Consider the following 72,089-nt stretch of genomic DNA (forward strand, 5'->3'; position numbering starts at 1 on the left):
CCTACATGTGGGGGCATTCATGCCAGAGCTCAAATTTAAATTCCTACGGCCCTGTATGGGCCGTCAGACCATTATTCTCTTTCCTGTATTCAGCTATCAATTCTTTCTTATTACAATAAATGTTTGGATACATTCAGCCAGAGGCTTTTTGGATGATGAGCACATTTCTACAAAGCAGGAAAAATATACATGATATGGTTGCTGCCTATTTCAAGAACCCCATATGGCTGCCTTTAGATGGGCACCATCCACCTCTGCAGGCCAGCCTACCATTTGAAAGGATATTCGGCTCACCCAGAAACCAACTTTATAAATCAATTGCAAAATTCCAATCTCATTCTGTCACTCACTTCAACTGTGTAAGAAAATAGAGAGAGAAGAATTTAATGACTCTGGAAACTTCCGTATGCATAAACGCTGAAACCAGCAAATATTCATTTTCTTTTTTGGCAAATGACTCTGGTAATTAAGGTAAATGACTAATAACCCCTTTCAGGGTGCAGGATAGATTGTTCCCAAACATATTGAGAGGAATCACATTGAGCAGCTTGAAGCTCCAGCAGATCCTTAGAAAGAACTTTGCCAAGAACAACAACAACAAAAAAAGAACAAAACAACAATAACAACAACAAAAAACTGCCCACAAAGAAAAAAATAAACCTGAAGAAGTCAAAACCCAAGTCTGTACCAAGGTTTTAATCTGCCTGATGAGTTCTATGCTGTACCCTTTTAGGATAATTTGCTTGAGTCCTGAGCAGTGTTTGGAAAACTTTTGCTATAAAGGGCCAGATAATCAATATTTTCCGATTTACCAGCCATATTGTCCCTCTGGCAACTATCAACTCTACCATTATAGCAAAAAAAGCAACCACAGACAATAATAGTAAACCCATGAAGGTGCCTGTATTCCAATAAAACTTAATTTCTAAAAATGGAGTAGTATTGGCAAATTGAATTTAAATTAAAAAAAATTTTTTAAATAGAGTGGGCCATATTTGGCCTTGGGAACTGTAGTTTCCTGATCCCTGCTCTTGAGGATAAGGTAATAAGGTATGACACAGAGCAAGCCAGCCACTTCCCCTTCCCAGGGTATAGACTTCCTTCTTCCAGACATGAGCTGTACCACCCAGGGAAGATGAGCTCAGTCTATAGGGAAAACAACCCATTTTAAAAGTCTAGACTTCCTGAGCCTTCTGACAACTATGATACATCACAGCATTCTTTAGTCTTTCGCTCATTTACAATGAGTCACTGCTTGATTTGCAAGATTCCCTACCTCAATGATAATATTGAAAACCCACTAATATTAGTCACAGCAAGAAGCTGCCCTGAAAACTGAGAGAGGAAATTACTTTACAGTTTTAATTTCAAGCTATGAACTAAAATGACTATATATCAAACAGTTTTTAATGCTGCCTTTTGTACTAACACAAACAAGAATGATCACTTTCAAGTCGGGTTGCTCTCCATAGCAGAGCATTGTTTGGAGTCTTGAATCAAAAGACCTGAACGTACATTATAGAGGAAAAGCATGGGATTTTGGACTCAGACAAACCAAAGTTCTAACCTCTGCTGTGCCATTCACTACCCATGGAACCCAGACAAGTTGTTCAACCTCTCTGAATTTGCTTTCCTATTTGCAAAATGGTGGAGCAAGCTCTGCCCTGGCTCTCCTTCTCTACGTCAAAGAGTCATTCACCAAGAAATAAGGTGTTGAGGGCTGTGAAATGAGACAATGACTAAGGAATAGCTTTGTCTGCCATACTATGTTTCTAACACCAGAAGGAGGGTGATTTTTCAATGGAACCAGATATAGACTCAAGACTCCTTCTACTCACATTGCATCAATCTGTGGCTCTAGTGCAATCCACGGAGTAGATATACTAATTGTAAATCCATGTAGTCTCATGGATCAAGTTCCCTGAAGAGCATCCTGATGGCCAGGCAGGCACTAATACTGAATTCACAGTGTAATTCAGCCCTCCTGCACCACTTCCTATCTCCTGCATTTAGGGGGGAAAAAAAATTACTGAATAAGTCAGAGATGAAAAGAAAAAAAAAAAAAACAGGCAGGCAGATGGATGGAGGCTCCATGAGGGAATCTTTTCTGTCCCCATTCTGAACTCTTCTGTCTCTCTTGTTCATTCTATTCTGGAAATCTGCAGAAAGATGGGGCCCTCCACCATCTTCCTGGTGACTGACTTATATCTAGGCCAGCCACTCTTCTTACAAAGGAGGCTTTTCAAAAAAAAAAAAAAAAAAAAAACAAAGGAGGCTTTTCTACTCAACTCAAGATGTCCCATCTTGATTTCTTTTCCATCTCTCCTGATTATTAAAAAAAGAAAACAAACCAAAGCAAAAAACAAAAAACAAAAAACAAAAAAAAAAAAGAAAACAATTTAATAATTTATTTCTTGCCATGATATTGTGCCTTTGCAATGGTCAGAGGCAACTGGTCAGTCAATCTGAGATAGGCCTTGGGGATGAAGTAACACTTATCAAAAACATCCTGTAGAAAAGAAAATGTAATTTAAATGGGGTGAGCAGTGCAGATGCCAACCCTATTCCTGGCCGATAAGACTAAATATCATCAAGGTATCTACTTCTTACCCAATTAATTTCATTTCTATGATTTCTGTAATTCGCAATCAAAACTAGGAGTGGGGGATGTTTTACACACCTTGATAACATTGTTCAAAAGTTTATGTGAAGGAATAAACCTATGAAAGCAGCTAAGGAAAGTTTTAAAATGAAGAATGATAGATTAGATACACATTGGACTTAACATTCCTAATTTTAAAACTATGATACAGACAAAATAAAAATTGAAAGCCAGAGCAATGGAAATGGTTTCACAGTTAAACAGATCCCAATGTATTTACAGTGAAGGATGAGGGGCAAATGATAAAGGTAAGAGGATAAAGATCAAGAACTACCTCCTACAGGAAGCCTTCCTTGCTTATCTCAGTTCTAGATTAAATGTCCTTTTCTGATAATCATATAGTATTGTATAAATGCTTCTTTTTACACACCTATCAAGGTATGCCATACAATTAGCACAAAGCATGAGGGTAGGTCTCAACATATTTTCACAAAGTGAACACACCTGTGTAGCCATCACCCAGGTCAAGAAATAAAACTCTATGAGAAGCTCTTTTACTCCCTTTCCGGGAGCAATCCCCACCCCTAGCACTGAGGTCTCTGATGGCCACTATGATCCTGATTTCTAACAAAGAGATTACTTTTACCTATTTTTCTAAATTTTATTTATTTAAAGTAGGCTCCACCCCCAATATGGGGCTGGAACACATGACCCCAAGATCAAGAGTCACATGCTCTACCAACTGAGCCAGCCGGGTGCCCCACTTCTATTTTGGAACCTACTATAAATGGGCTCATAGAATACACACTCTTTTGTTCCTGGCTTCTTGGTTCAATATCATTTTTACAAGATATACCCATGTTGCTGGAGTTCTTTTTTTTTTTTTCTTCTTATTCCCACATAGCATCCATTAAGTGAACATACCATGATATTTTTTTCAAATTTATCACAGACGGTATTTGTATTGCTTCCATGTGGGGGCTATATGCTGCTATGAATATTCTTCTGCAAATCTTTTGGTTAAATGCACACACACATTTCTGTTGGTTTGTGCCTAGAGATGGAGGTCCTGGGCCATAAAGTGCATGTTCTTTTATCTTTAGCAGATGATGCTAAGCAGCTTTCCAAAGTGGCTATAGCAATCTTCATATCCACCAGCACCATATGAAAGCTTCCTTTGTTCCACATCCTCACCAACACTTTACATTTTCTGTTTAATTTTAGGCCTTTCACTGCATATCTAAAATTACACTCGAAAAAAAATAAAAAATAAATAAAAGTAAAACAAAATAAAATTACACTGGCATAATTTATATGTTTACTCATCTATCTCCCTCACAAGTTTACAGGAATACATTCTACAAACTAAGAAACCACAGCCCAGAGAGGTTGTGAGATAGGCCCAAGGTCACAAATTAGAAATATTCTTTATAGCACAGATGTCCGAGTAGATAGCGTTCATAGGACCAGGGAGGACAGGCTGCCTTCTTTAAAAGAGTTGAAAAACCTGCTTCAAGGTAATCAATGCAACTTGCTTGGAGAGTTGCTCAGACACATACATGCGTATGCGCTCACACACACGCGCGCGCGCGCGCGCGCGCGCACACACACACACATTCAGCACTTTGAAATGGAAGGTTTAATTTTGAAGCACACTGCTGTTAGTTAAATGATCCTGCAACCAACAGCCACGCATCTCTCCCTTATCTCCCTTCAGTTAAATGTTTTGAAATGAGTTTCAAATGGGGTTGGCTCAAATGACAGCTCTTCATTTCACCTTGCTTCTGCAGATGCTATTTGCAGGAATGTTTTATGGCTCTGTTAATTACCCACATGGAGAGGTTATTTTATTGTTTCTAGAGAGGTAGAGTTACAAATGTAAATATTCTGAGGCGGCAAATTTCATCAGCAAACTGAAAAGAGTTCTCACACTATGTGAGGCAATGCACATATCTAAAATGTGCATTATTTCAGTGATTACTGACATCCTAAAATATTTCTCAGGTACAAGTCTATGTGTGGAAGAGCTGAGGCTGATTCTGTGCTGCAAAAGCAGACTGGAAGTACAAAAGATGTAGATTTTTCATCCCAGCTCCAGCATTAGGACAGCACTAATTCCTCTGGATTTCAGTTTCCTCTTCTCTGAAATGGGAGATTATAATACCAGCTATTTGCTCATTACGAGGTTAAATGAACTATTGCATAAAAAGACTTGATGGTAATAAATGCACAGTCATTGCCTACTGGTGACTGAGAGCTGAGGAATCCTGTCCCAGTGATGAATGGCTTAAAGAGCTTACAGCATAACGGCTGAGTTGAAGGCCTGGAGCTGTACTGCCTGGATACACATCCCGACCTTACCAGCAACTAGCTGGCTACTTTGGGTTCACGTTTAACTCCTCTGTGTTTCAGCTCTATGCATCTATAAGATGGACAGAAAGACTGCCAGCCTCATGGTGCAGTAAAGATTAAATAAAATAATCCATGAAAACTGTGCACAACAGAACCTGACCTATTGAGTGAATAATAAATGTTGGCTGCAAACAGGTGTGGGTTTGTCCCAGGGACAATTATTTACATTTACCTTTATGACCTGAGAGTGTGGAAGTAAGGCTAACTTTTTTTTTTAAAGATTTATTTCATGTATTTATTTGAGGCGGGGAGGGGCAGAGGAAAAGGATCTCAATCAGACTCGGCACTGAGCTGAACACCCAACACTCCAGTTCCTGAGATCAAGACCTCAGCCGAGATCAAGAGTCAAATGCTTCATCAACTGAGCCACCCAAACGCCTTTGTTGCATTTCACTTGTCCCACCTTGACCGCCACCCATCCAGCCTAATTTTTCTTCCACTGTGTTCCTTGAAATGGAAAATAAATGCCTTAATTTTGAATAAAAATGAAATGTCTCTTTCCTAGGTGTCATTAAAAATGTTTTTGTTTTGTTTTGTTTTTTTACTGAGGAAGAAAATACTCTTTAGCCCTCCTGGCGAATCCCAGCATCAGAGCCTTGCTGTGCTCAGCATGAGGGGCTCGGTGCTTGCTAGGAACCCAATGTGTGTGCACCTCAGCAGCGCTGAGCACAGTGAGGGACCTCAGCACCTCGGGCAGGCGGTGCTAGGAGCGGCTTGACCTTCTGCCACAGACCAGTGCCCACCACAGAGCCCTTACGGAAAGGGTGCCAGAGAGGACAGATCGCAGGCCATGCCTTCGCGTGGCAACAGGGCCCCACCGCATCACTGCTTTGCTCGGGGAGGGATGCCTCAATCCCAGCAGGAAGAAAAAGGCCTAAATTTTGAAATCAGACCCACTTGGGTTCAAATTTCAGCTCCACCATGTAATACAGCTTGCCTCAGGGCGGGTTATTTATTCTGACTTGTGTCTCATTGTTTTTACAGTGGAATTAAGAACACTTACCTCAGAGGTAATCACGAAGAATAAATGAGCTAAGGTAGGTTTGTAAAGCACTCCTGCCTGTGGCTGACATGTAGTAGCTATGATTATAATTTTCCAAACCTCAGCAGTAATCCAGCCGGACCATTCCACAGATGACCTCTCCAAGAGCAATGTAACAGGAGGTTCCTGCAGAGAGCTCAGACTGCATCTCATCTCCTACTCTTTGGAACCAGAAGCAATCAGTCTTGAAGGGCCTCACATGATCACACCCCCAGTCGATTTAGGCTGAAGGCCACAGGTGGAGACGGTAGTAACTTCCTTGGTACAGCTCAATTACCTTTCATCTTTGCACACCAACTGGCCAAATTACTTTCTTCTAGAAGTTTGCTACAAATGCGAAGCAGCAGCCAACAATGATATCGGGATTTTTCAACCATTGCCCCTAAAGGAACAGGTTCCAGAGACTCACAGTCTCTCCTCTAAGGCTGTCCCAGGCAATCATCTGCTCAATGTTTCACCACATCAAAGGAAGGGTCCCCAGTTCCCCAGCCTGCAATCTCTCCTTCCTATTGACCAACACTAGGCCCCTGACCAGGAAGCCAAGATTACATAATGGCTGGTTTTACAGCCATTCCAATTCCATATTAGAAAGGCTTCTGGTTTCAGCTACTCTGATCTATCGGAAGATGAAACAGGGGCAAGCTCTAGGGTCAGTCAGCCTAGTGGCAATGCAGGCTCCACTATTTACTGCTGTAGGATCTTAGATCTATTATTACCTAATTTCTCTCATCTGTAAAGTAGAGATGGTAATCATAGCGCCCTGCTCATGGGGTTGTTATGAGCATGAAATTAGTTGATGTATGCAAAGCACTTGGTACCAGATATGTGATAAACTCTCAATAAAGGTTAGCTCTCGTTACTATCAAACACCTAGTATGTTCTGGACATTGTACTAGTTATTGGGAGGATCCTGGATAATGGGCTATAGGCTGTTCCTGGTCTCACAGTGTTTACAGTATAGAAGTAAAATATTATACATAACATTATCCAGATAATTATTTATATTGCCAAGATTATAAATGCTCTGAAGATGTTCCAGATTGTTTACATCTTTGGTAAGCTGGGGCCTCTGAATTGAAGGCAGTTTTGCTGAGATGATCTAATGAACACAGAACCAACATTTGTAGCATTCTGCATAGAAAGTAAATCTAGAAAAAGTCAACTCTGCTCACTTATTCCACTTTATATAATGCTTTCAGTAGTTTGCCTCACATTTCACATCTGACGGAGGCAGGATGAAATCGTGATTAAGAACAGCCTTGGGCACCTGGGTGGCTCAGTGGTTGAGCGTCTGCCTTTGGCTCACATAATGATCCTGGGATCCTGGGACTGAGTCCCACATCAGGTTCCCCACAGGGAGCCTGCTTCTCCCTCTGCCTGTGTCTCTGCCTCTCTCTGTAAATGAGTAAATGAATAAAATATTTTTAAAAAGAAAGAAAAAACAGCCTCAGCAATCAGAGGGTTTAGGTTCAAACTCAAGCTCTACCACTGACCACCTTTGTGACTTTGGATGTTTCTATACCTCTCTGTGCTTCAGTTCCTCATCTGTAAAATGGACATGATAAGAGTTCCACCACGTAAGTTAGTTACAAGAGTGCTTAGCACAGAGTAAGCACTCAGTAAGTAGCTGCTCTTATCATCATATGATATGAACTTCTCAACAACCCTGCAAGTAGTTATTGCCTCCATTTTATAAATCCGAAAACTGAAACCCCAAGAAATAAGCCTCTAATTTCACAAAACTGGGATTCAAACACAGGTCTCTTGGCTCCGTGGTTATTTCCCCTCCTCCCAACAGCCTCTCATTTGGCAAAGAAAACAAACAAAATCTTGGGAAAAATCAATGTATTAAGGACATGGAAAAAAAATAAAAATTAAAATTGAAAAAAAATAAAGGGCGTGGGTTAAAGTGTTTCATGAAGAGAAAGAGTACTGCGGCATATAACTGAGTAAGGTAGCAAAAGAAAGCTGAAAGAAGCCAAAGGTTTCATTTTAAAAGACAAATAAGTAGCAAGCCAGCTGACTTAAAATGAGAGGGTTAAGAATATTTTCCTGTATAATTAAATCTCTGAAGGTTTGGTTAGAGTCCCATAGTTTATATCAGGTTAAAACAAAAGATCACATTAGCAATTGCACGAGTTTATATGCAGTACTTTATCCACAGAGCAACATTAGTAAAGTCAATTTTAAAGAGTCTGATCAAACTGTCAACTATAAGATAAAAGAAGCTGGACATTTGGGGGCAAGATTTTTAACGCAGTACATACAAAGAACCTATACTTACTCTATTATCAGCACTTACCTAGGAATTATGATTTTTTATTTGTTTGTTATTTTAACTGTGCTAAGATACGTAGAGCATCAAATTTACCATCTTAATCGTTTTAAAGGGTACAGCACTCACGGCATCGAGTATATCCACATTGCTGTGCAACCCTCACCACTGGTCACTTCCAGAAATCTTTCCATTTTGCAAAACTAAAACTTTGTGCCCATTGAAGCATCGCTTCCCATTCCTCCATGGAATTCTGATTTTTACATCAAATAAGTTTCTCAGTTAGGATCATTTAGTTTCAATCACTTAGCTTTTGTTTCCTAAAACGAAATCTACCACAACTTAGAAGATTTTCGAGAATTCAAATATGATTGACATTTACTCGAATTAGAAAGTCATCCTGAATCACTTCAAAGTATTTGGAGACCGTCCCCTATCTAACACTATTCTGCCATTTTTATGGCCCCATCCATAATTTTGATTTCAGAAAGTCAAACAGAAGACAGCTATTTGTAAATCCAGACTCGATGACAAAGACACCATAGGAGCGGCTTATCACTTGAGTCAGTCCCATTCGCATTGAGACAGGATAAAGGAAAGGAAAGTTTCCTGTGTACACAAAACCCATTGACTGTCTGGTGGGTCTGAGAGAATGTGCTGGTCACCCCAGCCCACATCCCATAATTATGCGTTCAAACATGTTTGTCACAAGAGGCAGAGTATTCTAGTTGCTATCAGAACCCTCAAAGAGACTTCATAACATCCAGTTCCACAGATAACAAGTCACAAAGAGGCACTATTCTTTGCAAATGACAATGAATTTTTCATCTCGGGCTTTTGATGTGTAAAAGGACATATATTTAGAAGGAAACGCTTTTATTATGGCTAATCAGAGAAAGGGGACTTTAAAAAAAAGAAAGAAAGAAAGAAAGAAAAATTTATCAGGAGCTTCTTCAGGACAAACGATATGACCCACGGCTTTGTTCCTGGGAATGATGTGCCTTTGAGGACAATGGAAATTGCCACCGGATTGCCTGAGTGCCCCCTCCCCATCAGCCCAAGGCAGCCCCTGACAAACGGGCTCCAGCCTGCGGACATAGTGATGAAAATAGTCTATCGCCTCACATTTATTTGGCATCGTGTGGTTCCCCTGGGTAGCATCCCTCTCTGAGCTTTGCAGACACTGCTGGTCTGCTTGCTAATGACATTAACAGGAGTGTGGAGTCTCGTCTATAAGTGGTGGCCACTTTTAGCATAAGCACATGGTCTAGAAACCTCCAAATTCACTAAATACCCACATGCAAAGGGTTCCCTTAGAACAAACGGCTACTCCTACTGGATCTGACTGCAAAAAGAACCAAAGTAGAAATACCTGTGAGTGTGCATGCACGTTCACGTGCATTGCACATGCACATAAGTGTGTGTTTGAGGGGAAAACTGGGAGAACCCACCATTATAAAAAACAGATATATTATGAAGGAGGAACAATTTAGCCATATTCTTTGCATTACAAGGTCAACTCTCTTTGTGACTGTATTACCATTTCTGTCAAGTACGGCATGTATGTATGTGTGTGTGTGTTGTCCCATGGGTCCTATTTATGGATGTCGTGTCGCGCATTTCAACTCTTTTATATTTTCTTAAGGAAATGAGGTCAGGGCTCAGGGTGGCCTGATCAGCTTACCTCTCAGGTGAAGCTGGCTTCCTCAAGCTCTGGCCACAGTAATTTTTTCCATCTGCTGTACTCAAAGATTTAGTGAAAATAAAAACATCAGAAGCATCTCAGTTCAGGCAATGCTCCTTGCAAAATGCTCACTTTAATGACACTATAATGTCATGCCCCCTTGGTGTGCCATTTTATTGTGAGACTTAATCAAAGGCAAAAAGAAATAAAGTTGTCGAGCTTGGGAGCAGGTGCTTCTTTGTCAAAGTGCCTTCCTGGGGTCAGGGGTAGGGGAGTGGGCCACAGAAGTAGGGGCTTATGCACAAAGGCTGAGTTTCCCAGGGTCTGGGCGGTTGTTTTTATACGAGTCCAGAGGTCTGCTCTGTGTCTGTGTGTGTGCTTTGTGTCATCCAATACATATGGAGCCCAGGATTAAAAGAGAAAAGAACACAATATAGACAGAAACAGAGAGAGAGACACAGAGAAAGAGGGAGAGACTATATCAGGGAGCTTTTCTATAAATCTGCATAGGCCCTGGGGTTACACGTGTATGCCAGGGTACGTGTATCTGCCCATGCATGTTTGGGATTGGGGGCGTCTATGTGAGAGGTCTGTATGTATGTGGTGCACATGTATGACCCGTGTGTGTTCATGTGCCATGTGTAAGCATGTAGGGGTGTGACGTGCATATATAATGTATGTGTTTATGCACATCGTGTGTAGTGTGTGAGGATGCATGGCATGTGTTCACGCATGTGATGTTGGGCATGTGTTCATTGCTCGTGCATGTGATGTGGGTGTATTTGCACATAGTACATGTGCATGCACGTGGTAGTGGGTATGCATGTGGTGATAGTATGAACACATGAATGTGCACTCACATGTCCACATATACATATTTTTTAGCATAGCTGACACACAATGTTACACTAGTTTCAAGCCATACACTACAGTGATTAGACAGCTTTATGCGTTCTGCTGTGCTCACCACCAAGTGGCTACATCTGTCCCCGCACAGCGTCACGACAGTATCATTAACCATACCCTCTATGCTGTGCCTTCTATTCCCATGACTTACTCCATAACTGGAAGCCTGTGTCACCCCCTCCCTTTCACCCATTTTGTCCATCCCACACCCCCTTCCTTTGGCAACTATCATTTTGTTCTCTGCATGTGCAGATCTGATTCTGCCTTTTGTTTATTCCTTTGTTTTGTTTTTTAGATCCCACCTATGAGCAAGATCATATGGTATCTGTCTTTCTGAGTCTGACTTATTTTGCTGAGCATTCTACCCTCTATATCCATGTCACAAATGGCAAGGTCTCATTCTTTTTTCCATGTTTTCATATAATCTGCAGAGTCCTTTATGGACTTGAACTGGGGTTCAAGTGTGTTCGTGGTAGAGAAGTATCTTATATTTGTGGGTACATGTGCCCATCTGGGTTGCCTATGGCCCTACACACTATGTATCAGGGCCAGCCATGGCTATTTAAAAGCATTGAACCTAAGCTCATAGTGGTCACTCGGTTTGGTAAATGTTTTTGAAGAAGAAAAGGGAGAAGAAAAAAGAAAATTCAAAAAAAAATATCAAAATTAGGATGTTTACATTGACATGGATATTGGGATCTAAGGGGTGATATTATTTAATCACATCTCTTCTGTTACGGGTCCTGAACTCATTGAGGAGTTAGACTCACATCTACCCAGCTGCAGTGATCAGCTTTATTTCCAATAACACTACCTTGGAGAACTTGTCTTGACCTGTGACCAGAAACAAATTGCTAATCAGAATGCCAGGCCTCCCTTCAAAGAACAGAGCCGTTCTACTGAGTTTACAGTATGCACAGGCAGAGCATGGAGACATGGGGAGAAGAGGCTGCTGGAAAACAGAGAACCCAGATGGGCCAGATTTTTCACATGCAATGACTTTCTTCCCAGCCAGGGAAGGGAAAAAGGAATAGAGGCTCTTTTCCCAAGTCTCCCATTTTTCCATAAGGTAGATGTTCCTATTTTATGGGTCAAAGCAAAAACAAAAACAGGAGAAAGATTTCCCTTATGACTACAAAGATTTTGCTCTCTTAACCCACCAGGCTTAGGCATCCAGGCCATGGACAACAAAGAAAATGTTCAGGGATTGTGGAGTCCTTATGGGGGGCACATCAGTGGTTAACCAGGACATATTTATGAGGCCACTTTTCCTATGCCCATTACCAGACCTTTGGTTTCTTCCTGAGATTGCTGAGATTTGCTTTCAAAATGGGTGAAGCCAGTTCATTAGTTAACTCCTGTGGGGCTGTATAGATCATAGATTTCCCTATCAATTCCGTTCTTGTCTTTGATCATATCCAGCCATGTTGGGGGAAATCCATTTCCTTCTCCTTGCATAGCTAGCCGCATGTTAGTGCACCCTTCTGACATGTCCTACCCCTTGCTCACCTCCCCTCCAAATGGAAAGTATCCATACATCTGACTGGATAGGTGGGAAGGGAAAAGTCCACATTTATTACCTGAGTGGGTTCCTTCAGGTATATGCCCTCTGTCCACACCATCAGGGGCACCACAGCAGACCAGCACAGTAACTGATCTAGACTAACCCAGCACTGGGTTGTCCCAAGATCTAGACTTGGGGGAAAAATGACAGGAAACCTACTTGGCAATGGTCCAAAGCTGTGTCCTCCACTAATACTGTTCCAAGAACACAATCTAAGGTTTTGCCTCCATGTAAGTTCTAAATTTATCTTTCATGTCTTCTGCCTATTTTATGACTGGATTGTTTGTTCCTTGGATGTTGAGTTTGATAAGATCTTTATAGATCTTGGATACTAGTCTTTTATCTGATAGGTCATTTGCAAATATCTTCTCCCATTCTGTAGGTAGTCTTTTAGTTTTGTTGACTGTTTCCTTTGCTGTGCAGAAGCTTTTAATCTTGGTGAAGTCCCAATAGTTCATTTTTGCTTTCATAGACGTGTCTTGCAAGAAGTTGCCATGGCCAAGTTCAAAAAGGGTGTTGCCTGTGTTCTCCTCTAGGATTTTGATGGATTCCTGTCACACATTTAGATCTTTCAACCATTTTCAGTTTATCTTTGTGTATGGTGTAAGAGTACATGTATCTTTCAATTGGTTTTTAGCTCAGAGATCTCCTCCAACCTCAATAAACGATGCCAGTTGCATGGAAGTTAGGGAGCCAGAGAGGCAGTCCTGGATTTATGTTGGAGTTGGTGATTATGATGTAGATTTGGTTGTTCCCAGTGCCTTTCCAGTTTACAAAGCTCTACTGATTCTGCATAACTCTTTTCAGATCTCTCTCTTATGCGGGTTCCTCTTCCTCTCCATCACCATGTCTAGACCTTCATTGCCTTTCACCAGAATTTTGCCACCACTTCCAAGTAGGCTCCAGATCACTAGTTATGGGCTCCCAACCAATCCAGCTTACACATAATCACTTGTTTAGCCTTCCAAAAACTTTTATTTTCAACTGGCAATCCCTGATCAGGCATATACAGAGATATCAAAATGTCACCCTAGAAGATTGAGCCCTTATCCTACACATTATAGTACCCCACCACCTAGTCCCTTTCCAATTTTGTCTCTATTCCCCCCCCAAATCCTTTTCTCCCAACAAACCCAGATATACCCATGTGCATTCCTTTAAGTCCACTTTTATGCTAATGTAATATCCTAAATAGATTAAATATGAGAATTCAGCCTTTATGCAATCCTCCCACACCCTAGTCATTCCTCCATTCCACTGGATGGCACATGACATGAACATAGATTGTGTCTCCTTTCCAAGTGAAGTTCCCTCTGCTACCTACTGTCCCTCCTCCTCAAACTGAACATCAGCACCTCAAACTAGCTCACAATATGTGACACATTTTTCATGTCAGCTTATCTATGCACATCAGAAGTGTAGATGTGATCATTCCTCTGTGCCTGAGCTCACTCAGGCTTCTCCTCAGCAGACAGAACTTTCAGATGTCAAGGAGGTGGCCACAGCCACAGAGGCCACAGACCACCTCTTTGTCCTCCACCAATCCCCAATGCCTCATATTCCCAATAGTACAGACATCATGGCTCACCCATTTGACTCTAACAATTCAAGCACTGCTGTTTTTGTTCAACACTATCTCAAAGGCAAGCCATCTAGAGAAATCCGAGGTCTGAAAGAGGCTCTATAGTCCAAAGAAGCAGCAATCTGTGCTAAGTCTGCAGGGAAAAGTGATTATACTGAGCTTGAATATAGAAGATGCATGCACCCCCACAGAATCAATACAAGAGCCTATTCGTTGTTGCCTATTTAAGGAACCTTAAAGAGTAAAATCTGACTTTCCATGAATTTATGTTTATATGCAACTCTTTTGAATGCAACCTTAGATTGCATTAGATATAACACGGCAGTACATACTCCAAGTGTCCAAACTGCTCCCTCCTTCCTTTTGATGCAATCCCATCTACTCCTGCCTCAAACCACTGGGCCCTCAGTGATGTCTCCCTCCTCTGTACTCAACTGGATACCCCTATCATTTTTCTGGCATGTTATGCAACCTTGTATCATTACCTATCTGGTTATGGATGGCACATGTGAATGCAGCCATCTCTGTGATGAGATTATAAACCCCTGAAGGACAGGGACCTTATCTCTTAATCTTTGCATTTCTAGAAGCCAGCCAGAATAAATTCTGGATAAACATGTGTACTGTCAATGAAGGAATAAAAATATGGTTCTTTGGAAAGACCCCAAAGTAAAGGTGCCAAGAAAAATGTTTGCATAGTCTATCCACCTAGAAAATGCCTACTCAGCCTTAATGGTCCAGATCAAATTCTGGCTCCTCTTTGGTATAGTTGAAACAAATACAGGCTTTAGGGTCAGCCAGACAGGAATTCAAATCTTTTCTGTACCACAATTGGGTGAGTGACTTTGAATGGCAAGTTGCAGTCAAGCCTTGGTTTCTACCTCTATCAAATAGAAATAATGAGATACACCTTAGAAAGCCAGAACAAAATAACACATAGACAGTGTCTAGATAGAAGATAGGCATGGAATAAATAATAAGTATCAATGTTTTCTTCAGTGCCCCTTCCTCTGTGCTCCCACCACACTTGGTACATGTTGCTGCCATCTTCCTTATACACGCACTATGAATATTTATCTCCCTGTCTGTCTTTTCCACTAGGCTAGATGCTTCTTGATGGCAGGGATTATCCAACATTTTGAGCATTTATTTCAGGCCAGACTCTATGCTAAGCCCTATCTCATTTAATCTTCACAACAAAAACAGTTATGTCCATTTTAATTTAATCCCAACAACATTTAATCCCCAGAACCACCTTTGTCATCTTCATTTTATATATGAGAAAAATGGCCTCGGAGGGCTCAAGAAATTTAACACAATGGAGACTGAAGGGTACCAAGAGACACAAAGAAGTAAAGAAGTCCAGAATGATAAAATAGGGTCATCTTCAAATGAGATGATGGCCGAGGAGCCAGAAGTTGTCCTAATATCGGTTCCCCAGGTCTGGGCGCCACCAGAGTGCCTCGATGCAGACTCTGTTGAAGACCTGGAGACCATGCCACGAAGGAATCCTCCCAACACGGCAGTCTCTAGGCAGAGGTTCCAGAGATTCCACTATGAGGATGCAGCTCGGCCCAGGGATGTCCTCAGACATCTCCAAGAGCTTGCCTGACAATGGCTGAGACCCGATATTCACACAAAGGAGCAGATTGTGGAGATGCTGGTACAGGAGCAGTTCCAGGCCATCCTGCCTGAGGAGCTCAGAGCTCGGGCCCAGAGATGTCAGCCTGGGGTCAGAATCACTGGCTAAGTCCCGCCACTGGGTTCTTGCTCAGCCTACGTGTGAGAGGTAACCAAATGTTCTCTTTGTTGCAAGGATAGTCATGGGGGAAGTGTGAACCTCGGTTTTTTTGAGCTTGCCTTTGACTAGTTGTAATAAGAATCCATCAAAACCCATGTCTGGACCTCTCTCTGGCTGAGGCAGTTCTAATCCCTGGGACTGAGCTCTAGAAAGAGCTTCTGTTAGGACAATCAGCCTGTTGCTTTTTTTTTTGCTCTGCTGAATGCCTCTTTTTTTGCACTTTCTGATATGCTTTAATATATTGTTATGTATCCAAAGCAGTAATTGCTTCAACTTTCAGAATTCTTGACTCTTGCTATGGTGGCATGAATGGAAGCTTCTGTAACCCCACCAGTAACTCACTTGAGATGTCCTTGAAATATTAAAGTTTGGTCCTCAAAAAAAAAAAAAAAAAAAAAAAAAAAAAACAAGTACAAGTAATAGAAGTGGCCCTGGAACCATATCACCCCAAATCCACATCCAGATCCTTAATCTCTTCACTATGTTGGGACCAAGGGTACCTTAGCCATCCTGTGCCACCCCTCTAATACTTACTAGCACATGAATGGCACGAATAAACATTTACAAATTGATTATTTATTTAGTAAATCAAAGGATTCTGATGTCCTGTAACTGAATATCTGTATTCCACCTTGTGACGACCCTATGTCTAGAACAGTGCCTGAGATATGACTGCAATGGCATAAGCAATTTTTTCAGAAAGGGGCTCTAAATTTACCATCTTCCTGTTTCATAGGAGGCACACATTTTCTATATAAAGAAAAATCATAGTTTATATCCCAAAGAGAGTCTCCCACAAGTCCTGAGGGAGGATGTTCATTGCAGCATTATTTGTGGAGACAGAATATTGGAGTGTCAGCACTGGATGAATAGAGAGGCAAAATGTGATAGATGTTCACCCTGGAGTACAGCCATCAGAAGAATGGATCGCAAGTGAGCAAAACAACATGCGCACTTCTTAAAGGCAAAGTGTGAGAAACTAATGAGATTTATAACAGTGCCATTTACACAACACCATTTACATAAGTTTAAAACGCAGACACACAAAGCACAGTGCATGTTTTGGTGGTGTGGTTGGTGATTAAGGACATGGGTTCAAGAGCTCAAATGCTTGGGTTTAAATACCAACCTCATTGCTTAGTAGTTGTGTGACCTTAGGCGAGTTGCTTAACCTTTCTGTGCCTCAGTTCTTTCTTCTATTAAATGGAGATGATAATGGTACTTCACTCATAAATTTGTTATGGCAATTAAATAAGTGATTTATGATTATACATATAGGACTTAGAACACAGCCTAGAGCATAGTAAGTTCTATACAAGTGTTGTTTATTATTTCATTTTAAAAAAATACACACAGAGGAAAGATGCATATAAAACATATTCTATCTACTGGGAACAGAATGGGGAGGGGATAAAAAGTAACAAATACAGACAAATAAGAACTTTGCATGAAACAGTGATGTTAATTTTCTACTTACTTAGAAATATGATTAATTCAGTCCTCTTCAGCTTATATTAAAAAAAAAAAAACTCGAATTTACTGGTTGAGCTGTTACCCACCATTTGCCTTACTGAGTTGGTTAAGTGATAACTTGTAGGTTGTATTTGTGGTATTTGTGTATTTGTAGGTTGTTCAAAATTCAAAAAAACTCACCCTAAAATTAGGATCAATTTTTTCATCAGACAGGACTACGGCAAAGCCCAGCCTGCCCCAACTCCCATTCTGAGCCTCCACAGCCATTGGGTGACAAATGCACAAGCATTCAAGTACCTATTTGGTGCAAGACACCAAATTGGCTACAATGAAGCGAAAGAAAATCATTAATGTAAACTTTTAAAATACAAAATACTAAATTTAAGGACAAGTTGAAGGTACCAACTACAGCTGTTGGAAGCCATTCAAAACTACTTGCAATGAAATCACCAGGGAAACCTTCACGGAAGTGGGAAGCAGCACTAACCCCATCAGCTACTTGAATAACTTCTAATGGTTCTCCTTATTATGTAAGACACTTACACCACAAATCAGCCAAGATCTACACATAAAGGGAAGATGTACGTAACAAAATAATTCTGCGTGGCCTTAGCCTCCAGGAAAAGAAACACCTCCTAATATCTGGCACTATAATTAAGGCAGGCTCAGTCTTCTAGTAGGTGAACCAGCAGCTGTACTGTGGATAGCAGTTAAACATGAGGGAAGTTACTATTCCAGAGATTGAAGAGGGGCCAGGGGATCTATACCAATTTCTCTTGAAACCTATCCAAAACATTAATAATTACTAAACTATCAGCAATAAGACGCAAATGCAGTGACGTGATTATGCCATAGGTGGGGTCCTAATCTTTAAAATGTATGCTTTGGTACAAGTATCAAATGCACATTTTTTGGTTTTTTGCACTACCATAAGCCATCCCAAAATCCAGTCTAAAAGGAGAAGACCTATCACAATAGTACTATTTTTTAAGATTCTTAGCAATTCTAGACTGCCATGGTCCAAAATGATGCACAAGTTTAGAATACAGTAACCTGTCCATGCTGACACTACCTATGTCTTTTTAATTAATGAACAACATGAGATCAAAGCTTGCCTTGGCTAGCCTTATTACTGGAAACCAATAAACCTGGTTGTTTTCCTTCCTCATTTTGATGGAATGGCATTTTAAAATAGGTTCTTGTGAGGAACTCACGTTCTTTGGGGGTCTTGACTTTGTCTCCTAAAATGGTCAGGTCCCCCACTTTCTCACACCATACACAAAAATAAACTTAAAATGGATGTAAGACTTCAATGTGAGACAGGAATCCATCAAAATCCTAGAGGAGAACACAGGCAGCAACCTCTTTGACCTCAGCCACAACAACTTCTTGCTAGGTGTCACCAAAATCAAGGGAAACATAAGCAAAAATGAACTACTGGGACTTGATCAAGATAAAAAGCTTTTGCACAGCAAAGGAGACAGTCAACAAAACTGAAACACAACCTTCAGGATGGGAGAAAATATTTGCAAACGTCTTATCAGATAAAGAACTAGTATCCAACATCTATAAAGAACTTATCAAACTCAACACCCAAAAATCAAAAAATCCAGTCAAGAAACAGCCAGAAGACGTGAACAGATACTTCTCCAAAGAAGACATGGAAATAGCCAAAGACACATGAAAAAATGCTCAACATCATTTGGTATCAGGAAAATACAAATCAAAACCAGGATGAGATACCATCTCACACCTTTCAGAATGGCTAAAATTAACAAATCAGGAAACAACAGATATTGGTGAGGATGTAGAGAAAGGGGAACCCTCTTACTCTGTTGGTAGGAATTCAAACTGCATTCCCCTTTCCACAGCCATTGTGGAAGACAATATGGAGATTCTTCAAAAAATTAAAAACAGAGCTAGCCTACAACCCAGCAATTGCACTACTAGATATTTATCCAAAGGATACAAACATAGTGGTTTGAAGAGGCACCTGTATCCCAGTGTTTATAGCAGCAATGTCCACAATAGCCAAAATATGGAAAGAACCCAGATATCTATCAACAGGTAAATAGATAAAGATGTGGTAAATGTGCGTATGTGTATATACAGAGAGAGAAAGAGAGAGAGACAGAGAGATTGGAATATTACTCAGCCATCAAAAAGAATGAAATCTTGCCATTTGCAACAACGTGGATAGAACTGGAGGGTATTAAGCTAAGGGAAATAAGTCATAGAAATAAGCTAAGGGAAATTTGTCATAGAAAGACAAATACCATATGATCTCACCCATATGTGGAATTTAAGAAACAAAACAGATGAACATAGGGGAAGGGAAGGAAAAGTAAAATAAGATGAAAACAGAGAGGGAGGCAAACTGTAACAGATGCTGGGCTCTAGGAAACAAATGGAGGGTCGCAGGAGGGGAGGTGGGTGGAGGGATGGGGTAACTGGGTGATGGACATTAAGGAGAGCACTTGAAGTAATGAGCACTGGGTTCTGTATGCAACTAGATGAATCACTAAATTCTACTTCTGAAACTAATAATACACTACATGTTAAACTGAATTTAAATTTTAAAAAATTAAATTTAAAATGTTCAAGTCCCTTTAAAGCCATGTCTTTCAATGACTGTATATAGTTATTAGAACTGGATTTTGCTTTAAGTGAACCAAAGCCCAAACAACAGTGGCTTTAAAAAGATAGAAGTGGGGACACCTGCGTGGCTCATTGGTTGAGCATCTGCCTTCAGCTCAGGCTGTGATCCCAGGGTACTGGGATTGAGTCCCACATTGGGCAACCCGTGGAGAGCCTGCTTCTCCCCTGCCTGTGTCTCTGCCTCTCACTCTGTATCTCTCATGAATAAATAAATAAAATCTCTTTTGAAAAAAGATCTGATAAACTTCACAGTCTGACTCCCCTGACAGCCACCACCCATGGCCACGCCTACTTTAAACGAGGCTGGAAAATGCAGTGGTTATTCCAAGTTGCCATGGGCCCATCTAAGAATGAAGGATTCTATTACAGTAGGAGAAAAGGAAAATGGATTTTGGAGGATAATCAGCAAACTCAACCACACTGTTGTTCATGTATTTATATATACCCTCATTTCCCATCTTAGGATAACTATTCCAGTATTCTGTACATTTTCTAAGTGTTACTTCTTCTGTCACTAAAAGAATGCAAAAGGAAAATAATATTAAAATATTTCCAATATTCAGGAAACACTGAGCATCACATTGCAGCTTTCACAGTTGTTACCACATTCAGTCCTCCTAAGGTAGCACTCTCATTTGGGGAAAGAAGATTCGCAGCACTGACATGTGAAATGGGAACATTTAAGCTTAGAGCCCTCCTAGTTTTCTCCCCTGTGAAATGTATTTCACTAAATTCTTCTCCACCTGAGACTCAATCAACAACCCCTATTCAACTCTCCCCGTAATCAAGGCCCTTTTGCTGAAGCACTAGTAAATAAATCAGGACTCCGCCGTGCATCTGCGGAAGGGTGATTGCCAACATTTGAGATGTGGAGCAGAAATTCCCGAATGTTTCAACTTGTGTTCCTCATGCCTTCATCATTAACTGGATGTTTTATTATTTTACTGCATGCCTTTCAGAAATGCTACACAATGCTTTCACTTTGCTCTGGTGCCCACATACTATTGGAATGGTCTTGCTTGGCTTCCACCCCAGAAAAACACCCAACCTTCAGGACAGGCTCCAGGAATCCCTCCTTCCTTTTCACTGGAGTATGTATCATCTGTACCACTGGAATCTCCGGGCAATTTAATTTGCAGTTGTAGCAGAAGATATTTATTGAGTGTTTAATATGTGCCAATGATGTGGAAATGACTTACAGAGTACAGTGAATTGCTGTAATTATGATTATCCCCATTTTACGGATGAAAACACAAGGCCAATCAACAGGAAGCCGATCAAAAACCCCCTGAAACAACTGGATCCAAATGGCCAAGACATGATTAATAGCTGACAGCCTTCCTAATTTTCAATCCCACTTGCAACCAGAGAGAGCCAAATATACACCCATAACCAACAACATAGAATGCCCCACTTCCAGTTAAGCTGCTTACCACCTCCTCATGGAAACAGCCTCCAATCAGGGCATCCCAGGAGTCTTCTTGTATCCACTATAAAGCTTTCCCATTCTTCTGCCTGCCTTTGGGTCTGCCAAATACAAATGATAATGGCTTTCTTGCTATATCAAGCTCTGAATACATAGCCTTTGCTTGTTCTCATTTGATTGGTCTTCATTTATTTCCACACCGGTCACCATGTATTTTCTCTGGGCTGTGCTAATTCTCTTTCATGTCCCACACCAATCTGTTTTCCATGTTCATTTACATGCGTTCATCTTTAACTGGTCTTCTTTTTTTTAATTTTGTATTTGAATTGACATTCAACTGCAGAGAATTCTCAATCTCTCCAAAAGTTCTCACTGTACAGACATAAGGCACCATGACTTCATCAACTGATCAATTGCCTTTCTATAGCTCTTGCTATTTCTGTTCCAATCTGCTGCTGCAATGACCTTTCCTCTACTTCTTTCAAATGTCCACTTGGTTGCATAACATCTTTGCTGCTGAAGAGACAACAAAAGAATACGAGATAATAAGAATCTCATGACAACTTCTGAGATAGGCACTATCATTATGTCCATATTGCAGACAAGAAGACTGAGACTGAGAGTGGGTAGTAACACAGTGATCATAGTCAGGATCCAAGGAGAAAGCTTAGTGACTAAGTAGACATTTGCAGTAAAAAGATCTGTGTGGTTCTACTACAGACAGAGATAGATGCTTAGGTACAAATGAACCAACATGGTGAGACAAAAAAGTTTACAACCAAGTTGTCTTTTCAAAATTTCCCTATTTACAAAATTTGATGTCTTCCATTTCAGCACTTAGGGAACCACTGAATATAGTTATACTTGCTTCCCACATTGTGTAGTTTCTCTAAAGTGTTATTCACTTTCCTATGGGAAAAGATGCCGAAAGAGGCAAATTTTTTTTTTTCAACAGGACTTAACCTCCCTATCTTTCCTAAAGCCTTGGCCCACAAGGTCCCTGGAACCTCAGCCAACACCAGGGCACGCTTTGGTTCAAAGAGCCTGAGTTCGCATTGTAAGAAAAGAAGAGGTACAGCCACTAAAAATGTTTGGTTGATTTAACGAGGCAATTTGTACCTTCTGGAATGTACAAGTTGTTAATAAATTGCATTTTTTCCCTTTTTATAGAGTACATTCCTAGTGTGGTGTTTTGGTTTGTTTTATGATAGGTGCTATAGTTTGAGCATTTGAATATGGGTTTCATTAATCCTTAATTTGTGCCTCTACCAAAAGGAACTGAGTATTCTAGACTTTGTGCACAGTGCCCTCTCCTGGTTGAAGCGACAGCTCCTTTCCTGGTTGCAAAACTTAGAAGGAAATTGATGCTGAAAGACAAAGGAAGGCCCCAGGGACCCCTCCTGGTGGAAACTGCTGGTCTCCCCTGGGGACACAAAGAGATGTCACCGTGACCAAGGAGGTCAGCACGACCCAGGCCCAATCCTGTCCCAGTGAAAGGTGAGAGAGCCTCAGACTTCTATGGCTATAGAGGGGGAAAAAAAGCCAAGGAAAAAATGTGGTCACTCTGGATTCCAGAAATCTAAATACTAGAAAATGAGCTGGATGGATAAACTTAATCTCACTTCAGATTGGTATAGGGACTCAGAGCTTTGGTGGCCTTAAAGGAAAAAAAAAAGTCACATATTTAATGCTGAGAACAATGAAGGAAAATTCGATCCTGTTCATCTCCTAAATTTGTTTAGCTCCCATCAAAGCAACTGAATTATAACACATAGAGATTGCATTTAAAGGTTACCTTTTGGAAAAGTGCAAGTCTAGAAGTTCAGGAAATACTGGCTTCTCTAAAAAGAATAGAGGAGAAGGGTATGACCGTTGGTGCCGTTCACTGTTAGTTGCAGTTCTCCTTCTGGGCAAAAATGAAGACTGCGCACTTTATGTACTGTGAAGTTAGGCATGGCCATGTGACTTACTGAGGCCAAGGAAATATGAATGGAAGTTAAACCTTAAACAACTGAAAAAAGATGTGCCAACTTCCTTTCCTCTCCCAACCACCAGGGGAGCAAACTACAGCCCATAGACCAAATTCCAGCCCTCTGCCAGTTTTTATAAATAAAGTTTTGTTGAAACACAGCAATACCCATTCCTTTACACATTGTCCATGGCTGTCTGTGCACTACAATGGCAAAGCTGAGTAGCTGCAACAGAGACCATGGGATCTCTAAAAGTCTAAAATATTAAAAAAAAAAAAAAAAGTCTAAAATATTCACTGTCTGGCCCTTTACCAAAAAAAATTGCCAACCCTTGCTATGGATGGTGAGGTCCTTGACAGAAAACATCATGGAGCACAGCCTATGACAGACATGTGGCTTAAATATGAAATAAATCTCCACTGTTTTAAGCCACTGAGATTTTGAAGTGGTTTTGCTGCCCCAGCATGACCAAGCCCATCCTGATTGACACACAGGGTAAAGAAGGATCTCTAACAAAAATAGAAAAAGTATACCCAGAATCTAAAATATGTTAAAAGAAGCTCTTGAAACATTAATAATGGAAAATATGCATATTCAGTGTCACTGATGTTGCTCTTTTAACCAGGTGGGAAATAAGCAGGATCCCCACATGCCAATGAGACTATTTCTCAGGTAAGCTGGACAAAGGCGTGATATTTTTCCCCCTAAAATCAAAATAAATTAGTATCTGTATCTAAGGAAGGCCAGCCAGCTTTTCATCAGATGCTGGTTTGTTTTATGAGAGGAGTGAAGAGGCTCATTACAGCAAATCCCAGGCACACGCTGATAAATTCCCAAACTTAGACTCTCATAAAACTCAGGAACACACTTCCCATTGCTTTCCACACTTCTGAATCACTGAGCCACAGGCAAGCTGCCTGATTTGTGACCTTCAGCTGTCCGCCATCCCTCGTAGATCATTTCCACCTAATAGAGCCTTAAAATTGTCATCATTTTCTTTACTTCAACATTTGAAAGAACGTTAAAGATTGATCCACCACTGGGTTGGCTATTTTGCAACTTCCCCCAGCTGGTTAAGAAGGAAGTCGTTGTAAATAAATGCAGCTTTCCTGACATTTTAAATGGTAGCAATCACAGCAATTTCAGCAACATGGAGAAGGGGAGAGAGGAGGTGAAGAGAGGACTAGATAAAACAGACTATGAGCAACACATATCACCCCTGTGGAACCAAGGTAAAGCTCTTCCCATTTCCCTTGGATTGAAAGTTGTAGCCACCTACAGCCTGGAGCTTGGAGAAAAAGGAACACTCCCTTCCCATGTTTTCCATCAGCCTTGATCTCACATCTGTGTCCCAAGGCAGAGCGCTGAGGACTGAAGAGGCATGGCTCCATGTTGACCCACCAGTAGTCTTTGGGTGGATCCATTGGATCCTGGCCAAAAGAGACACAAAGTATCCACAGAAGATCACTGCAGATGAATAGGGGGCTTCAGTCAAAAAGGCATCTGTGGACCTAGGAATCAATTCATCCGAAAGTAGAAGTGGGACAAAGTGGATGGCAGCGGTGATGTGCTCAGTCCCAAGCATCAGCCTCCAGGCATTCTGTAAAGCAGCTTGATCCCCCTGATGCTATGTATTTGTGCTGCTCAGGATGGTTTCATCCCAATTCAGCTCAGAATGGCAATGCTACTAACTAATATAGACCTCCACACTCCCTCAGTCTTTGACAAGTGTTCTCTTCAGGCCCAAAAGCTAAAGAGAAAGAAAGGAAGGGTGTTTTTCTTTTGCCATTAGTGTCAACCTTCTCTGTGAGCCTGTCTGAGCCCTTACCAATCCATTCCAGGACAGTAAGTAGGCATGAACTTCCCAATTCCAGGTAAGAGTCATAAGAATGGAAACAGAGCTTGGGGCCTTTGTTGAGGTCATTGAATGGGTCCAGCATTTTGGTTTTGTCAATCACCTGGGGCTGCTTGTTAAGTTCATACACAATTTGAAAGTAGGGCAGCAGCTGAACACACTGGGAAAACAAAAGCTCAAAATGGCCTCACTAAATTAAAAGTGAGATACAAAGCCACCAGCAATGGATGGTCAAGAGAGAGTCGCTACCACACCTTAGAAGAAGGGAGTAACAATTAAACTGCTCAAGTACAAACAGCCTGTGAAAGTGCTGACCATGGGTGTATAGGGCAGAGGAAAATCTAAGATCGTAGTGGACAAGCTCACTGAGCCAGCGATATAATAGAAGTGTCAAGCAAGAATATGAAAGAAAGACAGATACTATGAAATAATCTTCATAAATTCATGCATTCTTTCTCAACAAAATGTGTTGACTGCCTACTATGTATCATGCATCTAAGCAGGAGTCAACAAACTAGCAGCTACAGGCCAAATCTGGCCTACCACCTATTTTTGTACGGCCCTTCATCTAGGAATGATTTTCACATTTCCATAATGTAAAACATAAGAAAGGACTATTGGCCTTTCAGAGAGAACAGCTATTCAGAAAGTAGAGGACATTGCCTCTTGGCCTACAAAGTGTAAAATACTTAACAACTGGGTGACAGGCACTTAAAGAGGGCACTTGATAGGATGAACACTGGGTGTTATACTGTATGTTGACAAATTGAATTTTAATAAAAAAAATTTTTTAAGTTTGCTGACCCCTTGTAATCTAGGGGTACAAAGTTGAAGAAGAAATGGCCCCTTCCCTCAAGGAGCACACAGTTTGGCATAAATTCGATAATCAGTATCACAGTACTTTGTCCTTTCCTGGCTTTGCAATCTAGAAGCAAGACAGAAAATTTGAAGAAAGCTCATGGAAACTTAGAAAGATTAATAAAAGAATGGAAAGAAGAATTTATGAGAAAAGTTCAAAGGAATTTGGATTATTTATTCTTGAGAAGAGAGACTATGGGGAGACATAAGAATAGTCTTCAAATATTTGAGAGGATATTATTAAGCAAAAGGCTTTTCCACTGTGGACATAAAGATTAATAGAATGTAGGCTAAAATTTTTTATCATAGAGATGGAAGTATTTCCTGGAAGGCTTTTAAACTTCTACAGTGAATTGAGAAATCCATTTTCTTTAATCCTCTAAAACTAGTGTATTTTCTCATCTGTCTGGAATTGTCAAGAATTGTTTGAGTGTTGTCTGAGTTAAAGGTGGAGGTAGACTAGATGCACTGTGCTATCTAGCTCTCTGATTCTTCCACTCAGTTGGGGTTTTTGAGGAGAAAGTCTTTTTTCCCCTCTGGGCCTCAGTTTATTTTCTTGCAAAATGAGAACCTGATTAAAAAAAAAAAAAATGAGAACCTGATATGCTCTGAATCTGTGATTTCTTGGGCCAAAACTTTGAAATGGTTCAGCTGCCAAGGAAAGCAAAGGAGCTTCAATGATCTCATCTCACAACAAAGGAGGTGATAGGAATGCTTTTTTAATCTTGATGTGAATAGAAAAATTTAGACTCAACATTTTTCATTTAAAGGTAGCTACTAGTTGGAAAAAAAACAAAAAAATACAATGTGTTCACTGGAAGACAAAGACCGGAGAAAACTTGAATAAATGACTAAAGGTCATAGAAGAATAAAAAGGAAAATGTCAAGAAGGCATACACAAATAAAGATATAGAATAGGAAGCCAGAAGTGAGAACTGGCATTTCATAATCACAATCAATGCGATGGGGTTATAAGCTCCTCTCTAAAAGATGTATGCACTTAGAGTAGATCCAAATCCAAAAATCAACCACGTGCTGTTTAAGAGAGCCACTGAAAACCAGATGACCCACGTATGGGAAAACTCAAGGGTTTAATATGGAACTTGGTTAATGATATGCATGCTGAGGCCTTTAGCGGGTGAAGGGTAGTGATGGCTGCAACTTACCCTGGGATGCATCAAAAACATAAAATTGGACTGATGGATAGAGGGATGAAAAGAAATAGAGGGAAATATCAACTGCAGAAACTAGGAGGTAGACATATGTATGTTTACTGAACAATTCTGTATGTTTGAAATTTTATGTATAAAAACTTAGGGAAAAATATTAAGGGTTGGCCCATACACTTGACGGGATGAGCACTGGGTGTTATTCTGTATGTTGGCAAATTGAACACCAATAATAAATAAATTTATTATTAAAAAAAAGGGTTGGCCCATGGAGTATGATTTCATTTTTTATTAACTCTATGAATAAATAAAGAAAAAGCAAGCTTTAGAAAGAAGTGATGTTTGAAGTAGGCAGAATCTGAGTTACTTGGGCTTCTTTGCTCTGCTTTTTTCATAACTTTGATAATAATTCTAAGGGCCAAGCCAGGAGGTCAATTTATTTTAATGTGCTCCGTCTCTATCCAAATGTAACTGGCTGTCCCTTGCTTTTTAGGGAAGATCATTTAAGAAGCACAGTTTGAAGACAGTTTTTAGAAACTGATGCTATCAAAAATTTCTTTCTTATGTTTCCTCCATCAGTAGAAGGACATTAGTGTTAGAATCAGATAGAATCAACACATTATAGCCATAGGTGTGTGAATTAAACACTGGCCTTTGATCAAAGAGAAATATAATGTTGGATATGTTATATGCTTCATGCTAAGACATAACTCTATGCCTCCAGTCTGATGTACAGTAAACACCTTACATTTATCATGTTCAAACCACAACTCCTGATTTTTCACCTCAAATCTACTTCTCCAAAGCTTCCCCATCAGAAATGAGGACATTTCTGAGGCAAAAGTTCTGAAAGCCATCTCTTTTCCTCCCTTTCTCTCATACCCCACATACGATACAAATCCTGCTGGCTCAACCTTCAAAAGTTACCAAGAATCAGATTGATTTCACCACCCCATCACTGTTACATCTCTGCTGCCAACCATTGTTGCTCCTTTTCTGGATTATGGGAACAGCCTTGGAACTGGTCTCCTGGCTTTAGCCCCTCTAGTTCAGTCTCAACACAACAGCCAAACTGATCTTTTAAAATCATGTCTGATCATGTCACTCCTCTCTTCAAAACTCTTCAGTGGCTCCCCACCTCAGTCAGAGGAGAATCCAAAGTCCTTTAGTAGTTTACCGGGTCCCCTGGCTGCTACCTCGGGGACTCCATCTCCCCTAGCTCCCCCCTTCATTCACTCAGTTTCAGCCACACTGGCCTCCTTGCTGTTCCTTGAACTTGTTAAGCCCATACCAATCCTGGAGCAATCGCTGTTCTCTCTGCCTGAAACTCTCCCGTTCTTGATATCCACATGATTCACTCTCTTCCATCCTTCATGGATCTGTAAAAATACCACCTTAACCTTTTCAGACCTTCCCTGCCCGCCCATGTGAAATGGCAACAACCATACCCCCACACTCACCATTATGTTTTCTCTGCTTTATTATTTTCTACAGCGCTTATCTTTCTCTTGCCATATTACATGCTTGTTTCCTTACTGCCCATGTCACTTGTCCCTCATACCCAAGTTCCAGGAGGCCAAGAGTCTTGTTTCAGCCACTACCATATGCTCAGAACTACTTAGCTTATTTTCTCCTCCATAAATATGTGTTGAAGGAATATGAAAGCGCTCAGAAGTTATAAAGCCCTAAATATGTGGGGTAAGGCATTATTAGTATTGATGTGGGTAGACCAAAGAAGAGCCTTTTTTTTTAAAAAGTCCGTAGTTCATTTTTCCCCTGAATATATCCTCTTTGTTCTGTGATAAGGCCATTCTTCTTCCACCACCTAGATCAGATACTGACAAATGTGGTCATGTGACACCCTGAGGCGCTACTCAGGAGCTGTTAACAGCTTGGTCCTCAGGAACCCAAGGAAATAGATACAATGGCCAATCAAAATAACAGCTGAAACTAGCATGTACCAGAGTAACATCAGCTTGGAGAAACCTAAGATCAATGGTAGTTCTATTACACTGTTATCTTTAAAACCTTAGTAGAGAAATAAGCATTAAATTAAGAATCAAATTCATTGCCACTCCCCTCAACTCAGGGTTTCTCCAATTGAGCACTAATGACATTTTGTGGCACATAATTGGTTGATATAGAGAGCTATCCTGTGCATTCTAGGTTATTTAGCAGCATCCCTGGCCTCTACCTACTAGGTTCTAGTAGGGTTTCCGCCTAGTTGCAACAAAAATGTCTCCAAACATTGCTAAGTATCTCCTGGGGGATGAGAACTACCACTCCAACTCCCAGCTATGAAAATTGAGATAAATTAGTAAACCTTCATGGGGGTCAATTTCCTTGTTTCTAAAAGAGGACAGGTAATACCTATCACACAGGACAGCTTTGAGGACTAATAAAGAAATAACGTAAATAACAAGTACTTGGCAAATGTTACTATATTACTTTTGTGCCCATTCCTTTTTACTCTTGGCAAATAATGAGCTATTTATCTTGCTCTCATAAATGACTTGGCTGATGTAGGCTTTACTGATTATGGGCATCCTGTATTTCAAGTCATAAAGTTGAGCTTTTTCGTGCCTTATCAGGTCACACCTGCAAGACACAAATTATCTCCAAATCCATTCCCTGGTTGGTTTCTCTCCTTAAAGAGCATGCCCTTTAAAGAGTGCATTTAGAGGCAGGCTGCTCACCCATGGTTAATTTTTATGGGCTGTTTATCTACAGTAGGATTTACTTGAGTCTATCTTGGTAAATGTAATGAAGCCTGGGTGTGCTTTCATAAGGATGTGAGGTGAGGCTAAGGAGAGCAGAGAAAAGTCTTAGGCTAGTTTTGGAAATGTCATTTCAGAATCACTTAAATTGGAAAAGTTCTAGACAGTTCTAAAAGAAGAGCTCAATAAACAAACCCATCACAACAAATAAGACAGAAAACCCATGTCTGCACTTCGGAAGCAGAGAATAGTGCAGCGTTTGGTACAGATTCTACTTGGAAACTATTAATAACCTGCTCTGCCAATTTTTCAATCCCCTCGAGGACTAGACAAGTACACTGTTCAGTAGACCATATCCATTGTGATATTAATGTATTTCTTTCTCTGGTGAAAATATTCAAGTGAATGGTAGGAATCTAGAAGAGGTAGATAGAATTACCCTCATTTTACAAATGGAAGGCACTCTAAGGTTTAGTAGCCTCTACAAGGTGACACAGAGGATAATGGATGGACCCCAAGACTCACTAAAGTCAGCTACCTTTAGAGACCAGCTCTTTTCATTACAGTGCCCTGAAATACCTCAACATTCTTAGAGTTCATGACTTGCCCTCCATTATCTCACCAGCTACCCCCATAGAAAGCAATGTCAGGAAATATACTTGGGTTTTAATGGGATTAACATATTTACAAAGGACAAAATCCAAAAAGCTGAGAAAAGAAGTTGGGTTAATGACAGGAAAGACTCATGGGCCCCTCCCTGGAAAAACTATTGATGAAAGAACACCAGGAACAGCTTATGCATCTGAACTGTCACACTGACTCATATATTCTCTAATCAAACATTGTTGAGCCCTAGCCCACCAGTTGGGACAGATGCCATGAAAACTGCTTCCACCCAAGGATGATATATGTATACCTAATACAGCAAAGGGACCACCCAATGAGGACAGACACAGCCCCAGGGACTTCCCACTGTACTAACCCTTTCTTAGTTGGTTGGTCACGGGCAGTCTGGTAGGGGGCTGTCCTCAGCATACAGACACTCAGAGAAGCTTGCAGTAACTACTTACCTAGTATAAGAAGAAATTTTCAGTGTTTTAATGATTTGCCAGCTGTTCTGGTACATCCAGACCCGCCCCATGCTTCCTAGATATGTGATCTTACACAAATTACTAAATCCTTTTAAGCCTCCATTTATTTGTAAAGTGAAGGTGATGATTACAGTGCTTAGCACCCAGAACTATTGTGAGGATTAAATGATGTAAGTAAAGTGCTATGTATTGCTCCTGAAACATATTAGATGTTCATTAACTATTAGCATTCATTATTATTAAAGGAAAAAGTTGAAATATGCAACATATCAATTAATTCTAGCAAAAATGAACCTGGGGCATATGGGTGGCTCAGTTGGTTAAGCATCTGGTTCAGCTCAGGTCATGATCCCAAGGTCCTGGGATCGAGCCCCATGTTGGGTTCCCTGATCTCCCTCTGCCTCTCCCCAACCTGTGTGTGTGTGTCTCAAATAAATAAGTAAAATCTTTTCAAAAAATGAACCTGAGTCTCCTGTATTAGATGTGACTATTTCGTGAAGCCAGACAAACATGGGATAGTCTGTCTCTCACTGAATCATACCTTCCAACCCTGGTAACTGAATCAATCTGATTCCCTCTTGATACTATTCCAGGCACTGTTACTAATTTTGTCCCAAATAATCCAAATAGCATGGCCTCTCTGTCAACAAGGTACCTTATGGAGTCAGTCATGATTCATTATGTTTCTATCAGTGACTGAGCTCTCCCTCTTGCATCTCGAATTTCCAGCCATGAAGTCCAAACCTTCCCAATAGCTGAATACAGAGTCCTATGTGCCAGCCTTAATGGCCATGTTTCCTGTCCCTCGGTGCCAGTCATCAGTTCCCTGACCACTGAACCCTGGTCCTCCCAATGCTCATTGCCAGCTCAATCAGAACTCAGCATCTTCAGAGCTGTGTGAGTACAAAGCCAAAACATCTTCCAGATCTTGGGTCCTCAGTCATCACTGGATTAAAAGGTCCAGGAATCCTCCATGTTCTTCCCTTGGATGTGGCTTCTCATGGTGGATCTTCTAAACCTCTTTACGTGCCAACTTTCAATGTCCTCCAGTGTTTGGGCCCTGTCTTTGGCTTACGTAGACACCAGACAGCATAGTGGTTATGAAGACAGTGCTGGAGTTTCATAAAGGAGAGTTCGAATCACCCCAGGTCCTCCACTTACCAGCTATATACCATCTTGAGCGATTATTCATACTTCCTGAGCCAAATGTAAAGTGGGAAGAAAAATGCATACCTCGCAGACCTGTTATAAGCATTGAAAGAAATAAATTAGGCTTAGTTCTGTAGTTGGCATATAGAAGCATTCACTAAGTCAGTCTTTTTTTTTTTTTAAGATTTTAGTTATTTATTTGACAGAGAGAGAGAAAGAGAGCACCAGCAAGCAGAGCAGCAGGAAGAGGCAGAGGGAGAAGCAGTCTCCCCGCTGAGGATGAGTGCAGGATGATGATGATGATGACAACGATGATGTGAGCCAAAGGCAATCACTTAACCCCTTCACTGACTGAGCCACCTAAGCACCCCTGAGTCAATCTTATTTTTGATGGAAAGTAGCACTCGCCCCTTTCCACCTCAACTTGATGTCTGGCCATGCTCTGCCTATTTAACCCAGCTCTTTAACAAAACTACTTAGACATTATTCAAAAGCCTAGGAAGCTGTTCACACCAAGAGTTTCAGTCCCCCCTTCAAAATGATCAAAAATCAAATGGGGAAAAAAAAATCAAATGGGGACATATGTGGTTAATTGCTATGTGTTTACAACCTCATTCTTTCAACAAGTACACAATGAACATCCACCGTGTGCCAAGTACTGAGCCGACAAGACTGACCTGACGCATTACCCTCCAGGAGGTTACAGGCAACCAGAATTAAGGGACCTTCTTTTATGAAGAACTCACTGATCCTTGTCTAGTACAGCGCTGGCTTGTGAAATAATTATTTTGCTAGTGCTCTTCTACATTTTCCAACATCTTAAATGGGAGCCTACTGTTCTTAAATTTTTTTTAATTCATTAAAATTGAAAATCTTTGCTCTCTGAGATGTGCATGAAAGCAATTCACCAGACCACCTTATGAAGTAGGGACATCCTGACCAGCTCCTTGCAGCGGTCTTGTGTTTCTCCCAGGTAAACTCTTGAGCTAACAAGCCACTGCTGTCTCTTCATCTGTCTTCTTTCCTGTGGGCATTTCGCCGTTGTTCTAGGACTGAACCTCTCAAATAAGTGTGTTCAAAATCTAACTGATTTCCTCTGGAAATTTAGAACAGACACCAGTTACTTCATCTGAATTCTTTAAACAAGAAAAGACTCCAGTCGCTACAGTCAGTCTTTCAGAAAAGCCAAGAAACTTCTCTCTTTGGGAGTTGCTACATATGATGTCACTCCATTTTAAATGGTCTTAGATAGTCTTCAATTTTGTGAAGTTTAGAGATTAATAATACCTTAGGGGGGGAAATGCTGAAAGGTAGGCAAGTCTTGTCACAGTAAGAGAAAAGACTCTCTCCTGCTTTGCTGTGATTAGCTACATAAATTGTAGTGCGAGTTCCAGAGCTAAATGAATTAGTATGCATCCCACTCAGAGTTCTTTATTTGTTGAAGTAAAATGCTTATAATCTTTGCTTGGGGGAGAGAAAGAGGGTATGTCATTGAGTGGATATGAATTAATCAGTACTTTATGGACAGAACCCATAATTTTAAGGCAGTGAAAAAAGGCGAGGCATTTATCAGGGTTCCACTCAGCAATCTCCCTCTGTCATTGCTAATAAATCTTTTATGAAATGGAGTTTTGCAATCTTTGCGGGAACCTTCCCCCCCTCCACCTTTCCTTGGAAGAAAAAAAAGTTGGCATTCATCTTTAATATTTTTGCCTCCCTTCCCTATTTGAATCTCCTGTACTCAGAAAATCGCAGAAGCTCTTTAGTTTTAAAGCTTTCCTTCCAAATGTATAAATTCAAGACTTCTTTTATCAGAAGAAATAATTCAGATAGACCTTCCTCCCAAGAGATTGGAGGAAAAAAGCTTAGCTTTACATGAGGAGCACAATATTTCAGTAAGCCCAATACCCTGGGCCTACTAAACAATTGATATTTATAGATGGAGTGATAGACTCCACGACAAACTAAAGGAGTTTGGAGATAGACAAGAGGATAATTATACAGCATTCCAGTTCTAATGCTTTATAATTTTCCTATAACTACTCATAGAAGCAAGAGTCTGCCAAATTATAAACAGCCTGCCAATAACCTCACGATGCCCTGATTTAATTAGGATTTTATGCTCCTACTTGAAGGTTAGGTTCATTAGCTGTGAAATACGCCACTGGATGTCTGGATTAAGATTTAAAGGAAAACCTAAATATGGAGTGGCATGTAGCCAGTTTCTAGCCATTTAAACCAGGCACACGACATGTGATCATTCTCCCCGAGGTGGGTAACTTTATATTTTTAGCCACAAATCCACAGGCCATCTCTCCTGGTTAGGGATGGTGCCTGATGGCCAGTCGGAAGCTTAAAAAGGTACATGACTGAGAAACAAGTGGTTACGAGGCCGTAATGAACGGTTGGCAGGAGGGGGGTAGGATGCCCGTAATGATTTTGCCATTAAGCCTGAGTTCCATTTTACAGCTTGGATTTATTTATAACAACAGGTGGTGGTATTTGTGGGGAATTGCTTGTTTTTTCATTTGAGAAGGGCAGCTCCATACATCTGCTGGAAGGCGAAACAAAACCTTTTCCAAACACCGTTTCCTAGCTTTCCGCATTACCATTAGGAAGGAAGAATTTGTAGCAAAAGGCCACCCTGCCATTATTTCTTCCTGATGACACTCATTTAGCAGCCATTAAAATGCAAATAGAACTATGATTTTTAGATCACAAAATTAACATTAACGGTTGGATGATTGATTAAAGGTCATAGCGACGGTATAACTTAATTTCTTAGATAATTGTGTTCGGTTTTCTGCAGACTGTTTGGGTTTCTGAATTAATTTTATCTGTTGTTGAACACTGACAGGTGCAGTAATTGGCAGTCTCCTTTGGGCTCATTTCTTCCTGTGAACCGCACCCCCTTCGCTTCCTTGAAGGCACCACCTAAAACACAGAGGAGAAGGCCATCTGAGCGAGGTCACTGGAGGGGTTACCACAGAACTGCAAAGCCCCAAATAAAATCCCATTCCCTGGCTAACGAGTTTTCCCCTAAGAACTTCCTGCATCAGACTCACAGTGGTAAAAAATGACCCCTGGCTGTCCCCTGGGACTAAGGCTAGCCTGCTCGGATGGATTCCTGGCTGAAGGATCCCATCTCAGACCTGATTGTATTTAATGGAGGGATTAAGCCATGGATAGAGGTAATAATACCACCACCACCGTTTTGTGTCACCTCTGGATGTGAGAGTTCAGGCAGTGACCCGGTAAACTGAGAGGGGAAGTGGCCAGAGATTGGGTCCGTCTGCCCTGCTTCTCAAATGTCAGAAATATAAAATATATATATGGTGCTTACCTGACAAACTAAATACCTTCTTTAATCCCAATAAATACGGAACTCTGTATTGGAAAGCCAGGAACTCACAGGAAAAGCACCGTAGCACTGAAAGAATTAAGTTAAACTTCTGCATTATTGTTGTTGTTGTTGTTGCTATTACTATTGCTATGTTGCCTCTCAATTTCTCCTGGAAGTTTCAAAGGACTTTGTTTCATCATGAAGGATTGACTCCAGTTTGTAAACTTCTGTGCATGAGCTTCTGGATTCTGGTTCAAATCATCTCCTTTCATTCTTGTAAATTCTTACACTAAGTCTGCACAGACAGTTCCTAACCAACCAGTCCCACCCTCTGAGAGCTAATAGTCTGGCAGAAAGACCTCTGAACAGGAAGCAATTAAAGAATAATGCAAAGTACACTGTAGAACAGTTACCAGACATAAGGTCACCAACATGTCTCATCGGGCTTTAATTCAATACAAGTATTCATTCAACAGGGGTGCCTGGATGGCTCAGTTGGCTGAGCATCCAGGTCATGATCCCAGGGTCCTGAGATTGAGCCCCGCATCAGGCTCCTTGCTCAGCAGGAAGCTGGCTTCTCTTCTCCTGCTCCCCTTACTTGTGCTCTCTTTCTTTCTGGCAAATAAATAAATAAAATCTTTAAAAAAAAAAAAAAGTATTCATTCAACAAACACATCCTACTATATGCCAGGTTCTGTACCAGGGTCTAGGGATACTGTAATAAAGAGGACAGACAATCCCTTCAGAAGGTAACGGCTAGCTCTGACGAAGTAGAGGAAAGGGAGAAGGAGCAAGGAACGGTAATTAAAAGTGGGCCAAGGGCCACAAAGGGGAAAGGAAAGAGTAAAGGAGCACTATGAGAGCTTGTGGTAGGCTTCGTTTTCCCAGCACCTCTCACGGGGCATACCAGGTCCTAAATCCATGCTTATTGAAACCATCAGTCTCTTTATTAATGAGTCACTAAGAAGATATTAGGATATAATTCCAAGGAGTCATAGAAATGGGCCCATGAAAGAAACAGGTCCATGGACGAAAAGGGCTTTGCAGGCTATCAGGCCGGCTATTGTCAATACCCCAAACACAACATACTTCCCCTACCCCTGGGCCTTCACACATGCCACTTCCACTTCTCATGCCTAGTTAATGTCCACTTGTACTTCAGACCTTAGCCCAAAGGCCAGGACCACAGGGCAGTCATCCCTGACATCTCCTGCCCTTCCCCAACCCCAGATCAGGCTCACAGCCTGGGAATAGAGGCCCAGTCAGATGTCCAAGTACAGGTCCCCACAGTCCCTAGCACTCCAACCCCCTGCATGGCCCATGTCACACAATTTCCACTGATTTAAATGATTATGTGACAGATGTCTGAACTATAGGCTCTGGGAGGGCTACACAGCATCTGTCTTACACCATTGTGTCCATTGCAGGCCCTCAATAAATAGTTATTAAATGCATAGACGAAGTTTGCTATGCGTTGGGTCTTGGAAAAGTGGTGAGTATCCAAACAGGCAAAGAAGAGGAAGAGCAGCATGGAAGGTGGAAAGAGTGCACAGTGGGCCCCATAGGTCTATACAGGGTACATGCAAAATATTTCACCAGCTGTCCAGACTGGGCTCAGACCCTGCATATGGTGCTGAGGCTGGTGCTCTCCCTGTGATGCCAGGTGTTAACCTGTTAGCTCATGGGATGTGGAAGTATAGGTGGGTCCCAGGCAAAAGTGCACCTGGGATTGGAGGGTAGGAGTGCTCCTCAGGGCAGCAGCCATCTACCAATAATTTAACAAGCTAAGGATCCTATCAGAGAGTATCAGCTGACCAAAAGCCCTCTCAGAGGAGAAAGGTGGCCCCTGCAGGGGGAGGGGGCAGTGAATCCTATTTGGTTGGAAAGGAAGATAAGCTAAAATATGAGAAACCTTCAAATTCAGGTGTAGGATTTTGATCCGATTTCAGTGGGCTACATAAGAAATCACTGCAGATCACTAAGAAAGGGAGGAATGGTGAAAGGCATATTTTTAGGAGGACTGTTTCAAAGTTCAAGGCCAGCTGCTGTGCTAGGGTGCCATTTAACTAAAAGGTAACACATGGACATTGGGCTTAACCAAAAGTAAGTTTCCCATTTCATAATGCTCAGGGCTGATTCTGAATTTCTCAAAGGGTTAGTCTCCATGTTCAACTGCAATAAGGCTGGCTTTAGTGGTTTCCTCTTCCAGTCTCCCAGCTCCCAAAAGACAACTCCTCACATCCTTGGTGATGAGGATGGTGTCTAGCCCTTGCTCAGTGGATAAATGAATGAATGGCTTTACTCAAAATACAAACCCAAAAAAAAACCAGTAGCCCCCCAAGACTACACTGTGATGCAAATCCTCTCTCACCCCTCCACCTCTTCCTTAAATAGGTTTCCCCAACTGAAGCTCACCTTTCACCGGCTTTGCCAAAACCAAAGACAGCCTAACTGCTCCCCTTCCTTGCCTGAAGTCTAACAGAGCCCCATCTTTGGGTGCAATTGCCTGCACTTCTCGGAGTCCAATCCTGTCCCCTTCTTGGCAAGCACTAACTTGGTAAGCTGTATTTCATGAAGTTAACCAGGCTCATTACAGAGAACATATTTCCAGGAGGAGGGATGTTAATTTCTTCCTCATACAAAGACCAAAAATCAATATCGTAAATCCAGGAAATCTCCCCTAAATGTCTCCCCCGCCATCATTCTCTGCTTTGCTCTGTGTAAATACCATCATGACAGCTTAGCTATATTTTCTACTCAGGCAACATGATCTTGAGGTGGCAGCAAGACTAGTCATGCAGCTGAAGGAAGGAATATTGGCTGGGAAGTTATTCCTCGGGGTATTTTGTGACATTGGAATTCCATCAAATGGAGTTGATCGTCCTTTATCTTTCAAACAAGCCCCAGGTCCAGTCCTCAGCCTGCCTAGCACGCACTGCATTCGCATGGTGACCCATAGATTTTCCACATGCGTGGAAGGTGAATGGAAAGGAAGTGGTGTCCTACAGGCGTGTGTGTGCATCTCAACAGCTTCCTTTACTCAAATGTGTAGTAAACACCAACTGCACACATTGTGTGAGTGAGACATAAAGAAATCAGGATGCCAGGCACCGATTTTGCAGGAATTGATAGTCTAAATAAGCAAATAGTTTAAACTAAGACTTACTTTTAATTTAATACACACACATGTCAGACCCTAGCAAATCCCCATGCAGAAATGTGAAATCTCCAAGTAATGTTTTTTCTACCACCTTTTGGGAGTCCCTTAACCTTATGGTACCCCAGGGGGAGGGACACAGCTTCATCTTAGGAGTAAACAAGAATCTAATTTTAGAAATCCTCCAAGATGTTGACCTTTGTGTAGGGATCTGTCAACCTAAGACCCAGGGTCTTAGATGGGTTATTATAAATTAAAATCTAATACTCCTTCCTTCTCCCTGGATCTATAATACCCCATTCAATCAGCAACGTCCAGCTTACGTGTGCAATTCAGCTCCAAGAGGTAGACAGCAAAACCTAGTGACTTCAACATCCCAAGGGCATAGGCAAAATTAATTAAGGCATTGCCGCTGAATATTAGCCCTTCTTAGTCCTCCCTCCCAGGTTTATTTCTAATTATCTCCCATTGAGTCATGTCCCCAATGAGTCAAAATTTTTATTAGATTTTTAGGAGCCGATCTCCTGACAGCTTCAAAGGATTTTTATATTTTAGCATAGCTGATTCCCTCTAATATGCTTCTATCTCTTAACTAATCTCTGTCCTGAATCATATTATAAAACCATAGAGTGGAAAGAGTCCTTTGAGGTCACCTAGCCCAATTCCATCTGATTATAGACAAGGAAACTGAGGCCTAAGGAAGTTTAATATCTTGAGTAATATGAATAAGTTAGCATTGCAAAAACCTGATGCCACAGAGACCTACTGTGAGGTCCTACCAAGACCAAATTGAAATGGCTTTAGAATAAAGGCTTGCATATTTTGACTTTGAGACTATCCCATCCTATGCTCCAAATTTCTACATAAAGTTCCCTCATCAACAAGCCCAGGCCATGCATTCTCAGCTTCTAACCAACATTTCAGTGTCAGCCTCTTCGATGTGGGCAGACAAGGAGCCATCATACACAGGAATAAGGATTCCACCATGAGAGACACTCAAGCAAATGAAAAACAAACAGAAGAAAAGGAAACTACAGAAAACAGACAATCTGGGAAACAGAAGAACATCCCAAAAAAATATATCCTCAGAGCGATATTTTATACATAAGATAGGATGCTATGAAAGGGAATTTATTAAAGAATAAGGAGTTCTTAGATATTAAAAGTATGAAAGCAAATAAACTCAATAATCAAGCCAAAAGACTCACAGAAATAAAATCAAAAGATAAAAAGAGAAAAAGTGGGCCAAGAAAAATGATAAGAATGCTATGGAGATTAATCCAGAAAGTCCACTGTGCAACCAACAGGAGTCCCAGGAGTCCAGCATAGAGAAAACTAAGGGAAATTAAGGGAAGGAAACTATCAGAGGCATAAAACAAGACTATTTCCCACAACTGCAAGATAGAAGCCTGCCTCCACGAAACAGACTGTTAACTGGAGAACAAACTGCTGGATATGGCTGGGGAGGAACAGGTGATGGGGATTAGGACTACACCTGCTGTGATGAGCATGTGCAAGTGTTGAATCACTATTTTGTACACCCGAAACTAATATTACACTCCATGTTAACTAACTGGGATTTAAATTAAAATAAAAAAAAAAATCCACACTGGGGGCAGCCCAGGTGGCTCAGTGGTTTAGCACCACCTTCAGCCCAGGGCCTGATCCTGGAGACCCAGGATCGAGTCCCACGTCGGGCTCCCTGCATGGAGCCTGCTTCTCCCTCTGCCTGTGTCTCTGCCTCTCTCTCTCCCTGTGTCTCCCATGAATAAATAAATAAAATCTTTAAAAATAAAAAAATAAAATAAATAAAAATAAAAATCCACACTGTAGGGGAAAAAAAAGATAGAAGTCTGCCTGTGAGAGCTTCCTGAGTGTCCGACTTCAGTACAGCTATATGGAATTTCAGAAGGTCAGGGATAAAGAGGACATCTGGAGAACTTTTAAAAAGAGGAGAGTTGTCATCAAAGGATCAGGAATCAGGATAGCTTTGGACTACCAGACACTGGAAATAAAAGAATAATGGAGCAATGCCTCCAAATCTCTGAGCCAAGACTATTATTTGAAGCCAAACATTCTATACAACCAAGTGGTGAATCAAATGTAAGGATGGAATATGGACGATTGTGCACAAGCATAATTCAGAGCATGCATCTCCAATGTGCTATTTCTTAGGAAATTACTGAAGGATTGGGCTTCTGCAAAAGGAGAGAGAAGAAATGAGAAAGAGGAAAACATGGCTTTCAGGAAAGGCCCCAACAGATGACAGCAGTAAAGAGGAAGCTGTGAGCAGGCCATGGCAGGAACCATTGGACAAGAAATGAAGAAGGGAGCTCTCCGGGAGGAAAAAATAGGAACAGATAGACCACTTGTTGATTTGAGAAAGAAGAGGTATTTTGGCTGTTTTTCTCTTTCTCCATACTACTAGATTTTGTTTGGGCTACAATCTGTCTGGCTTCCAGGAAGCATCGGGACTGGCCTAGGTCAATCAGGGAGTCCTATACCCAAATATCAATGATTCGTCTAACATTGATATGTGACCAGTTCTGGCCTATGATATAGCAAGCGCCAGGCCTCAGGGGAATTCTAAGAATTTGTGCACTGGCAAAAGAGAGCAAAGGGCAAAGGCCCAGTTTGAGCTCCTGACATCTTCCTTTCTGTTCTGGCCTGTGTGTGTGGTTTTTTTTTTAATATTTTATTTATTTTGGCCTGTGTGATATTAAGATATGCTCTTTGGAGCTGCAGCAGTAGTCTTAGGACCACCCAAGAGACAGTCACCTTGCTGAGGATGGCAGAAGAGAAAGACAAGAAGAGCCAGATTCAAATCTGCCTCTCAACCTAACCTGCAAGCCCCTACTGCCAGGATTCTTGTTATGTGAGATAATTACATGTCTTTGTTATGTAAACTACTGTTTGTTGGTGCTCTGTTACTTGAAGCTGGAGGCTGGACAGTCTTTGGCAGATGTCAGAACATCTGTTTGTAAAAATTAATAATAGGTACGTTGAAATTTGAGCAAATAAAAAATGAGACAAACCTGTGCAAGGAATAGCCAATAAATTTATGAAAAAATGCTCAGCCTCACAAGTGAAAGGGAAATACAAATTGAAATCACATTTAGATACCATTTTATGCCCAGGATGTTAGAAAAAAATAAAAGTCTCGCCATTCCAAAAAAAAACTCTCATACAGTGCTGATGTGCATTTCATTATTTCAGCCATTTTGAAAAACAATTTGACAATACCTAGGAAAACTGCCCGTGCTTGTTATTTACTAAAATTCAGCATATTTAGAAAACTCTTCCACATATGCCTGAGCAGACAACTATGAGAATGTTCACTGCAGCATTGTTTATAATAACCCAAAAAATGGATAAAAATATAATTTTGTTTATTAGTAGAAAAACAGATTTATATATTGTGTGGTTTACTTATGCAATGAAATACCACACATTAGTTTTAAAAGCCAGAGTTACATGTATTATCTACTTGGATAAACCTCAAAGTGAAAATAGAGGTTGGGGGCGGGGGGAGTAGGTACAAAAGGTTAATCAAAGTATTATGCCATTCATCTCAAATTTTAAAACACAGGGATCCCTGGGTGGCGCAGTGGTTTAGCGCCTGCCTTTGGCCCAGGGCGCGATCCTGGAGACCCGGAATCGAATCCCACGTTGGGCTCCCGGTGCATGGAGCCTGCTTCTCCCTCTGCCTGTGTCTCTGCCTCTCTCTCTCTCTCTCTGTGTGACTATCATAAATAAATAAAAATTTAAAAAAAATTTTTTAAACACAGAAATACTATATATCATTTAGGAGTGCATACATATGTAACATAAGTAAAAAAATAATTCATGGAATGACAAACATCATTTTCAGGATGGTAGTTGTTTCAAAGTAGTAAGGAGAGAAGAGAAAGAATGAGATGAGAAAGATAAACCCAAAGGGTTTCAACTGCCCCTATAATGCTTTGTTTTAAGCCTGAAACAAATGTGGCAAAATGTTAGGTTACGACTGAGATAATAAGTACCTGGGTGTTCATGATGTGAGCTATTTCCATTTGCTTCAAATTTTTATAATGTGGTCATAGTACTCTAATTGGCTCAGCAATCTCTCCATGGTCAAAGAAATGTCAAAACTGATTATTGAGTGACCTAAATCTGTCATATGAAAATAGAAGAAAAAAATAAAAAGTCTGAGAATCCTAACAGAAAATAAGTAGAAAATGTTCATAATTTAAAATGAGGGGAAAATATTAAGCTTATTACTTAGAAATAAAAAGTTAATACCAAAAGCTTTCAAAGTTTCAGTGACTGGCTCTGGAGACTACATAGGGAGAGTTTGGGGGAGGGAAAGTTCTTGTATGGCCAGATGACCAACAAGTATACATTATTCTAGGTCTCCAAAAGGAGACAGATTCAGTGATTTTAATGTCATTTGCAGTTAAAATTATCTGATATGGTCAAAAGGGAAAGGCTGTATTATGGGAACTTGGAGAAGGAGGTAGTGATAATCAGGCCCTCTGAAGTGTTTTCCTAAGATACACTAAGTTTGTTTTTCTAAGATACTTAGTCTGTTTTGCCAACAGAAACAGACACTGGTGGCGCTGGATTCTGGGGGTCATTTGGGCCAGTCCAGGAAGAGAATAGCAGTTGTCATTAAACATCTGAATGGCAGCAGTCAGAAGTGAATGGGCTGGGAAGTAGATACAGAGTGTGAGGAAGCAGGGGGAAGGGGAGTGTGTGTGGCCAGTACAAACAGTCCATGAATAAGGGACACAGAGAGAATCCTGAAGGGGAGATAAGTGTGAAAGAAGAGAAGGTCTCATCAAGAAGGCAACTTAGAAACAAACATCCCTGAGAGAGTAGACTCAATAAATTGTTGCTGGTATTCAACTGGGCAGGACAAGAATCAGTAGCAAGGGTGCATAGCAAGAACAGTGTTTCCAGAAGTGGTGCTGAGCCCCACATCAGGGCCAGAGAATGCCAAGATTTCTCAAGATAACAGACCTTGGGGACCCAAAAAATCTTCCAAATGGCTTCTTCTTCCAGTATGGTTTTCACTGGGCTATTCACATATGCAATATGCTTCTTCCCCCCAACCCCACAGGATCTCAAAGGTACTGCTTGGCCCATGCTTCTACGGCAACAGTCCTACACAGACAACGTATTGCTTCCATTACGGAGAACAGCTACACTACACAATTTGGCTACTTCCACTTACTAGCTCAGTGACCTTGGGCAAGTATTTATCCCCTCTGTGCCTCAGGCTCCTCAACTTTAAGATGAGTCTAATATGAGTACCTACCTCATAAGCTAATATGCTTTTCAAAGGGCTTGGTACATAGTAATCATTCTATAAATCTCCACCGTTATTATTAGATTTGGATTATGGACCTTTAAAAAGGCATGTCACCATGTAAACACTCAGAGGATAGCAAGCAATTTGGTAAAGAAAAGTAAAATGAACTCAAGTGAGAAACACTGGAAGGAAATGAAGATGCAATTGTGGCTTGCCTTAGTTAAATGCTTGGTGCCAAGGAAGGAAACAGTCTTGGAAAGTGAAGAGAAGTTCTAACACGTGCATAGTTTGAACAGCTCCTCTCTGCCAGGTGCGATGGGAAACATTCTGTGGCAAATTCTATTAGTTTCTATTCCAGTTACCATTACTAAGTAAAAAAAAAAAAAAAAAATTGCTCCCCAAATTTAGCAGTTTGAAAGAATAACCATTATGTTTATAGATTCTGTGGGTCAGGCATTCAGACGGCATGACAAGGTCGGCTTGCCTCTACTGCACAATTCCAGAGCCTCAGCTAGGAAGACCCAATGGTGGGGGTCTGGAATCATCTAAAGGCTCATTCACTCACGAGTCGCAACCTGGGCTAGGATCATTGGAAGACTAGGACCGCTGACTGAAGCACCTACATGTGGCCTCCTTGTGTGACTTGCAGCCTCAGGGGAGTCTATCTCCTTACAAAGCATCTCAGGGCTCTAGGTGAAGGGGTTCCAGGAAATAGTACAAGATGCGTGGCCTTTTATGACTCAGCCTCACATGTCATACAGCTTCATTTCTAACATACTCCATTGGTTACAAATGAAGTTTGAGGGGAAGAAAAAATATCCAACTTTTTTTTTTTTAAGATTTTATTTATTTATTCATGAGACACAGAGAGAGAGGCAGAGACCCAGGCAGAGGGAGAAGCAGGCTCCCTGCAGGGAGCCTGACATGGGACTTGATTCCGGGTCTCCAGAATCAGGCCCTGGGCTGAAGGCAGCGCTAAACAGCTGAGCCACCCAGGCAGCCCACGATCCTACTTCTTAAAGGGAGGCATGTCAATTAATTTATGGACATGATTTAAAAAACACAGTTTCCTATCTAATGTGAGACCCCTATTTTGACCTTGCCACAACCGACTATTCCCCCAAAATTCATGTTGAAATCCTAGTCCCCAGGATGGTGGTATTAGGAGGCAGGGCCTTTGGGTCCTGGGGTCTGGCTCTCATGGATAGGAGTAGTGCTCCTATAAAAGGGACCCCAGAGGGCTCTCTTGCCCTCTTTCTGACATGTAAAGAAAAGCAAGAACACAGCCATCTATGAACCAGGAAGCAGGCCTCATCAAATGCTGGATCTACTGGTACCCCCATCTTGGACTTCTGAGCCTCCAGAACTGAGAAATAAATATTTGTTGTTTAAAATACCCAGTCTTGGGCAGCCCCGGTGGCCCAGCGGTTTAGCACTGCCTTGAGCCTGGGGTGTGATCCTGGAGACCCGGGATCGAGTTCGTCAGGCTCCCTACATGGAGCCTTGCTTCTCCCTCTGTCTGTGTCTCTGCCTCTCTCTCTCTCTCTGTGTCTGTCATGAATAAATAAATAAAATTTAAAAAATAAGAATAAAAATAAAATAAAATACCCAGTCTACACTACTTTGTTAAAAAGCAGCCCATGCTTGGCTAAAACACCTACTAAAACAGAACTACAATTTTGGGGACACCTGGGTGCCTCAGCAGTTGAACGTCCTTCTTCCGCTGAGGATCCCAGTGTCCTGGGACTGAGTCCTGCATCAGGGTCCCTGCAGGGAACCTGCTTCTCCCTCTGCCTGTTTCTGCCTCTCTCTCTCTCTCTCTGTCTCACATGAATAAATAAATAAAATCTTAAAAAAAAAAAAAAAAAAACCTGCAATTTTGTTGAGTAGCCATGCCCCTAGCCCAAGGTAATGAACCATAACGATCCTATTCCGTTTGACAGTGATTGCTTATGCCAGGGTCCTTAAAACTTAGAGTGGTCATAGGACCCAGCTCTGGCCAATAAGACTATGGAAAACTCTCGGGGCGGGGCGGGGGGGGGGGGGGGGGCTTTCAGGAAATGTTTTGCTTTCCTAATAAAAGAGTCAGACTTGACCATTACTGGCATTTCCACTTTTACTGTTTCTTTAAATGCACATAGAATGTTTGGAGCTATGGCAACCATGTTATGATCACGTGGCAAGAAGCATGAGAATTAAAGTCGATGGGCTAAGAATAGCAGGGGGAAGATATAAAGAACTTGGATCCTTAATTGCATCAATGAGCAGCTGAACAAATGCCAGCCGCTACTTCTTGTTATGCAAAAAACATAAACTTCAATAGTTTAAGCCCATTTTAGTCAGGTTTCTTTTACTTATAACTGACAGCATTCCCAGCTAATACAAACTCATAATTTCATGGAACTCTCATAATAAATTAATTAGGCATTATTTATTTGAGCGTTATAATCCCCATTTTACCGGTTGGAACCTGAGTAACTTCCAAGGCCACAGAGCTAGCAAGCAATGCCAGACTTGGAATCCAAAGATAATTGCAAAGCCCTAGGTTTTTCCTCTGCTCCCCTGCTGCTCACAGTGCGGTCCTTGAACCAGGAGGAGAGCATCACTGAATGCTTGTTAGAGATGCAGAGTCTTGGGCAGCCCGGGTGGCTCAGCAGTTTAGCACCGCCTTCAGCCCAGGACGGGATTCTGGAGACCCAGGATCGAGTCCTGCCTTGGGCTTCCTGCCCAAGCCTGTGTCTCTGCCTCTCTGTGTCCCTTATGAATAAAATCTTAAAAAAATAAATAAATAAAAATCTTAAAAAAAAAAAAAAAAGAGAGAGATGCTGAGTCTCTGGCCGAACCAAGATATGCAATTAAACTATGTCTACAAGGTCTTACTTCCATGGCCCAGGGAAAAGAATGAGGACCACTAGTTGAAATTTCTAAGAGGTCAGATTTCAGCTCAAAGAAAATGTGAAATGCTTAAGTAATTAAAACTACCAACAAGGGAAGTATCTACAGGAAGCAGTGAGATTCCCTCCACCACCACTAGAACTATTCAGGACCATTGGAGGGATACCAACTCGCCACAGGTGCCAGGGAGATCACCCTGACTGAGGCCTTTCCATTCAGGTGATGGTTCCCACTGGCCTTTCCAAGGCCTGAAAGTGCACCATTAGAGCCATCCCTGAACACCCCGGACGATAAAGCCCTGCCTAATAAATGCCGCTCTGAAGTCACTGGTATCCCACACAGTGGGAGCAGCCTGTGGCGCCCCGTGGTAGGTAAGTCAGTGACACTGGGGAAAAGGACGTCTGGGGCAGGACCCTGGCCCCATGGAAGGCCAGCTCTCATGAGGCAACCCAGCCAGAAGCAGAGGAAGCGAGGGCCCAGAGGCTGGGCATTGGACCTAGGACAGCAGGCTCTCAGGGAAGGGGCCTCAGGGCCACGACTCTTAGTGGTCCAGGAAGCCAAATTTGCACAGGACTCTTTTGCTCAAGTGGATGCCACCTGCCCTTGGATCTGAAGCCCGGATCAGCAGCGCCCCCAGCCCCACCACCCGGCTCCCACAGGTTCTAAACCCCTTACTGAGCCCCTAGCAAAAGCCACAAACTCAAGGCGGCTTTGGAATCGCACACATGTAACCACATTCTCACCCTTCTGAATTTAATTCCACAGTATAATTAAACACATATACTGCACATGCACGGCTAAGATGCAAGCTGTCGGTTCAATTTGGAAGTGTGCATTAAACAAATGCCTGCGAGGAGCAGTCCTCCCTGAGCCCCAGGCCTGGGGGAGGAGCCAGCCCCCAAAATGAACATTCTGTGGGACATACTGCCATCCAGCGGCCAGAGGGTAAATTGCCAAGACCAGGAAGCACACGGATCCCCAGCACCTGGCAAGGGCGCCCAAAGGTTTTGAGCTAAATTGTATTGAATTAAATCAAGTTGGGTAGGAGTAAAGTGAAATTGGGTGAACATAAAATGGATTAAGGGTCATATTGGGGACTATGGCCAGGGTTGCATAACCTACTCCTGACCCAAGGAGAGCACCGTGCATTTTAGACCAGAGGGGAATCTCCTGCAACCGCATCAAAGAGGAGGTGAGTTTTGCCAGAAGAGATCTTGAAAAGGTAGTCCTCAGTCCAAACCATAATCAGAAGTGGTCTACCAGGACCACGGTGTAAATCCTGCTTCTGACACTTAACAAATAAATAGTCGGGTCATAATTAAAGAAACAAATATTCATATGCAAACGAAATGCAAACCTTGGTAAGCAGGTCAGAATGAAAGTAAGGGTTCCTGACTGCCACCACCCATCTCAGGAGCCACTTCCTTGATGCTTAACTGCACGTGGCACCCTCCTCCCGTTGTAGCTACATTCGGTGGTGAGAGTGGGATTAAAGGGCCTCTGTCCCATGGGCTGTGAATTTTCAGAGGAGGATTTTGATCCTACTCGCCTAGACAGTGCCCATAACTCAACAGATAAGGAAGGAGGTGGGAGGGAAGGCATCATTACCGCAAATGTGGGCAGAAAACTTTCTTTTGTCTGTTTGCTGCAAGCCTCTTGAACAAAGCTGCTACTGTTTTCCTGAGGCTTTGGGGCCCTCAGGGTTAATGAGTGACAAGCCTCCAAGTCCTGATGCTCTGGACTGAATATTTGTGTATTCCCAAAATGTGTATGTTGAAATGCTGTTTCCCAATGTGATGAGGTTCGGAGATGGAGCCTTTGAGAGGCAGTTAGGTCATGAGGGTGGAGCCTGCATGAATGGGATTAGTGGCCCTACAAGAAGAGAAATGAGCTCCATATCTCCTTCACCATGTGAAGACACAGCAAGAAGGTGGCCATCTGCAAACTGAGGAGAAGGTCTTCCTCAGGAACTGAATCATCTGGCACCTTGATCTCGGACTTCCAACCTCCAGAGAACTGTGAGAAACAAATTTCTGTTGTTTAAGCCCCCTACCCTATGGCATTTTTTGTTATAGCAGCTTCAAAAAGATCCCTCACTTTTTGCTTTTCTCTATTTTTGTTTAAGTTGGTCTATTTTCTGTTTTTAGGTAGCTTCAAAAGATGCACTATGACGTGGACTAATAATGCCTGGAGTGCTTTACAGTCTGCAAATGTGGGTTCCTAAGGGCGCCATTTTACACATGTGGAAGTTGAGGCTCCACGTTAGATCATATCACCTTCATACCTTGAAAAGCTCCCACAGACGGGGTACTTGGGGCCCCCTCACAAATCTCACTCATGGATCCAGGGTTTCAACGGTCATGTTGTTCTAGGCTCTAATTTGGGACTTATTCTGAGGTGTTTCATCATTGCCTTTTGACAGTCTGCCCACAGAACCAAGCATTTACGTTGGAGGCTAGGAGCAGCCACTCCCGGGAGCTCCAGTGGGAAAGGCATCTCCTGCCCAGCCTAGGCCTCTCCGCGTCTCACAGATCCGTTTGGCCTCTGCAGACTCGTTGCTTTCTAATCCGCTTCTCCCTGTGGCACCCAGAGTGTGAAGATGGCACGAAGACTCCTTCAAAAGCCATTTGAAGCTTTTTAAAACTTCCCAACATGACCATCTAGAAAAGTATTTACCAGTGACAAATTCCCAAAAAGAAATTTGTTCAAGCAGGTACGAATCACAAGTGAGGGTGATTTTTAAGCAGCAGGAAGGCATTCTAGGGAGGAGCAGGGGAGTCTTTGCAGGGAAGAGTATATAAATTAAGATTTTCATTCACAGCACCAGTGAGTCCAAAACTGAGGCCGTTGCCACCATGAGAGCAAGCTCTGTGTATTAATATTTTTACTTTCATCTACTTTTCTTAAGATTCATGACATGCACATATACACACGCCTCTGTCTAGCAGGAAAATTCTACTCTTACCTCGAGAGAGTTCAGGGCTAACCCCCTCTTTGAAGCCTTTCCAGCTGGTCCCTTAGATAAACCAAAGGACCCCCTCCTTCCTGTGATGTTTGTGTCACCCCAAGTTCATGTACTGACACTGATCCCTGTGTGATGGTATTTGGAGGTGGAGCCTTTGTGAAGTGACTGGGTTGAGGATAGAGCACTGGGACTGATGTCCTGAGAGACCAGACTGCCAACTAGGGCACAGCAAGCTGTGAGGACACAACAAAGACAGCTACCTGTACACCCGGAAAAAGACTCACTGGAAGCCGATTGTGCTGGTACCCCAATCTGGGCTTCCGGCCTCCAGAACTGTGAGAAGTACATTGTTATTTAAGCCCCCTGGTCTGTGGTAATTTCTACAGTAGCCCAAACTACACAGGACACTCCCTCAGCCCCTGTAAAGGGGTTGAGGCCTAATCACTGACCGTCTGCATTCTGATTGTCTCACTAGCCTGTGATCTTCCTGAAGTCAGGAGGAGTGTGAAAACATAACTCATCCCCCTTTGGAATTCAGAGAACAATCATGGTGATTCTAGAGAACTACGAAGCCAGACATAGGGGCCCATAGCTCTACCCAAATACTGCACGGGACCTGATTTCTTAAGCTGAAAACCAAGTCTCTTATAAATACATCTCAGTGACATGCTTGTGGTTGTGGTCTAGGGAAGGAAAAAGACCTGTCTGTGTGGTGCACTGGAAGGATATCACAAAGAGCCTTCTTATACCAATGAGAGGAGTTCATCTGTCACCAGCTAACTATTTCATTTTTAGCCCTTACTAAAGTCTTATCCCAGTGTACCTTGTGGTGCCAGTTTTCAGGCTGTGAATTCACAAGCTCCTCGAGGGCAGGGAAAGATCCTGCTACTAAAAGTTACCAGTGATGCTTAACTTTTGAGATGGGTTTTGTTTTTAAAGATTTTATTTATTTATTCATGAGAGACACAGAGAGGCAGAGACACAGGCAGAGGGAGAAGCAGGCTCCCTGCAGGAACCTGATGTGGGACTCGATCCCAGGACTCCAGGATCATGCCCTGAGCCAAAGGCAGGCGCTCAACCGCTGAGCCACCCAGGCGTTCCAAGATGGGGGTTTTAGAGAACCCAGTAGGTAACGCCCTGACTTCCCCTTCCAAATTCCTAATCAGTGACAATAAGGTACAGGAGTCATGGAGATTAAAATATAAAAGCACGGGCAGCCCGGGTGGCTCAGTGGTTTGGCGCCTGCCTTTGGCCCAGGGTGTGATCCTGGAAGCCCAGGATCAAGTCCCACATCAGGCTCCCTGCGTGGAGCCTGCTTCTCTCTCTGCCAGTGTCTGTGCCTCTCTCTGTGTGTGTGTCTCTCTCATGAATAAATAAAGAAAATCTTTAAAATAATAATAATAATAATTTAAATATATATATATATATATAAGCACGTATTAACACTTACTGCGTTCTAGGAATCATAAGCACTTAGATATGTTAGGTCATGTGACAATATTATAAGATAGGAAATGGAAGGGCCTGAGGTTGAATCATTTGCCCCTGGTCATGTCACTTGTAAGTGGCAGAACCAGACTTTATACCGAGCAGTGGTCCCATACTGGTAACACTGCCTCTCTAACACCAGAACATGCCAGTGAAGCTAGTTGGAGAGTAAGCCTTTTTCTGTGGCCAGATGGGCTTCCTAAAACATCCCCCCCCCTAAACTGAAATTTACCCTCCAAAACTATGGGCAAGGACAAAACCTTCCCTTCAATGGACAGCAGATGATAATATGCCTCCTATCCAAGACCAGCTACATAATTTTCAAAGGCCAGTACAAAATGAAAATGCAGGGCCCCTTATTATATATATATATATATATGCTATATATATGTGTATATATATATATATATATATATGCGCAACTGCGTGGATTGCACACCCATGAAGCTGGCCCTTCCTCTGTGGCAGCTAGATTCCACTGAGAGAGGTCCAGGAGGCTCCTAGAGGAGAACCCTCAGACTCCCCATCCAGAGAGGTCTCTCCAGGGGAGGAGTGAGCCAGGTTGCTGAGAGAGTGGAAACAGGAATGGTCTTCCCATCCATCCCTGCTGATGGGGGAGGGGGATGGAATGAACATCCCTTTCTTCTCCTCAACAGAAAATGAAGATCGGGAAGAAATAATCTACCTGTCAGGGACTTTTTTGAGGAAGTTAGACACATGCACACATTCATGGGCTTTCCAAAACCCCTTGAGTATCACCTTAGCTCAGGCTGCTATAGCAAAATACCACAGACTGGGTCTTTAAACAATGGACATTTCTTTCCCATAAGATCAGGGTGCCCTCTGCTTCGGGGTCTGGTAAGAGCCTGCTTCCTGGTTTGCAGACAGCTATCTTCTTGCTGTCTCCTCAAATGGCAGAGAGAGAGAGTGAGTGAGCTCTGGTGTCTTCCTCTTCTTATAAGGATACTAATCCTATCCTGAGGACTCCACCCTCATGACTTTATCTAAATCTTATTATCTCCCAAAGGTCCCATCTCCAAACACCATCATATTAAGGTTTAGGGATTCAACATATGAATTCCAGTGAGGGGAACACAAACATTCAATCTATAGCAGGCATATCCCTGCAAACCCACTGCTTTAATCTGTGGGGGATAAGGACACACACATACCTATGTACACATATAAATACACATAAGTGCATATATGTGTACACACACACACACACACACACACACACACACACACACAAATATATAGAAGAGACCCCCTCAAGGTACCTTCCAGCTCTCAAATTGATCTTCCTGAAGCTTTAATCCGAGTAGAGTTCCATCTGGCTCAGGATGAGTCAGCTCATTTCCTTCCCAGGTAAAGGTCAAACCACCTTCATTGTTTGTGCACAAGAATCTTCAGTCTCTGTCACCTATGGCTGTCAATCCAAAGAGCCAGATTTACGCTCAGTGTGCTCTGGTTTCTCATTAACCTTGAATTGTCTCCCCCGACAGAGAGCCATGACATTTAAAATCCTATCAAAGTAGCCTAAAACAACCATCAGACTGAACCTTTGGGGAATAAAATAAATGACCCACAAGCCTAGGATGAGAAAGAAATAAAAATGGGTCTTAAAGGAGTCAGGTCTCTATCGAACACATCACTCATAACACATCACATCACTCTGTGTTGATTTGTTTGTGGGATATCTGAAGTTGAATGATATTCATCAAATTTAGCCCTTCAAATGTAATTATAATTCTGAATGCCACCTTGAAATACTGACCAATCAAAATCTCCAAGAAAGTCTACTGTCATTTCTAATGGGTTTCAATAAATGTTACATAAATTTCAAAGACAGGGGTCTTATTAAAAAAATAATAATAATGATTTATGTGAACCACTGTAAAATAGATTGCTTCTCCAATATTTCTGTTTTGTTTCATCTTTTGTTTTCGTTTTTTAATTGAAATACAGTTGACATACAATATTATATTAGTTTCAGGTGTAAAACATAGTGATTTGACAATAATACATTATGAAATGTTCACCACAATGTGTGGTTACCATATGTCACCATACAAAGTGATTACAATATTATTGACTACATTCCCTATACTGTACTTCTCATCCCGTGACTTATTTATTCCATAACTGAAATTTGTACCTCTTTATCCCCTTTGCCTATTTCACGCATGACCCCACTTCACTCCCCACTGTCAATCACCAGTTTGCTCTGTTATTTGTGAGTGTATTTCTGGGGGGTTTTGTTTGTTTTTTAGATTCCACATATAAGTGAAACCAATTCTCTGTTATTTTTATCAAATATGTCTCTTTCCCCACCAGGCTGATGAACAATGTACATCATTTATACTCATTCATTGGTTGAAATTTTACTGAGAATCTACTGTATTTGATGATGTAATAGCAACTAGGAGTACAGAGACAAAAACTAGCTTCTGTCTTAAAGGGTTTGTTTCAGTGCAGGGAGGAGACAATCATATGGAGGTAAATGCTGTGACAGTGACATGTTCACAGCACATGCTCTAGAGGACCAAAAAGGAACTGACAGAATTTGGATGGAAGGACATTCCCGGGAGAGGAAAGGAGATGAGCAGAAATGGAGTGGAGCAAATGGGAAGGCACCTGGGAGCCCTACACGCAGTCCACTGTTGTGTTGGAAAGATGAGTTTCAATCTGCCATTTGCTAACCTCACGACCTTAAGGCGATTGCCTGACTTTTCTGAACCTCAGATTCCTTATCTCCCAAGTTGGGATGATTACCCCTATTCACAGAATTGCTATGAGGCCCTAATGAAAATTTATACAAAAGTGACTTGCAAATTTGGCAAACTGCACAAATGTCAATTATGCCTATCTTCTGTTGTCAAGCCTACAATTTCTCGTTCCTCTTAATCATGAAAGTGTATACTCTGAAAAGGAATGTCATGGCCCAGCCTGTTGGAGCCACATAAATAACAAGTGCATCCCAGAGAGATGGTCGCCGGCCTCACCAGTATCAACAGGAAAAGCTTCGGTGGAAGCATAACGATCGTCATAGCTGCCATCTTTGAATCCTTACCACACAGTGGGCTCTGGGCCAAGGATTTTATATCTCAGCTCATCTACATACAACAACCCCATGACATCAGTGAGATAATCATCTCCCTTTGATGGAGCTTAGAGAAGTTGAATTGCTTGTGCAGCAACTCCAAGTTAGTAATGGCAACGTCAGAATTGGGTCCCAGGTATGGCCATGTGACCCTGGTCCTTCACATCATGCTACGGTGCCTCTTCTCTTCCTTTTACCCATTTGTTCTATTTCTCTGTTCCTTCCTTCCATCCTTGACATTTAAGTAGGCCACTCCTAAGTATCCATTGTTTTCAAGGAGAAACTTTTCTGGGACGAAATGAAAGGAGGGAAACTGGTAGACTGGCCCCCAGCTGACAGCGTCTGAGCCCTGAGTGTCTGTTGCCAGGCGTTCACTGCGGGACCCAACAGGAGTTTCTCCCAGAATTAGAGCTGGCGCTGAAAGCAGAAGCCATGCGGTGAGAATTCTGAGCAACCAGCAGGTGAAGCTGCCTGTGCAGAACCTTCCAGACCCATTAACCTTAACATATGTGTCTCATCCACAGGGAGGAGGCAGGCAGTAGGAGGGGCTCAGCAGTGGCAGGGAGGTTGGAGGGAGATGCTGCTATTTTTAACCTACTCAGCCAGTCCTCCCTTCCAACAGCCTCTCTTCCTGTTCATAGGTTATTTGCTGCCTCCTAACGAACTTTTTTTTGTTTTTCCTACCACTTTTATACTTTTGGAGTGGAATTATTTCCTTTCTTTCTTATTACAACACGACGGACATTTCTTGGAGTTTGGGGAAAATATTTAAATTCCTTTGTTTCCACTGTTGACCTGCTGCCCTTAGAAGGCAAGGGACATATGACTATCCCTTTGTTGAAAGTCTTGTATTTCTGGAACCAAGCTCAGGCATGGTTGCATGATTCAGTGAGCGTGGGCCCACTGAAACAAAAACCAAAGGCCAACATAAAATGTACAATCTAAAAGAAATTGAGGGGGATCCCTGGGTGGCTCAGCGGTTTAGTGCCTGCCTTCGGTCCAGGGCATGATCCTGAAGACCCGGGATCAAATCCCATGTCGGGCTCCCTGCATGGAGCCTGCTTCTCCCTCTGCCTGTGTCTCTGCCTCTCTCTCTCTGTGTCTCTCATGAATAAATAAATAAATAATTCTTTTGAATGAATGAATGAATGAATGAATGAATGAATGAAAGAAATTGAGCCATCACTGGTTCGGACCCCAGTGTCCCAAAAGACAAGCCACACCCTGCCAGGAAGCAGGGTACCTGGTCTGCTGGAGAAGATGGGGACTCAGCCTTGCCTCTGTAGTAGATATGCTTCACATTCTCTTCTTCAAAACCATTCCAAGTTTAGGCAACTCAACTCTAAGTCTCATGAGAGTAGTGTTGATCAGAGAGACCTAGAGCCTGGTACTAAATAGCTCCCAACAGATATTCATGGAATGAATGAATGAAGACATTGAAAGTCCTGGTAAAAATAGAAGTATGTCATGTAAGTGGTACATGAAGGGTAGTCATGAGGCCACACTCCCCACCAAGAATTAGGAATTCCCCTCAGAGATGAAAGAAAACCTAGGTCTGCAAATCATAGTAAGAGAGAACGGACTCCAACCAGACTTGACCCAAGGACAGAAATCATTGACATCCTACATGTTAATTTCAGTCAATTGACTATGGTCCCCTGGAAGGCTGTGCAGAGGAGGATTTTTGAAGTTTTGTCTGAGTTTAGGGGGAAAGTCATGACCAATTAGTAACGTCTGTATGTATGGTATGCAGGAAAGGAGATAATAGCAGAATAGCATATATTTGCCATCCCTTTGTTGACTTAACTTAACCAGAAATGGGATTGATCAACCACAGAAGTATGGAAAAGGGGAGCCACTAAGGTGGATGTGGGCACTACCCAAGCAAGCCTAAAGCAAGTATTTCTCTCATGTGGATGGGCACAAAGTAGATTTCAAGCCATTAAGTGTCACCACCCTGGTACTGATTCTAGGTTTCCCAAGCAAACTCTTCTTTGCCTTCCCATGTAGCACGCTTCAGGGAAAGAATGTTCTGGGTCAGGACACACCTAGAATCAAGTAGCCAGTTCCCTGGACATTTATAGTGCTTATCAGTGATTATAAGGATGTCTTTCTGATGTCATTGATTAATTTCTGCAGATGTGGTTCATGGGTGCCCATCACAGGAAGATGAATTTACACTCAGGGTGCTCTAGGCTAGTCAGGAGTCTACAGAAATGAGGATTAGAGTGCCAGACTTTGGTTAATTCACCAAAGGATACCCTGCCAGGCCTCTTCCTGGGCCTGCAGTAGCATGCCCTTCCATATGCCATGTTCATTTGACAACTACCACATGTTCAGGGGTCTGTGGAGCACAATTAAGTCACCAGCATGTTCTCAGGAACCTGGTTAACAGATCAGCTGAGTTCTAAAGACGGGAGACCATTGGAGTTTTCACTTTTTTAAAAGATTTTATGTATTTATTTGAGAAACAGTGAGATCCAGAGAGATCACAGAGGGAGAGGAAGAGGAAGAAGGGAGTCTGACATGGGGCTCCATCCCAGGACCCCGAGATCACGACCTGAGTGGCAGGTAGATGCTTAACCGACTGAGCCACCCAGGCACACCCTGGATTATTTATTTTAATGAAGACAGAAAAATAAAGTTTCTGATGCCTGGAGACTGGCAGGTGCAGAGCCTATACGCACTTCAAAGGAGAAACCATGTTTTACTTATGTACCTATCTATCTTCAGTGCCTGTCACCACTCTGACTCATGGTAGTTACCCAGCAAACAGCTAGTGACTGATGAAGTTGATCAAATGGGCAGAAGAGGTTTGCAGACTTGCTGAGGAAAAAAAGTGGTAGGAACAAAAGAGCCAATCAGAGATGCTATCAGCAAACCACCTGCTTCACAAAGTCACCTTGAGCCTTTACAGACAGTGTAGGCAGTTTCCACCCTCAACCCAGCATTATCCCCGTTGGTATTAGAGCCTTGAGCTTTTGCATATGCTGTTCCCTCTGCCTAGAATGCTCTTGCTGCCACCACCACCCCACTCTACCCCCACCATCCCACTCATACACACTTCACATGACTGTTTCCTTAATTGTCACCTATTCAAAGTAAAGTCTTTTCCAGCTGCTCTAAAGTCTCCATCTCTCAACCCCTCAATTAACTTCTATCTCAACCCCCACCCTCCATTGATTTGCTTCACATCTGTAATTATCCTAAGGTTTTCTTACTTTTTTTTTTTTGCCTCCTCTTCTAGATTATGAACTCCATGATTATAAGACCATATTGTCTTATCTTCCCTATATCCCTAGTGCCAAGCTTAGTGTCTGGTTATAGCAGATGCTCAGTAAGTATTTACTGGAATGGATGGATGGATAGATAGATAGATAGATAGATAGATAGATAGACAGATAGATAGATAGATGAAAAGTACTGCTTCAGGGGTGCCTGGGTGGCTCAGTTGGTTAAGCGTCTGCCTTTGGCTCAGGTTATGATGCTGGGATCCTGGGATCAAGCCCCACATTGGGCTCCCTGTTCATTGAGAAGCCCGCTTGTCCTTCTCCCTCTCCCCTATGCTCTCCCTCTGCCACTCGCCCTGTGTGTGTGCATGCTTTCTCTCTCTCTCTCTCTCTGCCAAACAAATAAATAAATAATCAGAAAGAAAGAAAGAAAGAAAGAAAGAAAGAAAGAAAGAAAGAAAGAAAGAAAGAAAGAAAGAAAGAAAGAAAGAAAGTAGTACAGGCTACTTCATTCATTGTTTTATTGGTTAACCTTCACGAGAAGAAAAACACAAGCCACCACTCTAGTTATTTTAGTCAGAAGGGGATTTAATGAGGAACTTTGACTTTCACGAAACTGTTGGAAGGGCTGGAGGTGTGAGCTCTAGACTGGGACTCTAAGAATGACCACCAAAGCAACACTGCTTTGCTGACCCCCGCTTTGCCACAGTCATGATAATGGGAGTCAGAAGGCCACCCCTTAAACAGCTGAATTCAAAGATTCATTACTGAGGCTACAATACCAGGATAGGTAGGTCGCTGCTGCTGCAACCGCCTTTCAGCAGCCTGAAAATGAGATAGTAGGCCCTGGAACATTGCTACAGGGCGGAAAAACTGTTTTTGTAATTGGGCTTACCAGCAAACAGTCAAAGCAGCAGGCAGATGGCTTCTACCTAACTGCCATCTCCCAAATTATGTACCGTTGGATCTAGTGGAGAAACCTAAGTTGCCTAGGTAGCCTCAACTGTAACGGAGTCTGGGAAACAGTTTTACTTTCCAGCTTTTCTAGTTCAGAAGAGTACCATAAGGAGATTAGAAAGGGTGGCAATGAGTTTCAATTCACCAAAACCCCACAAGCCTCTGAGGTAAGCAGGGAAATTCACATCATTTTTTTTTTAGGATTTTATTTATTTATTCGTGAGAGAGACAGAGAGAGAGGCAGAGGGAGAAGCAGACTCCCTGCAGGGAGCCTGATGTAGGACTCAATTCCATGACCCCAGGATCACAACCTGAGCCAAAGGCAGCCGCTCAACCACTGAGCCACCCAAGCACCCCTCATCTCCACTTTTTAAAGATGAAAAACCTGAGTCTCAGAGAAGTTAAGTGATAGTACCTGCTGACTGGTTCTTAAAATTATTTGTGAAATGAGTGAGGATAGTTTTCCTAGAGTCAAAAAGCACATTTCTATTGTCCTTTAAGACCCAAGTGAAGGAGACTTCTCTATGACACTTGACCTTACTCCCCAAGACAGGGTTAATGCTACTGCTTATGTACAAACACACACACACAACCTTGCTATTTCCATCATGCTGCCTACTACAATATATTTTAAGGACCAGTTTACCTGTTTCCCTGGTTTACATGTCTGTTTCCCTAAGTAGAATGAAATTCTCAAGGTCAAAGACGGTGTCTTACTATTCTTACCACTGTGTTTATATTCATTGTGCTTAGCTCATATGAGGTAAAATCAATAATTGTTCATTGACTAGATAAGTGTAAAGCTGTGGGCTTTTGACTCCAGTCCAGTGCTCTTTCCACCACACCACTCTACTTCTAGCCAACTTTGCCTGAAACTCATTGGCTTTGTTATTAATTTGCTCGGTTGTCAAGAATATGTATAAGGAACTGCAATGCATCTGTGTTTGGCACAGGAGATATAATAGAAGCAAAAAGAGACTCGGTTTCAGCTCTAGTGGAGATTATAGTCTAGTGGAGAAGACTGATATTAATGAACTGGTCACACAAGTAAATGTGAAAATACAGTAATGGTGATGGTACCGCAAAAGCAGTTTAAAAGTAAACAACTTTTTTCTCTGTTTACAATACCTCTGACCCTAAATGTATGGGTTTTTCCACACCAAGCAACTCTCCAATTCTCGGCTGGCACCAACTGGGTGTCTTACATTTTAACTCAATTCTTACACTAACAGCCCCAAATTAGGACAGATTCCACAGGTCAGAGGCTCAGTTCCACAAGACGGCTCCCACTTCAGATGCCAATCAGAAGTCCTAGGTCGTGATCTATGCTTCTGACCAACTGGCTATAAATCGAGGATTCCTACCAGGTTCCTGCCTCAGGTTCAATTATTTGTTAGAGTGGCTCAAGGGACCCGGGAAACGATGTACATACTACTGCCAGTTCATTATAAGAGATACAATTCAGGAACAGTCAAATGGAAGAGATCCATAGAGCAAAGTTTGTGAGAAGAGTGCCCATGTCTTCCCTAGGTGCACCACCCTCCCAGCACCTGCATTCACCACCCCAGAAGCTCTCTAGACCCCATTCTTCAGGGGCTTATAGAGGTTCCATTGTTTAATCAGCATGACTAATTAAATCATGCCATTGGTGATTGAACTCAACCTGTAGCCTCTCTTGAGGAACAGGGTTGGTGAGGGTGGGAGGGAAGAATTCAAACCCTCTATAATCACATGATTGGTTCCTCTAGCAAAGGTTCCCATCCTCCAAAAGTCACCTCATTAGCATAAACTCAAGGATAGTCGAAAGAGGCTTATAATAAATAACAACAAAATATCCTCCAACTCTATCACTCAGAAATTCCAGGGGTTGGGCAGCCCAGGTGGCTCAGTGGTTTAGCACCGCCTTCAGCCCAGGGTGTGATCCTGGAGATCCAGGATCAAGTCCCATGTCGGGCTCCCTGCATGGAGCCTGCTTCTCCCTCTGCCTATGTCTCTGCATCTCTTTCTCTCTCTCTCTCTCTGTCTCTCATGAATAAACAAAATTTTTTAAAAAATTCCAAGGGTTTTAGGAGTCCTGTCCCAGGAACCCGGGACAGAGACCAAATATATATTTCTTGTTATATTATAATATCAGAAGAGCAGAGTGATGTGGGAACATATAATAGAAGGCTTGGACCACACAAGAACATCAAGGAAAATTTGCCTAAAGCAGGGATGGTAGCTGAGACCTGAACCATGGTAGGAGTTACATGTTGCAAAGAGGGTGGGGCAGTAGACTTCATGAGAATGAGAATAGTCATACAAAGGCCTTGTGGCGGGAGAAGCTGAAGGAACCCAAGAACAAGGAGGGTACCAGGTAGGGCTGGAAAGGGACAAAGGAGTTAGACCCCACAGTACTTATAGGACAAATGAAGGATGCCTTTCTTTCTTTACTTAGTGGAAAGGGAGCGATCGACATGCTTACACATGTGCTACAGAAAGGCTCAGTGTGACAAATAAATTATCACATACGTTCATGCATTCGACATCCCATGGTACCCTGCCCCAGGCAGGCAAGGGAAGGTGAGAGAGCTGCCTTCAACAGTAGCCCCATATTCCTAGATTGAATCATATTTTAAACACCATACAAATATATGCTGTGCGCGCACACACACACACACACACACACACACACAAATGCCTTTCCATAGAGTATTTTGGAGAGAAACAATTTGGTTATATCACTCACATACAGAGGCACAGAGAGATTTATATTGGCTTTTTGCATTTAATTTATTTTGCAGAAAGAAATTTAAAAGTCCTTGGGATTGGAGGTTTCCTTTGAACTAACATCAAACCACCAGACCTGCTAAGGAAGGTTCAGCCAAGCTTTGATATGCCTCAGCACACACATAGCATTGCTTCTGCTTTGGACATGCAAAGGGAAGAAACACATAGCACTGTGCATAGCAAATCACTCTTTATTAAAAATAATTAGTGGAGATAGTGCCTAAGTCACTTTTAAAGCCCGTTTTCACTAATTATCCTCTTAAATACATTCCAAGACCAAATCACCAAACACTGCTTTGGATATTTTAGAAAATATCTTTCACTTTATCCAATAAGAGCTTAAAGCAAGAGACTGTACTCAGGCCAAACAAAACAATATTTACACTGTTTTCCTTGTTTTTTAAATCTCACTCCCTTTCACTCTTAAATTTTGTCATGTTTTAGCTGGTAACTAAATGGATTGCTTCCCTCCAAATCATGATTTCATTAGAGGGCATGGATTAGGCCCACAACCACCTTTAAATTCTTATGGGATCTTTTTAAATGTTTCTGGGGATTAAGTAGAAATTTTATACAAAACAGGAGAATGTACTTTGTGGGATAGATTTTTTCTTTAATTATCTTAATCCTGACTTTGCATAAACTCAAAATCAACAACAATAAAATCCATATTATGTTCACGATCATTCTAACCTGGCTCTGCTCCTTCCCAACCAGATGACCTTGACAAATCACTTAGACCATTTGAGGTTTAGTTTGCTTACCTTTCAAATAGGATAATAATCAAGCTAAGGCTTAAAGACAGTTTCAAAACAAAAAAGTGAGGCTACCAGACCTCTGTTTCTGAGGAATGCTGAAAATGCTCTTTTTCCAGAACCTTCCAGAGAGTAGCCACACTCTCTAGCGCACTTGATTCCCACTGCACCAGAAAATGAGCCATGCTTTTCATTGCTTTGGTGCTTCTGCACATGCTTATACCCCTTTGCCTGAAATTCCCCAGCTTCCATATCTCCAGTTGATCTCTCCCTACCCTGTGTTTTCATGATCTTCCCACGCTTATCTCACTACATTATAATTATTTATTTATGTCACTGGCTCTCTCAACTAGGCAGTTGGCTCCTTAGGGCAACAAGAATGTCTTATTCATCTCTATATCCTTAGCCGCCATCAGATTTCCTGGCATAAAATATTCATTCACCGAATAAATGAATGCACAATTATATGCAATAAGTCTAGTTGAAACATGTAAGTTACAGGGAGACTAAGAATTATAATATTATTTTTCAGGTTTACTAACTACTGGTTTATCTCCATTCAAACATTGTGAGCCACTCTAATTAATGGTAGAAACGACAAGGGTGAGATCTCCCTTTAACCAAATGTACTCTGTCCAAAGAAAGAGAGAAAGATTTGCCTCGTATGCTTTCTTGCCCTTTATTTCCATCCCAAGAACAATCACAGTTTATACTAACCTCCTCTTGATTTTGCTGGTCTTTCCCCACTGGAAGTTCTCAAGGGCAGGGTTTTGTCTGTCTTGCTCATTGTCAAAAGCACAGCTCGCAATGCATAGTAGGTACTCAGAAAAATGTTTGTTCAGGATATGAGTGAAACTGACAAGGGTAGAACAAATTATTTTATAGAATCTCTGCATTTCATTGGTGACTCATATTACATTTTCAACACAATGAAGGCAAGTCATCATGCCAGCTTTGTTGGAACCTCAAAGGGGCCCAATAAATAGCACAATTTTCCCATTCCTGAACAAGTCAAGAATTGAAACAAAAAAGTTGGTAGAGAATCAAAATTTTCCTTTTATTAACAAGCTAAAATCAAAGAACTTGGCAAGTGAGTCCATGGTACTAAACCTTAGAATCCTATAGAGTCAACCCTTAATCTCTGGACAGTCTCTGCTTAGGGGTGGAATAGCTTCTCTTAAAAAAAAAAAAAATATATATGATGCATGCTATAACCTGAATGAACCCTGAGTGTATTATGCTAAGGAAACCAGCTAGTTACAGAAAGACAAACACCATATAATTCTACTTATATTAGGTACCTAAAATTGTCAAAAACATAGAGACAGAAAGTAAAGGTAAGGTTGCTAAGGGCTGGGGAGAAGAGTGAATGGGGAGTTATTATTAAAAGGGATGGAGGGGATCCCTGGGTGGCACAGCGGTTTGGCGCCTGCCTTTGGCCCAGGGCACGATCCTGGAGACACGGGATCGAATCCCATGTCGGGCTCCCGGTGCATGGAGCCTGCTTCTCCCTCTGCCTATGTCTCTGCCTCTCTCTCTTTCTCTGTGTGTGACTATCATAAATAAATAAAATTTTAAAAAATAGTAATAATAGATTTAAAAAAAATAAAAGGGATGGAGTTTCAGTTTTTCAAGGTGAAAAGAGCTCTGGAAATAGATGGTGATGATGGCTGTACAACATCATAGATGTATTTAATATCACTGAACTGCTCTCCTAAAAATGACTGAGATGGTAAATCTTATGTTGTATGTATTTTACCACAATTTTTTTAAATGGGGGGGAAGAGACAAAGACGATTATAGCAGAGAAGAGCACAAGAGAACACAGTTTCTCAATGAGCAACTAATCCCCCAAGAGCAAGTGTGGAAGAATCTGGGTCCCCAATGGCAGCTTCTTTGTCCACACTCGCTGATAAGAGACATCACTCCACGTCCCTCAGGCAGAAGGAAGGAGGAAACAGTGAGGTCAGTAAACTAATGTGGCTCCCAAGTCAAAAGGAAATCATTCTTTTCCTGGATGGTCAGGGGGCCTAAAGCATTCTCTGGAAGCAGGGATCTCTGGTTGGCAAAGCCAGATAGTGTAAGGCAGGTGAAGAGCAAAGAAAAGACCCTTAACTTCATCAAAAGCACTCCTTCAGGGGTGCCAAAAAGGAGAAACTCTGAACAGCATTTTTCCCAGGCCTCTCAGGCCACCGGGAGCAGAACTGTGGAGGGGTTAAGGAGAATTTATCATTTGGCCAAAAGAGAGAGGAAAAACCCAACTATAAATGTTTGAAGATTTGGTCTTTTCAGGTGCCCGCCTTTTGAGCTCAAAGAGGAGAAAGTTAAGGGTTAGAGCAGGGAGGCCCTTAAAACTACTAAGTAATTTCTTTTTTCTGCTTTGCTTTTCCCTTGTGTACAGCAAACTCTTATGTTACATCCTGGCCTGGAATAAATCTTCTGGGCTGAATGATAAATCAGGGATTGTAATGGAAATCACTATTGACCTTTAAAAGGGCACTGTCTTTATATTTTCACACTGTGCTGTTTGAAATGTCGACTCAGAATCGGGAAAATAATATGCCATCGATTTCTCTCCTTACCTCTTACAACAGAGCTTGATATTGACCAGGAAAGCATAGGTATGGGTTTTCTCATTATGGTCTCAACATCATCGGAAATGGTGATTAATGATTCAGTCCTGGGAACAGCATTGTTAGACCTTGTAATTACTTTGTGAAATCGTGTCCAAACAGCCACTAGCTGACCCTGCTCATACCACCCCTAAGAAGTGGGTGTGTTTTAACCCTCTTGCAGTAAAACTCTATGGTTCTTGTTTATAAACCTATACAAGATGGGGATAGGGTTTCCTTGTATTATTGTTTATCTTGCTTACTATCTCCCCCTCATCTGATTATTCCTTTTTTAAAAAAAAATTTCTCCTCCCATTTTCTAAAGTACCAGGCCTCTCTGGCAACTGGTTGGTTCTAATTTTTCATTCTTTCTATTTCTCATTTCTCTCTTAATTTTTCCTCTGATTTCATAATCTAATTCACTGGTCTTTTTCATTGCTCCTGTGTCATCTTTCCCTGATTTATTCATTTCATCTCTCATTTACTCTGGAAGGACCTTTTAAACCCATCTAGATTCTCTGACCCTTGGCCAGTTTTGACAGAAAGTATGGGGATGTCTTCCCTCACCCACCTTAATCTTCATATGTCCTGGCCTGTGCACGATGGCTGCCCTACACGCAGCCACCCCTTGCAACCAGCTCTCCCAGCAAACCACCATGAAAAGATGTCTATAGACTTTCACTTAAGCATGGAAGCTGAGGGCATGACCTCTCTTCATTTTAAAGGGAACTAAATAGAAATGATTAACACTTTTCTGTTTAAAATATTTTAAATAGCTTTTAGTGAATGCGGCTCAACTGAGGGATCTGTTGTAGCCACCCTGCAGAAGCAGGAGGAACCCCCACTCAAAATTTGGTTTGGATGTCCAGACTGAAGATGCCATACATACCAAAAGACTGTGGAAAGGTTTATTCTTTCCACAATTGAGGAAAGTTTTATTATTTACATAATTGAGGCTTTTCTGGGGAGAACAGGACAGGATTCCCAACCAGGTCCAAAACAGCTTGAGAACACAAGGAAGGGAGCTCGCTGGGTCACACGTCATGTGGGAGTTCCCACTCACTGCCAAGGGCTGGCATGCTTTGAATCTCCCGCCAGTGCCAAGGGAAAGAGCACCCCGGCTCTCTGGTCAACTTGCCCAGATGCAGGGCAGAGAAGGGGAAAATGAAGCTGTCAACACCTGAGCATCAGCAAATGGAGTCAGGCCTCTCCCCCCTATGGCTCCGGGGAACAAGGGTACAGACAGAGGAGGGTGAAGGGGGGCCAGAGGAGACATCTTCTCACCCCGCCACGCCAGGGTCCTGGCCCCCCGGAAGAGGGTAGTGGCACGAGGCCTCCCTTATCTCTATGCCTCCATGGACTTTTCATAAGCTCTCTGCCCAAGACAACTAAAAGCAAGATAGCAGAGCCAGACTGAACCACAACTGGAGAAACCTAGGGAAAGAGAGAAAGAAAGAGAGAGAGAGAGAGAGTTCTACAGAGAATGTCTGGGGCTTGGGAAAGAGATGTCCCACCCATACACAGTGAGCTCATTCACACAATCTCCTTGGGCAAAGGACACAGGGAGTTAAGAAGCAGAGAAGAAAATCTCACCCTATTGCGATGAAGTCCTTGGCCACACACAAGATGTGACTTGACCTTCACAAAAGGTCCCAAAACATCTCTGTCTCCTGGAGACCCCAGAGTCAGACATACTCAGTCAGCCCTCCTTTAAGTTCAGGGGCTCTAAGATTCCTGGAACATTGAGGATAGCCCTGAAAAAAGAGCCTATTTTGTGGACCTGGATTCAAGGCTCCCCCTTTTGCCACTTTTGTGACCTTGAGAAATATGCTCATTCCTGAGCCCCAGATTCTGCTTCTGTGCAATGGGGATAAATAATATCTACTCGATTTCATCAATTCCAAAATGGAATTTTCCCTTGCATTTTAACATCTCTGAAAACTGGATACAGTTAGGGGCTCTTACAAATTTTAACTGGCAGCTTCCTTTCTCAGTGGTCCATGAAATAATGGTGGTCTTATAGCCGAGAGTATCTTTTTTTTTAAAAGTTGGTTTTATGTTTTTTCCAACTTCATAGTTTTGGTTTTTTTTTAAGATTTTGCTTATTTATTCATGACATACACAGAGAGAGAGGCAGAGACACAGGCAGAGGGAGAAGCAGGCTCCCTGCGGGGAGCCTAACGCAGGGACTCGATCCTAGATCCCAGAATCACACCCTGAGCTGAAGGCAGAGGCTCAACCACTGAGCCCCCCAGGTGTCTCATATGGTCGATAGTATCTTAAATCAATAAAACAAGGTACTTCACAGGGCTTAGAAAATGCTAATATGAAAACTTAGCTCTACTTAAATGTTTTATAGACCTCTTTGAGCCTCAGTTTTCTTATCTGTAAAATGGGTATGATAATGGTACCAACCATATGGAGTTCTTATAAGGGTCAAGTATGTGAATACATCCTGCGTTTAAAACTACGCATTGGCTCAGGGCAGGAGACCTTAGTATTATTATAATTCCAAGACCTCTGATTCATTTGAAGACAAGATAGTTCTTGATTTATTCTCCAAATATTGTATGTTCTGTGGGTGCCAACAGGGTTCTAGAGTCAGACCCACTGGTTCCGAATCCTCGCCTTGCCACTTACTAAACTCTGGGCAATTTCCATAGTTTCATTTAGTCCTCTCTGTGGTATTCGTGAAATGAGAATTACAGACATATGGGTGGGCTTTCAATGGGTCAGTCCATGGAGAGAGCCCAGCACGGTGTCTGGAAGTCCTTCATAAATGCTCATCATCATCTTGAGGTAAGCAACTCTGCTTTGAAGAAGCATCTGGTCTATCTATAGAGAGATGGCCCAGAAACAGAATTACCATACAACAAGTAAAGGGTGCCCCTGTTCACACACTGTCCTTATATAAGTCCTGTTGATGCCCTCCAGTCCAAGACCACCCAGGAACACACCTGAGGTCAAATCAACTTGGGGTTGCCCCTTACTATGGGGACATCTCAGAGCATCTCATATCATGGGGAAAAGAGTCTCAGAGAGAGGGTATTAGGAGGGCTTGTTCTAGGAGTGGGGACTGTGTTCGCTGATTTGGGGGGTGTTCAATGAGGTGAATGGGGAGCTGTCAGAGAGTAGGGAGATTTCATTATTATCTTAATTTTTATCTAGTGGACAAGAAGAAAGAAGTGAGGCTAGGCCAGTTATTGAAGAAGAAACAGTAGTCACTCCAGTTAGCCAGGAGAGGGGGTTGTTCGGTCATTTTTGCAGCTGCATGGCATCTGCTTCTACCTGTGTTCAGGCATAATCACAGACCTGTCTTATCTTTGTCTTATTCCATCACATCCGGGAAAGTCCTCATCTGATGTTGATGTTCTCCGAAACTACTTATGTGCACCCAGGGAATGGTGTGACACACGCGGTATCAAGGCAGCCAGCTACCAGCCAGGTCTCGGCTGGGGGGTGACCAACTGTGCCATTTTGTCAGGGCCTGGGGCCGCAGGACTGTCAGCGCCAAGCCGGAGACATTCCCCAGCGAACTGGTCACCCTAGCTGTCGGAGCTGTTGGCCCTCACCCCTTTTACTAAGTGTCTTGTGAGTGACTTAATTTATACTTTGGGATTCACTCCTTTGCATATGAGGCTGTGCTTTGGAGGCAAAGTCCAGCTCAATGGTTTCCTGGCACTCGACGCCTCGGGGTCTCCGTGTGGTCTGACCTAAAACGAGGTGGGTGCGTGCTTCTTCGTGGGAAGGTTTAATGAGCTAATGACACCTTCACCTGCACCTTGCACTCCAGGGGCCCCCACTGATGTTACTCCTCTGTCCTCCCCCCACCCCTACCCCATCCCATATCCAGGTTGTCCCAGTTCATGCAGCCGCTTGTATTACCAACTACATCCTGGTAACGTTATCTGTATAGCACTTAGCATGGTTCCAGGTGCCTATAAACCCTTGAAAATCATTCTAATGGTATTTGCACTGTTCCTTTTTCTTCCCTTTAGTACCCCCACTTATTTCCTAGGTTTCTCGATTTCCTTTTCCTGCAGGAAACTTAGGCTGGTAAGTAATGAAAATAAAAACAAACTGCATTTCCGAAACACTTTATAGTTTACAAAATGCTTTTCATGAAAACAAACACATACCACAAAAAAAAAAGAGAGAGGCAAGTATTATCACTCTCTTGTTTACAGATTAACTGAAGCTCACAGAAGCCATATGCCTGATTCAAGATCACACAGGTAGTAAGGAAACAGAACCAACCTTCTGAGTCTCCACTCTGCCCTAAAACAACTTTCCCCAGGCTCAAAACTGGACACCAACGCATCCCCATCCCTCATATAACAGAGACCCCAGATGGGGCCTTTTGACCAGATGTAGCTACTGAGATGAGCAGCTGTCATCTGTCATTTCCTGTGCTGTCCCCCCAGAGTCCACAGCTTAATTTCACTTTAAATCCAGCATGGCTCCTGCTAGACCCATGAGAAAATCCCATTCGAGGTAGAACCACTGAAATCTGATTCAGAGCTCTCTGCTGAGCCTTGCCCTGACTATCAGTTCGGCTTAGCCTTGGCAGCTGGGCTTAGCTGGGACTAGATAATTCTAACTACCTATTGCCCCAAGAAGGGATGCCAGACGGACTCACGGTTGTCGCACTTTGGAATCCTTAGGCCAAAGCCTAAGCAGAAACTGCAAAATAGGGCTTGGTATTTTAACTCACATGAGTTCCAAAATATTTCCTCGTCTGGAGTGATTCCATGGAAAAAGCATTTGCAGAATGCAGATGGAGGGTGTGGGGCTGGAGGAGACCCAGGAATGCAAGGTCAAGAGCCTTGATCTACCAGCTAAAGGTGTGTGAACACCAGATACCTTTTCAGGGAAACTGAAGCCAGTGAGATCTGTAGAGGGGCCCAGAGAAGCTAAGCTTTGGGGTCAGCTGATCCAGATTCAAAGACCAGTTCCCGCCCTCCCGGGGTGGGAGGTGTGCATGCTCTGCACAGGGTCTCCCCAAAATTGTGCTCTTCTTTGTGACAAGAAAATAATAATGCCTGCCTGGTCCTTCTCTTTAGGTGGTCCTGAGCTAATGGACGTAAAAGCAGTTTAGAAACAAAATCGCTAGACAAGCATAGGCTGTTAATATTACAGTGCAGCTGTCCAAAGTTTGCAATGTCTTTTCCAGACAGAGGTTCGCAATGCATTCCAATTCTCTTTGGTCTTTGTTTTCCCTTCGGGTCCTTTTGATCTCCCTGCACGAGCCCAAAGAAGCCAAAGAACAGGTTGGCGTTTGTTTCAAAATTCACACAGTGATCCAAGCCAGTATGTGGTATTCCAACCCAAAAAGATAGTCCCAGAAAGCCTAAGTGACTCAAAGGAGGGGAAAACACTTCTTGCTCAAAATATGCTTTGAAAATATGGTTTTGGTTTCTCTGATCTATAAGGAAAATTTATATTTTGATTCAGAGGAGGAAAAAGAAAAAAAAAGGCAGGAAAATAAGAGAACTTGAGAATTGGAAGGGAAAGTGACATCTCACCCACTTACGGATGCTTGAAAAGAGATTATATTTATAAAGCTAATTGGTAATGTAAAGTAGGAGTTGTGAACACACAGCCATTGAGAAATGAAATCATCAAAGCAGAGTTCCAAGTATTTGCAAATCTTTGCTAAGCAAAGCTAAATTTGCTTATCCCAGCTCAAGTCAGAATTCTAGTAGATGCTTATCTTCTAGGGAAAGATTTCTAGAAAATACAACTTACCTATTCTTTACATCTTAATAATACTTCTCTTTCACCCACACAGGGGTTAATAGGTTTTCTAGGAACTGACTATATCGTTTACAAAAAAAAAAAAAGAAGAAGAAAGAAAGAAAGAAAGAAAGAAAGAAAGAAAGAAAGAAAGAAAGAAAGAAAGAAAGAAAGAAAAAGAAAAAAGAAATCCACAAAGGATTGAAACTAGACAAGTCCAGAAATAGGTTTCTCCCTGAGTATGCCATCCTTCCAATCTGGCCCTGCTTCTGTTCAGTCGCCCCCCTGTTATATGTTTCCAGCAGAATCCTTCTATTTCAAGTCTTTCCCATTTCAACACAATGATTGATAGATGAGGCTATCTGAGAACAGGTGACAGGCAGGACATGTGCAAATGTACCGACCACATAGCATGAAATCCTTCTACAACGCTAACCAGTCCACAGACAATGGAATTTGGATTTGGCGGTTGAATCTTGGCCTCATTCCAGAAGCTTCAGTTCGGGAAATACCAAAGGTCCTCACCACTGTGCAGCAGCTTCACTTTCCAGGCTGGGCCTCAGCATGAGGGGATGCAGTGTAGGCGTGCTTACATGGCCAGGTGTCCGAACCCGGAAACTTTTCTAATTGGCCACAAGGTGGCCTCACTGTTTAGATCCCGGTGGGTATGTTTAGGTCGCCCTTCTACTAAAATCAGGCAGGCACAGAGGCGTTATTTTTAAAGATTGCCATCAAAATCGTTGCGAGGAAGTGGCAGCTTTTCTGTGGTGGTCTGGATTCCTCCTCTAGCCTACCAATAACAACATAGGTGTAGAGTTTCTGGCAGAAAAAACAGAATATTATGCATTTATTAACCCTGATGCTACAGCCAAAATGTTTTCTGTTCAGCATTATATGCTTTTGTTGAATTTCCCTGGTCTCTTGATGCATGGTGATGAATACACTACCTAAGTATATTCCCATATTTTTTTTAAAAAAAAATTGATATACTGAAGGCCAAACACATCAGAAATTGCTTCTGCAAAAGGTCATAACTACATTTAGGCTAACAGACAAGATGAGGTCCATCATCTCCACCTCATCGTTGAGTTTATCTTTTTTTTTTTAAATATTCTTTTGTGGGGGCAGCCCCGGTGGCTCAGCAGTTTAGCGCCCCCTTCGGCCCAGGGCCTGATCCTGGAGACCCAGGAACGAGTCCCATGTCGGGCTCCCTGCATGGAGCCTGCTTTTCCCTCTGCCTGTGTCTCTGCCTCTCTCTCTCTCTCTCTCTCTCTCTCTCTCTCTCTCCATGTGTTTCTCATGAATCAATAAATAAAATATTTTTAAAAAATAAGAATTCTTTTGTGGAAGATGTTCCCTTACAGGTCTCCCCATGTAATGCACCAGGGTTTGGGTGAAATTTCACATCACGTGGCATGGGCTGAGGAAGATGCTTAATTGGACAAAGAAAAAAAAGTTCAAGGCCAGGTTTAGCAATGACAAGGGCCTACAGTTGCTCCCTCGGCCCACAAGAGGCATGCCAGGGTCTGCTGGACCCATGGCCTATTCCTTC

At 42.1% G+C, this 72,089-nt stretch overlaps 1 long non-coding RNA gene and 1 pseudogene across 1 annotated transcript; one reads left to right on the top strand and one right to left on the bottom strand.

The window, feature by feature from the left end:
* The first annotated feature begins 15,385 nt into the window (after positions 1 to 15,385).
* Positions 15,386 to 15,877, top strand: LOC125752577 (SCAN domain-containing protein 1-like; annotated as a pseudogene).
* A 4,820-nt stretch (positions 15,878 to 20,697) lies between these two features.
* Positions 20,698 to 50,414, bottom strand: LOC118350671 (uncharacterized). Its single transcript, XR_004804910.2, has 5 exons — positions 50,337 to 50,414; positions 35,578 to 35,664; positions 31,741 to 35,168; positions 30,977 to 31,064; positions 20,698 to 21,941 (listed from the first exon to the last, which is right to left on the bottom strand). It is a non-coding gene; the product is annotated as an uncharacterized LOC118350671 (long non-coding RNA).
* Between the last annotated feature and the right edge of the window lie 21,675 nt (positions 50,415 to 72,089).

The sequence above is a fragment of the Canis lupus genome, chromosome 15, assembly GCF_003254725.2.
Source record: "Canis lupus dingo isolate Sandy chromosome 15, ASM325472v2, whole genome shotgun sequence".
In the NCBI taxonomy this organism is placed as follows: domain Eukaryota; kingdom Metazoa; phylum Chordata; class Mammalia; order Carnivora; family Canidae; genus Canis; species Canis lupus.